Source organism: Myotis nattereri, assembly GCF_964212035.1.
Source record: "Myotis nattereri genome assembly, chromosome: 6".
NCBI lineage: Eukaryota > Metazoa > Chordata > Mammalia > Chiroptera > Vespertilionidae > Myotis > Myotis nattereri.
In genome coordinates, this window is record NC_138081.1 from 99191105 (window position 1) to 99259855 (window position 68751).

Consider the following 68751-nt stretch of genomic DNA (forward strand, 5'->3'; position numbering starts at 1 on the left):
CGGCCTGGGCATAACAGCAGAGACTGAGTCCCCGGCCCGATACACGGCCGCTGGAGGACCAACAGGAACCAATCCCAGGGCCGTGTGCTCCAGGGTGTCTGGGTGGGATGTGGGCGTGAACTCGGGGCGGGGGGGGGCTGCTGAGTCCCAGAGGCGGCAGGGGGTGGGGGGGGGCTGCTGAGTCCCAGAGGCGGCGGCGGGGGGTGGGGGGGGTTGGCCGTGAAGAGGAGCAACAGTGGGACGAGTGGGGACGCAGGAGGACGTGCAGTCGCCTCTCGCACGCGGCCCAGGAGAGTCCCCGCGTGCAGCACCCCGGCCCTTCTCCGTGAGGTGCGCTGCGCCGTGGAGCGGCCCCGCAGACGGACGCCCGCAGAGCTTCCCAGCCGCGCTGCGCGGGATCCCAGGCTGGGCTGCTCGGACGGCGTGAGGATGGGGCCTGGACCGTCCGCGGCGGCGGCAGAGCGTGTTTCACGCGGCTTCACCGGGGAGGGTGGCCGCGCTGCTTCCGCCGGGGCTTTAGACGTGGCCGAACGGTCTTCGCAACTGAAACACGCCTTCCGCCCGCAGAGGCAGGACCGGACGGCACTGTGAGGCCTTGAGAAAATCTTCCGGCGAATGGAAAGCAAAACAAACAGTTCGATTCGTTTGGACAAGGTCAGGGGGACGGCAGAGCGATACAGGATGTCCACACGGGAACACGCAGAGGCAGGCGTGGAGGAGGCTCACACGGGAACACGCAGAGGCGGGCGTGGAGGAGGCTCACACGGGAACACGCAGAGGCGGGGGTGGAGGATGTCCACACGGGAACACGCAGAGGCAGGCATGGAGGATGTCCACACGGGAACACGCAGAGGCAGGCATGGAGGATGTCCACACGGGAACACGCAGAGGCGGGGGTGGAGGATGCCCACACGGGAACACACAGAGGCGGGGGTGGAGGATGTCCACACGGGAACACGCAGAGGCGGGGGTGGAGGATGTCCACACGGGAACACGCAGAGGCGGGGGTGGAGGAGGCTCACACGGGAACACGCAGAGGCAGGGGTGGAGGTGACGGTGGCGCTGTCCTGGGCCCGGCTGCGTGTGCAGTGCCCCGCTCGGACCTGCGACGCTCTCTGCGTCCAGACTGGACATGGGCGACCTTGGTGCCAGGGCCTGAGTGGTGTGGGCACGCGCACACCTGCTCCCTCTTCCCTCCTCACCAGGACCCCAGCTGAATCGAAGGCCGAGTGGACAGAGACCCTGAGGCTCCCCGTTCTCGCCCGCCTCCCGGGGCGGGAACCTGCCTCATGGTCACTCCGGTGGGTGTTTATCTGTTACAGCTGAGACCCACATCCCGGCAGGGTCCCCCACCTCCTCTCAGGCGGCTGTGACCCCCGGGCCAGGGGTCAGCAGCTCAGGCCCGGGACGCGGCCGCACCGGACGGCGGGAGGCGGGAGGCGGTGCCACGGGCGGACGGGCTTGTGGCTGGACCCCGTCTGGTGCGGAGCGAGAGCGGAGGGAGAGGGGGTGACAGTGTCCACAGGGACAGGGTCCGGCCAAGCACACTGCATTTTTCTAAAGAAAAGATAACATCTGTTTTCATCTTCTCACCGACCATCCTCCTGAGAGTGAGTCACGGGCTCCGCAGGCCGGGTGCACGGGGCGGGCGGGGTGGAAGGTGGGGGGCCGGGGGGAGCGACCACACGGCAGTTTCTGTGCTGTGTTGTGGGCCGAGTCACAACCTGGGGCCGCTGACCACCAGGGCCCCCCAGGGCGCGTCCCCTCGGCCGTAAACAGAAGGCGGAGGACACACCGGTGCCTGGTGGGTTGTTTTCAGTCCTCACTCAGGGAGCGAGAACCTTTTTCCTTTGATTTTCAGAGAGAGTGGAAAGCATGGGGGGGGGGGGGGAGAGGGAACCATCGATGTGTGAGAGACGCATCGAGTGGTGACCTCCCACTGGCGCCCCAACACGGGGTGGAGGATTGAACCTGCACCCCAGGCACCTGCCCTTGACCGGGAACCAAACCCGAGACCCTGTGGTCCCTGGGCCGACGCTCTAACCGCTGGGCCCCACGGGCCAGGGCAGCCACACGGTTTTTAAATGTGAGGCCATGGGCCTGGGTCTCACTTCCCGCTTCCCCGCTGGGCTGAGGCCTGGAGCGGCCGGGACCCTGGGCTCCGGCGCAGGACGGAGAGGGAGCGGGGAAGCTGGTCCGAGCCCGGCCCCAGCGCAGCCACAGCGGGACTCACTGCGCTTCCTGTCACAGCGCAGGGGCCGTCTCACTGTCCCCGTCCCTGCGCAGCCTTGACCGGGCGGGGGGGGGGCCAAGGAGAGGTTTCCATGGAGGTGACGCCGCCCTCTGCTCGGTCACACAAAGCGCATGCGGAGCGCCCCCCGGAGCAAGGACAGCGGGCCTGGCGCCCGGGTGCCCGCGGGCTTCGTGCAGACTCAGCCGCCTCCTGGGCTGAAACCACGGCGACGGCGATGGAGGGCGAGGGCCCTCTCCTCAGGGAATGAAAGATGCGGGCAGAGAGGAGGGACACGGGGCCCCAGCAACGAGTGGGGGAGCCCTGCTTCCTCGGGGGCCTCCCCCTGCGCAGCACGGAGCCCGGCCCCGGCCCCACCGCCCCCTCACAGGGGACCCTTCACACTCCCGTCCCCTCCGACGGCAGGAAGGCCGCCAGCTGCCCCAGCGCCTCACCCTCACCGAGGCCTGAGCGTCAAGGCCGGCCCCCCGGCAGCAGGGCAGCAGGCGGGCACACACTCCCTTAAAGGCGTCCCCGCTTCGCCAGCTCCAGGCTGACGGGGACTAGAGGTGGCCGTGGCCGTGGCCGTGACCGTGGCTGTGGCCGTGGCCTCGGTGTGAAAGGAGGCGCGTCCCTCCTCGCACTCCCGGGCGGTGGCTGCGGGCTGGCAGCGTGACGGGCGACAGGCGCGGGGAGCCAGCACGAGGCCGGTCACCGCCTCGTTCCCATCTCAGGGAGGGAGAGGAGACAAGGGCGTCATCACAAACCCGTCTGCCACGAGGAAAACGCTTGCTCGGATTTTATTGCGTCCCAGCCGGTGGGGTCCCCGAGGGCAGCCTGTGTCCCCCAGGCTCAGCTGGCTCTCATCGCCCTCGGGGTGGGGCGCACGGCACCCCCTGTCCCCGGGGGCCTGGGCCGCGGCCACAGCAGTCCCGGCGGCACCGAACACGCGGGGGCCCGCACCATCCAGCACACGCGCTGCTTCCTGCAAAGCCTCGGGGTAAAGAGCCGTCCGCCCCGATGGCCCCCAGCTCCCCCGTTCTCTGCAGGGACTGGGCCCAAAGGAGAGGGTGATAAGGCTCAGCCCCAAAGGGAAAGTGGGGTGCTGGCCTCGGGCAGGAAGTGGCGACACCTCAGCTGGGCTCCGAGGCACCAGCTGTCTGCACAGAAGCGGGGGGCGGGGGGGGGTGGGTGGAGGGGGCGTCGCCCTGAAGCAGAGGCCGCCGCTCACTCAGCCTCGCTCACCTTCACAGGAACAAACCGGCAGGAAGTGGGCCCCCGGGTGCCGGTACAGGCCCTGCCCGTTCCCAGTGCCCAGCAGCCTGGCTGCGCGTCTCCAGGGCCCAGGGCAGGGAAGCCGCCGCGGCTGGCGGTGAGAATTAAAGGAGAACGTGCATGTGAAGCGCCGGGATAGGACGCGGGCACTTCCTGTGCCGCGATTAAGCACGGACCGTACAGCGCGGCCCTGTCACCGACCCCTCCAGCTGGGGCAGCGCCTGCAGGGAGGGGCCGCTTGTCCTGAGTCCCACACCGAAAACGGGGAGAACAGGAGGCTAGGGAGCTGACTGCGGGGGAGCTGCGTTGCCTCACAAAGGGAATGGTCTGGAGCTTCCCCGGTGAGCGAGGCGGGAGGCCGGCCTGCTGCCGCCTTTTTATTCCGGGGAGAAGCCAGGCGGCGGGAAAGCCTCTGTGGGGGGGACGGAGCCCAGCCGAGCCCACAGGAGCTGAGGGGAGCCCTGACCAAACTGCACCTGAAGGCGAGGTTCCCAATTACCGGGCCAATCAGACCCTGCATTTCATTTTTTTTTGAATTTTTAAAAATCTTTATTGTTGAAAGTATCACATACATCCCCTTTTCCCCCTCCACCCAGCTCCCGCCCCCACCCCCGCTCTGTTGTCTGTGTCCGGGTGATGCACGTGCGCACACAGGTCTTTGGTTGATCTCCCACCCCCCTCCCACCCCCGAGATTCCCCCGCACTCTGTTCCCTGCTTCCGTGTCTCTGGTTCTATTTTATTCATCAGTTTATTTTGTTCATTAGATTCCACACGAGTGAGATCACGTACTTGTCTTTCTCTGAGCGGCTCATTCACTCAGCACCGTCCTCTCCAGGCCCCTCCGCGCTGTCTCGGGGGGAGGGGTCCTCCTTTGCGGCTGCGCAGTGTCCCTGGTGTGACGGTGCCACAGCCGCTCACCCACTCACCTGCTGGTGGGCACGTGGGCCGTGTCCAGGTCTCAGCCATTGTGGCCTGAGCTGCTGTGAGCACAGGGGCACACGTTCTTCCTGAGTGGGTCTTCTGGTTTCTTGGGATAGATTCCTAGAATTCCTGGGTCATAGGCAGATCCATTAATTTTTTGAGAAACTTCCACACTGTTTTCCGGTGGCTGCCCCGCCTGCATTCCCACCAGCCGTGCACGAGGGCTCCTTTCATGTGTAAAGATACCGCCATGTTTTGGTACTTATAACTGTAAGAGCCCTGTGTGACCAGCACGTGTGTAGATCATGTTTCTGTGAACATGCGTGTTCATGTTGACTCTGGTGATAGGCATTAGACATGTGGAGGAACTGCCCACGGATGTGATCACGGATCATTGCCACCAGCTCTCGTGCCCTCGCTGGCGCCTTCCCCCCAAGGCCCTCCCCCTCCTCCGCAGGAAGTGGCCCCCCGCTGACCCACGTCCCAGAGGGAGCCCCCTGCAGCACTGCATCCTGTCCGCCACCTGGAACGAGGCTGCTGCACAGCCAGCACCTGCGGGCTCCCCACTCCCTCCGCTGCGGCTCCTCCCTTCTGCTCTGAGCCTCAGAGCCACTCAGGTGACACCCGTCACCTTTACAAGCCCCTGCCATGTCCAAGCAGCTGTGCAGGGCACTGTGGCCGCTCGAGGAGCGCTCGTCTGGACCGCATGGGGTGGCCTGGGAGAGAAGAGGGCCTCCTCCACGATCCTGTGCACCTCATCTCCTCTGCAGGTGCCTGGCCGCGGGTCCCTAAGCCCGGCCCACATGGGACCATGTTTCCAAGGACTGACCTACGACCTGTGGCAGCCCAGGCCTCTGGCAGGGAGGGACTTGTGTGCCTGCCCTTCGGGTCCGTGTGCAGGGCAGCGCCGTGCCTGCGGGAGCCGCCTGGCGCCGGGAACACACCCAGGTCCCTCTGGGAGGGAGAGAGGCGGGCAGCCCTCAGAGCCTCGCCCAGCGCCCTCGGGCCGGAGCCCGCGCCTGTGCAGGCCGCCGAGGGGACGCTGCGGGGACGTGTGGTCACCTCTGGCCTCGGGGACCGAGAACTGTCCACCCCGAGGCAGGAGGTGGCGACGCCCCAGCTTGAGAGCAGGAGCCGAGAGGATCCGCGCCGAGGAGGCAGCTGGGGGGGTGGGGGGGGGCGCCGGGGGAGGGAACAGCGTGAGTCCTCGGTCCCGCCCACCGGCCCCGAGGCCAAGGTGTCGCCCGGCTTCTGAAGATGCGAAGAGACACACAGAGGAGGAGAAAGAGAAAACGCGCTTTATTCGGGGACACGGGACCCACTCCCACCCGCGGAATGAAAAGCGAAACAGAACAGGCTGAGCCCGGCGCGGTGGCCACGGAAGCCACGCGGTTCCGCTGCCGTGGACAGCGGGGCCTGTGGGTCCTCTCAGCACTCAGACCACCACAGGCCCAGACGCGGCCTCGGCCGGGCTAGGGGGGTGGTGGGTAGAAGACGGGGCCGTCCTTGCACACCTCCAGGTCCTGGGCGAGGCCGGCGCCCCCCGCCCCGCGCGCCGGCTCCCCGGGCTCCGCGCAGCCCCGCAGCTGCAGGTCCCGGGTGAAGCACAGCTCGATCTGCCCCAGCAGCTGCACCTCCTCGCCCTGCGCACGAGAGGGAGACGCTGCAGCCCTCGGACCGGGACCCGCACGGTCCTACGTGGTGGCCGGAGCTGGTCACCCTGGGCAGGACCTAGAGCTGACCGACGGCCTCCCAGCCCAGACCCTGGGCACCCCGTCCTCCCACGCTGCCTGGGCAGGGCGGGTCCTGCTCCGGGGACAAAGCCCACAGCTCGTGTGTGAACTGGACCGGTGGCCGCCGGGATCGCAGTGAACGTTTCCTGCTCAGAGGCTGGCCCACAGGCACGTCCCACCTCAGCCCTCCCGGGACAGGTGCATCCTGGGTAGTAAGGGACGAACACCCTGTCCCAGGGCCTGGAGCCAAAGAACAAGGTGATTTCCACACACACACACACACACACACACACACACACACACAGACACAGCATGCACCATGTGCACCCTACACAGCACATGCCTACACCACACGTGTGCACACATGTGCACGCCCCCCCCACACACACACAAGCAGCACACGGGGAACTCCGCGGTGAGCACAGCCACCAGCAGCGTGGACCCGGCACTCGGCACAGAAGCAGCCAGAGCCCTGACCTGCTCGGGCGGGAGACACTGGATCTTGGGCGCGACTCCGTACAGGCTGGCGAGGGCGTCTTTGATGTCTGACACCTGAGAGGACATAACGGGCACAGAAATGGAACTCCCACGGAGAACCCAGCCGCCGTCCACGCGGCTGTGACACTGTTCCCACCCTGGCACCCCCAGCTGACCCGGAGGCCTGGCTGATCGCGGCACACAGGACAGGGACACCGGGTGCCCCGCCCCCCCCGACAGGATGTGGCCTCCGGCCGCCAGGCCTCCACCTCCCGCTCATCCTCTCGCCCCGTCTGCACCAGAGCCTGGGGCCGGGCAGAAGCAGGAAGTGCCTGGTGGTGAAGCACCTGACCCGTGGCCGGGACCCGTGGCCCCTCACATGCCTGCCGCCCAGAGGAGGGGGGGGAGGAGGAGGAGGAGGGGGAGGAGGAGGAGGAGGAGGAGGGAGGAGGAGAGGAGGAGGGGGAGGAGGAGGAGGGAGGAGGAGGAGGAGGAGGGGGAGGAGGAGGAGGAGGGGGAGGAGGAGGAGGAGGAGGAGGAGGAGGAGGAGGGAGGAGGAGGAGGAGGAGGGGGAGGAGGAGGAGGGAGGAGGAGGAGGAGGAGGGGGAGGAGGAGGAGGAGGAGGGGAGGAGGGGGAGGAGGAGGAGGAGGGAGGAGGAGGAGGAGGAGGGGGAGGAGGGGGAGGGGGAGGAGGGGAGGAGGAGGAGGAGGAGGAGGGGGAGGAGGAGGAGGAGGAGGGGGAGGAGGAGGAGGAGGAGGGGGAGGAGGAGGAGGAGGAGGGAGGAGGAGGAGGAGGAGGGGGAGGAGGAGGGGGAGGAGGAGGAGGAGGAGGGAGGAGGAGGAGGAGGAGGGGAGGAGGAGGAGGAGGGGGAGGGGGAGGAGGAGGAGGAGGAGGAGAGGAGGAGGAGGAGGAGGAGGAGGAGGAGGAGGGAGGAGGAGGAGGAGGAGGGGGAGGAGGAGGAGGAGGAGGGAGGAGGAGGAGGAGGAGGAGGAGGAGGAGGGAGGAGGAGGAGGAGGAGGAGGAGGAGGGGGGGGAGGAGGGGGAGGAGGAGGAGGGAGGAGGAGGAGGAGGAGGGGAGGAGGAGGAGGAGGAGGGGGGGAGGAGGAGGAGGGAGGAGGGAGGAGGAGGAGGAGGAGGAGGGGGAGGAGGGGAGGAGGAGGAGGAGGAGGAGGAGGGGGAGGAGCGCCACAAACGCAGTCACTGCCGCTTCAGCACACACACGGCAGGAAGGGAGGTCGCGAGGCCCCTCTGAGCCCCTGCAGCGCCCGGGCCGGCGGGCATGTGCTGGGCACCGTGAGTGCGATGCAGCAGGAAGAGGCTGGAGTCACTCACCTGGTAGTAATTGCCCCCGGATGGCAGGATGCCCAGCTTCTGGAGCATGCTGGCCGGGAGGAAGGAAAACGGCTGCTCAGCTAAGGTCCGTCCTCCTTTATCCTTCTTTCCAACATCACTTCCCAGCCAAGTAAGGTGCTCCTAGAGGCCACGCTTTCCCCGGACCTCGGGCAGCAAGCCTCTGAGGACGGCCAGCCCCCCACACCCAGCACCTCCCCACCTAGCACCCCCCACCCAGAGCCCCCGCAACCAGCGCCCCCCCACCTAGCACCCCCCACCCAGGGTGTTCCGCTCCGAGAGGCGGCCCATGCCCGTGTCCACACTGCGTGGCCGTGACCCAGGGGCCCAGGAAGGCCTGCAGGAGCGGAGGACGTCTCAGAACCGCCGCTCACCAGGCGCCCAGCCCTGCAGGGGCAGCTGCCACCAGGGGCTCCGGGCCAGCGGCTGGGGCGCACCCGGGGCGGGCCATCACCCCCAGTTGGGCAGAGGGAGGCTGCGGCCGGCGGCCCACCTGTTGAGGGCGAGCGCCCGGTACAAGTCCAGGGCCTTCCCGAAGTACTTCCGCTCGGAGCCGAGGACGTCCAGCTGCGCCGCGCAGGTCCCGTGCTTCGCCCACTCGTGCTTCCTGGAGGCACAGGCTCTGCTGGACGTCAGGGGCGAGGGCCCCCCAGAGGCTCCCGAGTCCTCCCCCGGCACAGGGCGCCCCATGGCAGCCCAGGCGCTGGCCTCACCCCACCCACGCCTAGAGCGCCACCCCATGAACACGCGTGGCCTCCAGGCCCCGCCCTCCTCCCATGAGCACTGGGGGCTGAGCAGGAAGGCGCTGCCCCTCACCGCCCCAGCACCCCTCCCGCCCCAACAGCACCCGCAGCCCGGCCAGGCACCCCTCCCGCCCCGACAGTGCCCGCAGCCTGGCTGAGCACCCCTCCCGCCCCGACAACAACCTCAGCCCGGCCAGGCACCCCTCCCGCCCCAACAGCACCCGCAGCCTGGCCGGGCACCCCTCCCGCCCCGACAGCGCCCGCAGCCTGGCCGGGCACCCCTCCCGCCCCGACAGCACCTGCAGCCTGGCTGAGCACCCCTCCCACCCTGACAACAACCTCAGCCCGGCCGGGCACCCCTCCCGCCCCAACAGTGCCCGCAGCCTGGCTGAGCACCCCTCCCGCCCCAACAGCACCCGCATCCTGGCCGGGCACCCCTCCCGCCTCGACAGCAACCTCAGCCTGGCCGGGCACCCCTCCCGCCCCAACAGTGCCCGCAGCCTGGCTGAGCACCCCTCCCGCCTCGACAGCAACCTCAGCCTGGCTGAGCACCCCTCCCACCCCAACAGTGCCCGCAGCCTGGCTGAGCACCCCTCCCGCCCCGACAGTGGGGTCAGTTCCGAGTGCCTGGCCGGCAGGCGGGTCACTGTGAGAGACGCCGAGGCCTGTCCCCGGCTCGGCTCACATTAGGGCGTCCATGTCCGCGGAACCCAACCGCCCAGCCCGATGTCTGCCATGGCACAGCAGCTGGTATTCAGGAGAATGGTCACTGGGCGTTCTCTACAGTGCAGGGCAGATGGAGTCTCCATTCTCACAGCTCCCCAAGCTGGTTTACCAGTGGGGAAATTGAGGCTCAGAGGGGCCGGCTGGGCACGCGCTACAGGGCACCAGCCAGGAAGCCCGCGGCCTCTCTCGAGCCCCCCCTGGCTTCCCGGGCAGGCCCTGCGGGGGCGCGGCCGCCGGTCCCCCGCCAGTCGCAGACCACGGCCCCCACCTCCACGTGAGCCCTCGGGCCCAGGCCCTCAGCTGTGCCAGCAACTCGTCAACCACGCGGTCTCCACAGGCAACATTCCCAGGAGCTTCCTAGAGCGCACACTTCCCGCACCTCGGAAATCCGCCTGGATGTGCACCAGTTCACCCCGAAGTCCACCCGGAGCCGGGGTTCACCTGCCACCACGGAGACACACATGGGCGAGTCACTAAGCCCCTTCGAGAACAGTCTCCAGAGTCGATTACTCGGGAACTTGCGAAGCTCTGGGGGACGGAAACGGAGCCTCCTCCCCCAGCGGGAGCTGCACCTGAGCTGCAGGTGGCTGGTTTCTGTGTGAACGGGAACAGTCACCCCAGGACCTGCTCCGCGGGGCACGGGGGGGGGGGGGTGAGCTGAGAGGTCCCAGCTCAGGGCAAAGACTCAACAGCAACTGATGCCTGGAGCAGGCTGGCCTCCACCGACGGGGGCTGCAGGACACACGCAGGCATCGAGGGGAACGCGAGCGGAAACACTCACTCCACTCACATGCTGGTCACCCCTCATCGGTCAGTGACAAGCTTGGTTCAGTGAGGAACGTCCAATTCCAAGTGACCGGCTGGGCCGCTCAGGGACCACGCTGAGCCCGTCTCCCAGTGAGCCCATCCCCCAGCGAGCCTGTAACGCCCACGGGCCTGACCCCCCAGCGAGCCCAGCCTCCAGCAAGCCCGGCCCCCAGCGAGCCTGTCCCCCAGCGAGCCTGTCCCCAGCGAGCCCGGCCCCCAGCGAGCCTGTAACGCCCACGGGCCTGACCCCCAGCGAGCCCAGCCTCCAGCAAGCCCGGCCCCCAGTGAGCCTGTCCCCCAGCGAGCCCATCCCCAGCGAGCCCGGCCCCCAGCGAGCCCGGCCCCCAGCGAGCCTGGCCCCAGCGAGCCCGGCCCCCAGCGAGCCCGGCCCCCAGCGAGCCCATCCCCAGCGAGCCCGGCCCCCAGCGAGCCCGGCCCCCAGCGAGCCCGGCCCCCAGCGAGCCCGGCCCCCAGCAAGCCCGTCCCCAGCGAGCCCGGCCCCCAGCAAGCCCGTCCCCCAGTGAGCCTGTCCCCCGGCGAGCCCGTCCCCCAGCGACCCCGTCCCCCAGCGAGCCCGTCCCCCGGCGAGCCCGTCCCCCAGCGACCCCGTCCCCCAGCGAGCCCAGCCCCCAGTGAGCCCGTCCCCCCCCCCCCCCCCGGCGAGCCCGTCCCCCCCGGCGAGCCTGTCCCCCGGCGAGCCCGGCCCCCAGCGAGCCCGGCCCCCAGCGAGCCTGTAACGCCCACGGGCCTGGCCCTCGCTGGGTCTTTCCTGACAAGAACCCAGGGCCCCTCGGAGAAACTAAACAAAACTATTCTCACGCAGCCGCTTCCCGCTGACGGCAACGCGGGGCCGAGGCCGGGACGTCCCTACAATCTCCCGCCACAAGGCGACCGGGCCCCCGTGAGCCACGTGCGGCGAGGAGGGGGACAGCCGCCACGGCGCCACGTCCGCGTCTCCACCTCTGCGCTGAGGCGCTCTGGAGAGCACACGCCCTCATTAGCGTGCGATAACCATCTGTCACTCGGAACACGAAGACATGGGGTGTGTGACTGCGCGACGCCACCTGAAGGGGGACCTCACTGCCGTTATCGAGCACAAACCAGGCGCATGCACGGCCCGCGCTGTTTGGATTAAACCTTCCAGGCCCAGCCCCCGGGGACCTGCTCTGTTGGTTTATTTTTAAGCCGCGTGGCAAGCATGTGGCGATCACTGAACATTGTAACAACTGGCGCAAACACTGTGTAACTCAGCTCTCACATGGAAACACTGTAACCTGGAAGTATTACCCTTCGTTACTTAGTTCCACCCCCCGCCCTCCCTGAAGTGGGAGGTGAATGCTTTTCACTGTTTTCCCGGTTTCGGTTCCTTCCGGCCACTGTCCATGGGAAACCATCGTCTGGAAGGCAGGCTGCACAGACGCCAACGACAAACCTGAGCTCTCACGGCCCCGGTTTCCCGGGCGCATCTCCTTTGTGTTGAAGGGAGATTTCAACCGACAGCCCCAGGATCCGAGGGCCCTAACCCGCCCTCCGGCCACGGCCCGAGTGAAACCTCCCCCAGGACATCAGTGACCAGGCCGCAGACACCACTCTCCTCCCATTTCGTGTTCAGAAGCTCTTCTTTCCACCTTAATCTTTTCCTGAAATCTTTCAGGTTAAATCAACCGTGTTGGACAAATTCTGATCAGTCGCACTCTGAACTATAAGGGGACACACGGGAGTGAGAAGGAGAAAATACAGGATTATCCTCAGTTACTAAAGATATCAGTAAAAAGAACGTTCATGTCTCCTTCAAAGGCGATGATTTTAGGAACTACTTTGGTGAAACAGCATTGTTCTCGTTGGCTCAGCTCTTGCTAAAGTGAAGTGTTTGATGGCGCAGCCCGAGGACAGAGCCGCAGCAAACTGCCCTCTCGCCTCCCCAAGGCGGCCCACGCACCTCTGCTCCCCCCCCCCCCCCCCCAGGGATCCTTTACACATCTCCAGGCAGCGGCACTCCTCCCAGAACCACGCTCTCCTGTCTGACTCGGAGCAACGGCTCCTACGATGCGCAAGTTATCTAAACCCCAACAGAGAACTTTCTCAAAACAAAGTCATGAATGGAATACCCATGAAAAACAAGCCTCTAAGCAATAAAATAATAATAAATAAATAAATAAATAAATAAATAAAATTAAAAAAACAAGCCTCTAAAGGAAATTCCACTCGCCTCATCTTCCACCCATGGCCAGAGGGAGGCGCCAGAAGGGGAGGCTGTCACACCTCTCGCTGGATCAGGGGTCCGCGCCTGTCCCCGCGCCTGTCCCCACGGTTCCCCGGAACGCGCATGCGCCTGGGGCTGGAGACGCGCGGGACTCACCACAAAAAGGTGCTGTTGGGAGACGAGTGGAGCAGGTCAGGCCAGTACATCTTCATGTCTTGCACGAGGTCCTGTGAGCAGTAAAGACAGAACTCGGGTCCAGGCGCGGAGAGGAGCTGGTCCTCAGGCCCCTGGCGAGGCGGCGGGGTGGGGGTGGGGGGGTGGTTGGGGGGGAGTGGGGGTGGGGGGGTTGTTGGGGGGGGTGGGGGGGGATAAATTCTGGGCTCATTTCGCCTCGGGTTGGGCCGAGGAGGCGAGGGTGTCCTGGGGGATGTGCGGGATTGCTTTAGAGACGCATGGCGCTGAGGTGCCAGCGTCCGGCCTGGCAAAGGCATGCAGGACCCTCGCTGCCCAACGACGCCCTTGGGAAGAAAAGACGCGGCCCAGGGGACACCCTGGGACAGAAGCCAGCGTAGGTACCTTAATCTCGTCCAACTTAAAGGGCCACGACCGATTACACGAGTCCGCTTTGTCAGCCCTTGAAAGAAGAGAATAGAAAGGAGAGGTTAGCCTGGGATGGGCTCTGAAGAACCAAGGAAACCCTTCCTCAGGCGCGGAGGACACGGGAGGGGGGTCTGCCTGGGAGCCGCAGGCCATGCCCGTCAGCACAGCCTCAGCTTCCAGGACAGGGCTTTGGGGCAAGGCCAGCCTCGCGCACACAGCAGGGGAAGCCTAAGGCACCCGCAGGGCGCGTGGAGCCAGGTCCCCGGGAGGGGTTTCCAGCGGGAGGCCTGTCCCTTTAAGAGGAGGTGAGGTTAGGAGCCCAGGTGCTGGGGTGACCTTGCCCAGCACCAAGCCCTCGCCCTCCTCCTCGGTGGCAATTCTGTCCTCACCGTCACCTCTGCGTCCACTGGCAGCTCAGGCCGCGAGGTCGCCAGCCCGCTCCCCAGACCCGGCCGTTTCCCGTCACCCAGCTGCCCGGACCTGGGCCTGCGCTGACCGCCCGCTCATAGGTGAGAACCGGAGAGCCAGGGGCCCCGGGGAAGGCGGACTACAGGCCGGCCCTGGGCCCCCTTGAAGCTGCCTTCTGCTGACCCCATGCCGAGGGGCACGAGGGACACGAGCACAGCAAAACCGAAGGGCCTCCTCTCCGCTGAGCAGCGGGGCCGTGTGTGCAAATTGCAGCACAAATCCGTGCACAACAGCAAGAGAACAAACTACACAAAATGCCGCAGAACCAGGAAATCAGTCTGGGCGGCTGTGAGGGGTCGCTAACATAGACCATGGATAGAATTTATATTCATATTATCCTACTGCCCCCAAATGAGGACCCTAACATACACTCAGAGTCCCTAAAGCGCATGTTTGGCCTAGACCCGTGGTCGGCAAACTGCGGCTCCCAAGCCACATGCGGCTCTTTGGCCCCTTGAGTGTGGCTCTTCCTAAGCCTTAGGAGGACCCTAATTAAGTGAATAACAATGTACCTGCCTATATAGTTTAAGTTTAAAAACTTTGGCTCTCAAAAAAAATTTCAGTCGTTGTCCTGTTGATATTTGGCTCTGTGGACTAATGAGTTTGCCGACCACTGGCCTAGACTGTTACTATTCAATCAAAACAGAACGACACAGCAGGATTAGGGTCATGTTACTGCTTTCCAGCGAGGAGCTGGTCTACGGACTGAACCACAGGGTCTCGTGGAATGAACTCCCCACAACATCTCAAGTGTAACTCTCAGAACCAGACGCGCTCGTCTCCGGGGGGCGGCCGCTGGCCTGTGTGGTTCCTGCAGCGAGTACTCGCCACAGTCCGTGGATCGTCCAGTAGTCCGGGGGGTCCCTGCAGCCGTCTTCCGCTCTCTAGGCAAGAGAGAGAGAACAATTGGCTCATCGCTGACTTCACAGACTCGGCGCCCTTCCTCTCTTTCAACACGAATCAATGGCAGGGTTAACACACAATAAGCCCCCTGCGAACTTGCAGTCAGTTCACCCCACAGTACACACTCGTGAGGAAACTACACGGGCTGGGTGTCATCTCTGCAATGAGTGGACCAGCCCGCAGTCTAAATGACAGAATTAAAACATCATTTTATCTCCTTTTATGTGCTCGCAAAGTAGGTCAAGCCGATGGAAACACTCCTATTTGCCGATGAATGATTCTATCGTATAAGCGTAGACAATCGGCTGAGAACAGAAGGCGGGTGACGCCCCATTAGCCTCACGTCTGTTCAGGCACCAAGTCCAAACACATCCGTGAGCCAGGGACTATCGAAAATCTGGAGCCATAAGAATGCCCAGGTGAGAACAGGAGTACATGATGAGAGAGAGAGTCACAGAGCTACGGAGCTCAGGGGCCTCCACACAGTTTAGCTAACACGGAGATTTGGTAAGATAAACAGCCACCAAGAAATACATTTTCACTATCAAATGAAACACAAATAAAAAGCAGACGTTGGAGTTGACCAGGTGGGACCAGGTGGGGACCAGGTGGGATCGGGTGAGGCAGCGTTTGTGGGACACATCACCCGCCAGCGGGCCTGGCCGCCGCCCCGAGGGAAGGCCCCCAGCGCTACCCAAGCAGCTCAGCCCACACTGCTCCTTCCAGCCACAAACCCTGCTGCCCAGGAGCCAGAACCAGACGCCAACCGAACTGGCCGCCCCCCTCCCCACCCCCACCCCCGCCCCAGCAGAGGCTGCTCTGCGGGAAGAGACAGACAACCGTTGTAAAGCGAGACCAGCACGCCCAGCAGCTGCGCACAGGGGCGCCCACTGGCAGACACCTTTCCGGGTCCAGGGCATAATGTGGTAAGATAACACGTGACATTTCATTTTCCTTTGTCAACAGAAAAACCAGCCTGCGAGAAGCGGAAAGAGGCCTGGTTACCCATGGCAACCGCATGCTGGCCGGAAACCAGAGCCGGAAGCTCCGCAGGTCGCATGAGCTGACCCAGCCACACCGCTGCCAGCTGCCCCCCGGGAACTCCAGGAAAAGGCCTCTCTGACTGAGATTCTTGAGCGAACATTTCAGAAACACCATCAGTAAAATTAGGGAGAGCTCAGCGGGAGGATGAAACACCCCAGGTCGGGCAATTTACCCCCTTTACAAACTGCCCATGGGGGTGGGGGGTGGGGACAGGCCTGCAGGGGCAGGCGGAGGCGGGCCCCAGCTCAGGCAGCCCCCCATCTTAGGCAGGGCCCCGGCTCAGACAAGACCCCATCTCAGATAGGACCCCGTCCAGTGAGAAAGACACCCCCGCCCCCCACTGAGGCAGGGCTCCTCTTGGTGACACTTAAGGGCACAGGGCTCAGGACAAGTCAGAGGCACAGGCAGAAAGACCAACCCATAGGCGCCAAGAGCAGGCCAAGGAGACAGGGACTGCCGTGTTCTGGGAGACATTTGTTCACAAAACATTTTCATTGATTTCAGAGCGGAACTGAGAGGGAGAGAAACATCACTGATGAGAGAGAATCATCGATCCGCTGCCTCCTGCCCGTCCCGTTGGGAATCCAGCCTCCGGAACCCAGAGGACTAAAGCCAGCGCCCGGAGCCCCCAGCGGTGGCGCTGCCACAGCCCAGGCACCTGCCGCAGGGCCCTCCTGGAGGGAGCGGCTGCCAGGACGGGAAGGCACAGCCACGCGGAGCAGCAGCCCCAGGCCCAGAGAGGAAACAAGCGAGATTTCTTAGGGGCGTCCCTGTCAGAGGGCCCGAGGCAGACACGCACCTTGCACACGGTCGCAGGCCAGTGGTGGACCATGATCAGCTTCTTCCACTCGTGGCTGCCGCTGCGGAGACAAGGAACCACACCCCTAGAGCGTTCCAGTTACTGAAAAATTAGCCCGTCCAGCCATCCACCCATCTGTCCATCAACCCATCAATCCATCCACTCATCCATCTATCCGCCCATCTGTCCACCCATCCATCCACCCACTCACCCATGTGTCCAGCAGTCCATCTATCTAGCCATCCATCCGAGCCCTCATTCATTCAAGGAACAGTGAATACCTGCTACAGGCCAGGCATTTCTGTGGGACGGGGTTCCTGCCCTGAGTGGGGGACAGAGTCCGCAGGCACTATGGTGGGGCAGGGATGAGTCCCACCCCCTGAGGTGCACGTGGCCGTGAGGGACACAAGGGCCAAGTATGGAAAGCACATTCACAGGGTCATGTAGTTGCAAAGCAGTGAAGAATATAGCCAAGCAGTGGATGGGCACAGCAGGGCGGGGAGCGGGTGGGCAGGGCGGGGAGCGGGTGGGCAGGGCGGGGAGCGGGTGGGCAGGGCGGGGAGTGGGTGGGCAGGGCGGGGAGCGGGTGGGCAGGGCGGGGAGTGGGTGGGCAGGGCGGGGAGCGGGTGGGCAGGGCAGGGAGTGGATGGGCAGGGCGGGGAGTGGGTGGGCAGGGCAGGGAGTGGATGGGCAGGGAAGGGTTGAATTAGGGTCAGGCAGCCAGGAAGGCCTGGAGCCAGGGAACACCCACCAGGCGCCTCTGTCCTAAGGGCTCAGGGGCGGGAAACAGACCCATCGCCCTCATCCCACGGTGAACCCCTCCGCACACATTCGCTGAAGCCGCCGGATGCCTCTGACCTCCCCCCATTCAGGGAGAGGCCTCCCTGCTCCCGGCAGAGGGGGTGACGTGGGAGGAGAGGGCGCCCTTCAGAGCCCGGCTCAGAGGGGTGGGGGGCTGGCAGCAGGAAGCTCAGCCTCTTTGTCAGGCTCAGCAGACAGACAGACAGACAGACGCCGGCCGCAGGTGAAAGTACTCAGATGGAAATTGGGGTTCATGGGGATACAGAACTGGTCCCCCACAGTCGTGCTGGGTAAGGGGCGCGCTGAGTGACACAGAGCTCGGACGCCATGAAACCTGGTCTTAGATCTGAGGTGAGGAGACCAGAGCTCGGCATAAAGGAAAAGCCGGTGCCGGCAGCGTGAGCAGGACGGACAACAGGCAGTGTGGGCAGCAGGACGGACAACAGGCAGCGTGGGCAGCAGGACGGACAACAGGCAGTGTGAGCAGCAGGATGGACAACCGGCAGTGTGGGCAGCAGGACAGACAACAGGCAGCGTGAGCAGCAGGACGGACAACCGGCAGTGTGGGCAGCAGGACAGACAACAGGCAGCGTGAGCAGAAGGACGGACAACCGGCAGTGTGGGCAGCAGGACAGACAACCGGCAGTGTGAGCAGCAGGACGGACAACAGGCAGTGTGGGCAGCAGGACGGACAACAGGCAGTGTGGGCAGCAGGACGGACAACCGGCAGTGTGGGCAGCAGGACGGACAACCGGCAGTGTGGGCAGCAGGACAGACAACAGGCAGCGTGAGCAGCAGGACGGACAACCGGCAGTGTGGGCAGCAGGACAGACAACAGGCAGCGTGAGCAGCAGGACGGACAACCGGAAGTGTGGGCAGCAGGACAGACAACCGGCAGTGTGAGCAAAAGGACGGACAACAGGCAGTGTGAGCAGCAGGACGGACAACCGGCAGTGTGGGCAGCAGGACGGACAACAGGCAGCGTGGGCAGCAGGACGGACAACAGGCAGCGTGGGCAGCAGGACGGACAACAGGCAGCGTGGGCAGCAGGACGGACAACTGGCAGTGTGGGCAGCAGGACAGACAACAGGCAGCGTGAGCAGCAGGACGGACAACCGGCAGTGTGGGCAGCAGGACAAACAGGCAGCGTGAGCAGCAGGACGGACAACCGGAAGTGTGGGCAGCAGGACAGACAACCGGCAGTGTGAGCAAAAGGACGGACAACAGGCAGCGTGAGCAGCAGGACGGACAACCGGCAGTGTGGGCAGCAGGACGGACAACAGGCAGCGTGGGCAGCAGGACGGACAACCGGCAGTGTGGGCAGCAGGACGGACAACAGGCAGCGTGAGCAGCAGGACGGACAACCGGCAGTGTGGGCAGCAGGACAGACAACAGGCAGCGTGAGCAGCAGGACGGACAACCGGCAGTGTGGGCAGCAGGACAGACAACAGGCAGCGTGAGCAGCAGGACGGACAACCGGAAGTGTGGGCAGCAGGACAGACAACCGGCAGCGTGAGCAAAAGGACGGACAACAGGCAGCGTGAGCAGCAGGACGGACAACCGGCAGTGTGGGCAGCAGGACGGACAACAGGCAGTGTGGGCAGCAGGACGGACAACCGGCAGTGTGGGCAGCAGGACGGACAACAGGCAGTGTGGGCAGCAGGACGGACAACAGGCAGTGTGGGCAGCAGGACGGACAACAGGCAGTGTGGGCAGCAGGACGGACAACCGGCAGTGTGGGCAGCAGGACGGACAACAGGCAGTGTGGGCAGCAGGACGGACAACAGGCAGTGTGGGCAGCAGGACGGACAACAGGCAGTGTGGGCAGCAGGACGGACAACAGGCAGTGTGGGCAGCAGGACGGACAACAGGCAGTGTGGGCAGCAGGACGGACAACCGGCAGTGTGGGCAGCAGGACGGACAACAGGCAGTGTGGGCAGCAGGACGGACAACAGGCAGTGTGGGCAGCAGGACGGACAACAGGCAGTGTGAGCAGCAGGACGGACAACAGGCAGTGTGAGCAGCAGGACGGACAACCGGCAGTGTGGGCAGCAGGACGGACAACAGGCAGTGTGGGCAGCAGGACGGACAACTGGCAGTGTGGGCAGCAGGACGGACAACAGGCAACCGGCAGCGTGGGCAGCAGGACGGACAACCGGCAGCGTGGGCAGCAGGACGGACAACAGGCAGCGTGGGCAGCAGGACGGACAACAGGCAGCGTGGGCAGCAGGACGGACAACAGGCAGCGTGGGCAGCAGGACGGACAACAGGCAGCGTGAGCAGCAGGACGGACAACCGGCAGTGTGGGCAGCAGGACGGACAACCGGCAGTGTGGGCAGCAGGACGGACAACAGGCAGTGTGGGCAGCAGGACGGACAACAGGCAGTGTGGGCAGCAGGACGGACAACCGGCAGTGTGGGCAGCAGGACGGACAACAGGCAGTGTGGGCAGCAGGACAACAGGCAGTGTGGGCAGCAGGACGGACAACAGGCAGCGTGGGCAGCAGGACGGACAACAGGCAGCGTGGGCAGCAGGACGGACAACAGGCAGTGTGAGCAGCAGGACGGACAACCGGCAGTGTGGGCAGCAGGACGGACAACAGGCAGTGTGGGCAGCAGGACGGACAACCGGCAGTGTGGGCAGCAGGACGGACAACAGGCAGTGTGGGCAGCAGGACGGACAACCGGCAGTGTGGGCAGCAGGACGGACAACAGGCAGTGTGAGCAGCAGGACGGACAACCGGCAGTGTGGGCAGCAGGACGGACAACAGGCAGTGTGGGCAGCAGGACGGACAACCGGCAGTGTGGGCAGCAGGACGGACAACAGGCAGTGTGTGCAGCAGGACGGACAACCGGCAGTGTGGGCAGCAGGACGGACAACCGGCAGTGTGGGCAGCAGGACGGACAACCGGCAGTGTGAGCAGCAGGACAGACAACCGGCAGTGTGGGCAGCAGGACAGACAACCGGCAGTGTGGGCAGCAGGACGGACAACAGGCAGTGTGAGCAGCAGGACAGACAACCGGCAGTGTGGGCAGCAGGACAGACAACCGGCAGTGTGGGCAGCAGGACGGACAACAGGCAGCGTGAGCAGCAGGACGGACAACAGGCAGTGTGGGCAGCAGGACGGACAACAGGCAGCGTGAGCAGCAGGACGGACAACAGGCAGCGTGGGCAGCAGGACGGACAACCGGCAGCGTGAGCAGCAGGACAGACAACAGGCAGCGTGGGCAGCAGGCGGGAGAAGAGCCTCTTTGCCGGGATGCAGAGCCTCAGCCCACAGGTGGAAACGGAGGCTGCCAGTGGGGCCAGGGCTGGGCGACCAGACCAGCAATGGGCGCCCTGTAAACCGGAAGCCGCAGAGCGCCGAGACGATGCCCACCTACATCCAGCCGTGGGGCGTGGAGCAGCCCCGGCCCCTGAGCAGAGGGGGCCGGTCACTGCGCCCTCGGCCAGGTGGGACCAGGTGGGACCAGGTGGGACCAGCCCTGAGCTGTGCGCCCCGAGGGGCTGCACCGCCTCTGTGTCCCGCCCCCGCCGGGCAGGGCGGGTGTCCGTGAAGCAGGTGTGTGACTTGGGGGGGGGACATATGCACATACTGCGCCTCCTTCTTTAGCTGCATTGGCTGGTGCCCTTGGCCAGGCAGGGTCTACCCATTCCCCCCAGTAACGCCTCCCCTCGCACCGCACCCACTGTCGGGGCAGGTGTATTTCTACTTCACAGGTGAGCAGAGGCCACGACCACCCTCAACCCCACGCGCGGCCTCTCAGCGACCCTCTTAACCTGGTGGCAAAAACTAATGGCCGGAGCCCTTCAGAACGTACGCTTTCTGGGGAGCCTGAGCTATCATGTTACCCTTCACCGTGTACCCCCAAACAGCCATATTTCACTGAAACTCTAACAAGCTAAACCCAGCTTCTCCAGCGCCTCCTGCACAGGGCGACACCCTCGATTAGTGCGATCGTCACCCAGATAAAATAGAGGAAAAGTTCGAGTCTGGCGCCGGCTGCAGGCTTCCTGTGCAGTCAAGCGAGGGTCCCCTAGGACGCCGCCGGTGCCCACCGACTCTCCGCCGGGACAAGCCTGGGGGGGACCCCTCTCCCACCGCGGCTGGAGTCTACACGGAGGCTGCGCAGGGACCCCCACCGCGTCCACCGGCGCGGCCCCCCCGAGGCTGGGACCCCACGCGCGCCCAGGGGAGCACCCACCTGCTCCGGAGCCCGCGCGCGCAGCTCAGGCAGAAGGCCAGGCCCAGGGCGCACAGGAGGGCGCGGCCAGGCGCGGCCGGCTTCATGGCGACCCGAGGAGCCGCGCAGCGGGGGCCAAAGGCTCGGCTTCCAAACCCGCGGGGCCGATGGCGCAGGTCCCTGAAACTGGACACATTTCCTTAAGCAGCTCCCTCAGCCCGCCCACGAGGGACTCCCGCCGACCAGCTCCCGCCCCCGCCCGCGCCCGCCGCCCGCCGCGCGGAGCCTGCCAGCCGCACCCGCGATCCCGCGCTGCTGCCCGGCTGTCCCGGCCGCCGCTGCCACCGGGTCTGATCGTTTCCGCCCCCGGCGCCCAGCTTCGGACCCGCCCCACGGCGAGCACGCCCTGCCGCCTACGGGGTGGGGGGGAGCGTGAGGGGGGCGGTGCCCGGCTGGCAGACACGCCCCCAGCCCCGAGGACACGCCCCCAGCCCCGAGGACTTGTCCCAAGCCCCGAGGACACGCCCCCGTCCCCGGGGACACGCCCCAGCCCCGAGGACACGCCCCCGGCCCCGGGGTCCCTCCTGGCTGGTCTCCTGCGAGAGGCTCTCCTTCCAGCCGGGCCACCCCACTCACCGAAACTCATTAAAAGGTCCTGGCACTTTCCTTTCCCCCAAATGACATCGCTGGGGGGAGGGGGAAGGGGGGAGGCGGGGAGAGGGCCCACTGAACTGGGCCGGTCTCGAGGTTCAAGGCCCTGTGCTGTGTGCTGGCTCCCAGCGCCCCGCCAGAGCTGATGCCACCCCCCTCCTCCGCCTCACCCCACCCCTGAGCCCTTGTGGGTGATGTCTGCTTCCACGTGAATTCTGGGGCCCCGCCCGGCATCAGTGGAGTGGAAAATAGTCTCCTGCTCCAAGTGGGGGCACGGGAGCCACCGGGCAAACGTGGGGGCCAAGCGGGGAATGACAGCAAACAACTGGGAAGAGTAATGGCTAGCGTAAGCGAGGAGGCAGCAGTGAGACCTGGGGGAGGGGTCGAGGCAGACAGCATGGGTGCTGGGGGGAGGGTGCCCTGTGCCGGGGGGGCGGGGGTGCAGAGTAACAGGAACCAGGGGAAGCACAGACTCCCGGCCGCGGCGCGTGGGCGAACAGCATCTGCCGGGGAATTCGTCAGATGCAAACTAGTAAACAGCACACAGCACAGCCAGCCGGGGAGCCAGGGTCCGCGTGCGGGCACCTGTGGTTCTTGCAGGTCCGCACTGTGCTCCAGGAGGCAGGTCCAGGCCCTGGGGGTCAGGACCCTGCGAGCCCAGGCAGGGTGCCTGCGAACGGGTCCGAGGCCGCATTCACTGGCGTCTCCAAACGCACAGCCCTGTCCCGCGGGGGGCTCTGGGTCAGGCTGTCCCCTTGGAGGGCCAGGGTGCCCAGCTGGCAGGAGGGGCTGGTGCCCAGCGGGGGTGGGGGGTTGCTCCCAGGTGGATCCTCTGGGTGTGAATTCAGATTCTCCTGCTCCTACCTGGGTAACCTGGGAAGCGAGCTGGCTTCTCTCAGCCGGGTTTCCTCACCTGTAGAGCAGGAACGCGAGGCGCTCCCATGGCTTATAGTTGGGACTAGAGAGTGAGACGAAATCAGGCCCAACAGCTCCTCTGAGGTGGCAAATAAAGGAATCTCTTACCCTCACTCTCTGGTGACAAATTTTAGACTCAAGACCAAGGACTCAAATCCAAATTTTTACCCAAAAGCCTATTCCTGACACCACTTCTGACCCCATCATAAAAGGCTTCAGAAAAGGAAAAGAAAAAAATGAGCTCACCCTCACGTACGCACACATGTGCACACACCGGCAGACACCACTGTGCACTCCCACATACTAGAAAAGACTTCACTTTGCAAAACTTACCTCTAAACCGTAAGTGGGCACCTGAGCTTTAGTCCTAGCCCAGCGTCCGTCCTGTAGAGCGCGCTGCATCACACAGAACGGCTGGCTCTGGCACTAACAGTCAACCGGGCAGTTTTCAAATATTTCGTGTTTTTAAAGGGTTTTGTATATGTTTCTACTTATCCCACACCCTTTTTCAAAAAGCATCTGAGGTGCCTTCCGATGCATAAACAAGGGGTGGTGACTCCCTGCTGCGAGGAAAACTAGAGGCTGGAGAGTAAGAGCAGCAGAGGCGGGCGGTTCCCTGGTGGTCACGCCAAGAGCCCGGATCCCACGGCAGCTCGTGTGAGTTCCCACTTGACCCCGCACAGCCCGCGCAGTGGGAGGCCGGGCACGATCAACCCAGGTTTACAGGCGAGGAGACCATCACCAAGGGCTTCACCGATCTTCGCAAGAAAGGGTAGGCGGGGGCCAGGCCCGATTTCCGGACTGCTAGCCCGGCGCTGCGTTTCTGATGCCTGGGATGCCAGGGAGGGACAGACCCAGGGAGCAGGGTGCCCACTGAACCCTGCCCGTCGTGAGGTTCAAGTCCCTGTGCTGTGTGCTGGCTCCCAGCGCCCCGCCGAGCTGATGCCACCCCCTTCCTCCCCCTCCCCCTCCCGTCTCCATGAGAGGGCTTCTCAGTGAGCATCGCACTCCAGGCCTTCAGCACGAAAACCGACCACCTGGTTCCCCAGATTCCAGGCCAAGTCAGGCCCCGCTGGGTGTGCACTTTGGGGTTAGGCGCGTTAAGGCAGATCATGAACCAAAGGTCACAGTTATCGGGAGCGACGTTCAGGTCTCAGTAAAGACCCTGCCAACAACAGGGCCGTCTGCCCAGAGTGCGCTGGGCGCCCGAGGGCGGCACGGTGGGCAGGAGCGCCCGCCCCTGCAGCAGCTCCGACAGGCTGGCCCGCCTGCCAGGGGCGGCTGGGCGGGGGTTCCCGGCCTCCCCTGCCTCTGCTTCCCCTGCTCCAGATTTTAGGGAGACTCCTTTTTTTGTGCTTTTTCCTACAAACTCTTTGCTCTGTGTAAATATAGCAAACAGGTAAATATTGGGTTAAGAAACCGATTGGGTGCGTTTACACAATGGAACACTGCTGCCCTCCTCGGCTGTAAAAAGGAAGGGACCCCCCTCCCAACAGCATGGAGGGACCTGGAGACTCCACCAAGCGAAATCAGGGGGGGAAAGAGAGAGAGAGGGAGGGGGGAACCCCACAGGACCCACCCACATGTGGAATCCAAGGGACACACCGACAGAAAAACATAGGCTGTTTCCACCAGGTCCACAGTGCAGTCCTCACTGCTGTCCTCACCGTCACAGAAACGCCAAGCCGATGGCCTGCGGCTGCTCTCCAGCCAGTGCCCGGCCAGGTAGCTGCACGTGGTAATTGATGCCTCTGTCGACAGGGCGTGTCTGCTGCCATAGCGGGGTGCCTGTTGAGATAGGGGTGCTTTGTCATGATACTGGGGGCGCCTTCATGATAGCAGGGCACCTGTCGCGATCGTGGGGACCCGTCACGGCAGCGGTTGCCTTACACGGTACTGGGGTGCATGTCGCAATGCTGGGGTATCCGTTGCAAGGCTAGGGTGCCCATCAGGGTAGTGGCTGTCTGTCGGGAAGTGGGGTGCCTGCTGCCTTAGTGGGTGCCTCTGCCTGTGTTTCTCGTGATGGTGAATGTAGACACTTCGCTGGTGATGGTGTGAGCAGCTGATGTCAACACAAGTACTGGGGCCCGAGCGTGCAGGGAAGGGCCCTGCAGAGCCGTCCTCGTTCCCTGGGGGGCTCACACAGGCCCAGGCGAGGCCCCGGGTGCCCTGAGCGCCTGCAGAGGCCGGCACCTCCAGACCCTCCCACCCCAGAGAGACCCTGTGTGAGCGAGCCGGGCAGAGGGGCCCCCGCGTCACGTGGGAGGCTCTGCAAAGGGAATCTCGCACTCCAACCCGTCACAACAACCCCCTTCACAGAAGCGCTGAGGAGTCAACTTACAAAAACCTCCACTCCTTCCACCACAGAAACTTCCTCCGCCCCCGCAGCTGGAGGACAAGGCCCCTGCGGGTGCAGCTGGGCTCCCCCAGTTCCTGCCCCTCCGGCCTCGGTTCCTCTTCCTTGGCGCCTGGCCCTCCTCGCCACCTGCTCCCCAGACCGACGGCGCCGTGGACATGCTGCCTGGCTTCCCCTGCCAGGGCCTCTGGGAGCTTTTCAGATGGAAGGACAACCAGAACCTCATGGCAAAGTCCTGAGCTTCCCCCCAGCCCTGCCCGGCCTCGCCTGCCCTGAGAGGGACCCTCCTCCCGCGCCCTGGGTGGCGGCTGCCCGGCGGATGCAGCGGAGGCTGCTGGGCCTGCTGAGGTCGCGTGGCCGCCACGGCTGCCTGTCTCGCCTGGGGATGCCCGCGGCGAGGGACCAGCCCACAGCCCTGCGGAAGCAGGACCCGCCAGGCCAGGCTCATGGGCAGCCCTCCCTGGAGGGCTGGGAGCTGGCAGCCCCACTCACAGGTGCCCCACCCGCCTCCGACTCTCCCCTCTGAGGCCCCCACATTGCAAACCAGAACCAGGCCGCCCTGTGTGCCCCACCGAACCACAAGGAGGCCACTGGCTGCCCCGCAGGAGGTGGGGGTGGCCTTCCCACGGCCTCAGGAGCTGGGACTGTGGTTCCCGATGGAGGGAACTAATCAGGGGCAGGGACGGAAGCCGGAAGCCTTGGGGAGCCGCTGTTCTGTGGGTTCACTTGAGCAGTGTGCGCGTTTCACGTAACTACGAGACACAACTGAACTCCGAGGACGCCACCTCCTGACACAGGGACTGAAAGCAAAGGGAGAGAACTGTCGGGCGTATCTGAGGCCAGAGAACGCCCTCAGGTCCCACTTGTTCGCCATCACAGCCATCACAGCCATCACAGCCATCACAGCCATCACAGCCATCACAGCCATCACAGCCATCACAGCCATCACAGCCATCACAGCCATCACAGCCATCACAGCCATCACAGCCATCACAGCCATCACAGCCATCACAGCCATCACAGCCATCACAGCCATCACAGCCATCACAGCCATCACAGCCATCACAGCCATCACAGCCATCACAGCCATCACACGTGTTGTCAGTGGGAGGCTAAACGTAACAGCAAAGGAGGAAGGAGGTGAACGCAGCTGGGAGGCCTCACAGAAAGACACAAAACCCAACGTTACAGAAGCCAGGGAACGGGGAAAACGAGGTCAGAGCCTTGTGCTAAATGTGCATTGCGAATCTCAGTAGTGATCATACATTTTCTACAGAAAGAAAGATCAGAAACAGCCGGACAAGAAGGCTTACTGCCCTCTGCCTCTGGCAGTCCTGGTCCCGGGGACCAGCTCAAGGCCACAGCACCGGACCGAGGCCTCTGGGCGCACCCTCTCCCCCTGGACCAGGGCTCCTGGAGCCACGAGCAGGAGAGCCCCGGGCGCAGCAGAGCAGGAGGTGGCCGCACGCCAGCCCGGCCGGCCGGCTCACCCCCGCTCCTTTGAAGAAGGTGCACATAGCATTTAGACTAAGTAGCGTCCCCTCTTTAATCTGTGGCCAATTAAGTGCTTGAGAAGAGATGAAGGGGAGATGCAAAGATATATGCAAATAAGACCAAATGAGAAAGCCCTTTCATCCTGAATTTATTCATAAATGTCAGTGTGAACTCCGATGTGTCTCCCTTAAACCAAACCAAACGTGTGCGCTGATGGATGTGGCATTGGAGGCGAACATATTACGATACAAAAAGGGATCCTTTCTTAAATTACAAACGCACATTGATAAAGCAGCCCTCAAATCAGAGCATCACACAACCCAAAGCACAGCACACAGACACGCGGACCGAGGCCAGGGCGTATGATTACTACTGAGATTTGCAATGCAAAACATTTTTTTTTGTAATTAATTAGTATGTAGGGCCCATTATGCATGATCCAAAAGTCAGAGTCCAATAATCCAAAACTTACATACACAAAATTAGGAAGGAATATGCATTTTTCTTGGAAGATCCTCTGTGGCTTCAATCTGATTCTCCTGTGATCCAAAGAAGATTAAGAACCACTGAAACAGTAATTTCTTTCGGAGCTATTTTGATCACCATCAAAACTGAAGGGATAAGGCTCATTTGAGTTATTTGTTCTTCTAACACTTTAGTAAATGATTTGTTCAAACAAGCAATTACATGAAACAATGAAACCAAGTTTTTGACCTAGGATAGACTCAACATGATGGGTGAGGCCTGTTTCACATTCAGTGGAAGTAGTAGTTAGTGGTAGTTAGTGGTAGTTAGTAGTAGTTAGTAGTAGTTAATGGTAGTTAGTAGTAGTTAGTGGTAGTTAATGGTAGTAGTTAGTAGTTAGTAGTAGTTAATGATAGTTAGTGGTAGTTAGTAGTTAGTGGTAGTTAGTAGTAGTTAGTGGTAGTAGTAGTTAGTGGTAGTTAGTAGTAGTTAGTAGAAGTAGAGCAGAAGGGGAGAAAAGCCCAAGTTAACAAAAAAGCTTTTAAAAATGAACCAACGGTTGTAAACTAGAGCAATTCTATCTCAAACAAGAACGACGCTGTTTGCGATCAGGGGAAGCATTTATAAAGGCAGCTCGTGTATAAGAACATGACACTCGGACAATGAGAAGTTCCTCCTCTTCGGATGAAAGCTGCATGAGGCTTTAGAGATGACCAACAGCTACTCTCGCAGGTGCTCTAACAACTGCTGGCTTTGATGGTCCTTCAGTGGGAAACCACAACCGGGTCCAAAGTCAGAGTCTGTGTTTAAGGGGAGAGTTGATTCGAACTTGACCCTCGCTTTGTATTATTTGGATCACGGCAAAAACATCTAGGGATCAGAGCAAATGCCTGGCCGAGGTGAGAGGTGTCAAGACGTTTTGAATTTGATGCAATTTATTTTAAAGGTCCTTGAAAGTTCACGTGCAGAAGGTCTGGCAGTGTTTGTTGTGTTTTTTTTCAGGTAGGAAATGCCTTTATTATTGGCCTTGATTCATTCACGATGTAGTGTCCAACGCGGATCACGTGTCCAGAAGAAGCCACCTGGTGCACGCAACTCCTTCCTGGCTACGGCTGCCCCTCCGGTTGACACCAGGCCTCTGCCCATCACAGTAGGGACCCAAGCCCACCATCCCACGAGTTCATGCCTGAGGCCCTGAGGGACAAGACTGTCCCAGGATTAGAACCTCAGTCCCCCCATCTTGGCCAGGAGGTTCTGTGGAGGACAGGGCCGGAGCTGGGACAATCAGTCACTTGTTGGTTTCATGATCATTTAAAAAACAGAAAAGACAAACATTTCACAGTCTTTAAAAAATAGGAGTCTGAGGAGAGAGGCTGGAGTCCTCTGTCTGGGGAATCCCCCTGAGGCTCAAGCAGCCACATCCGTTGAGGTCTGCAGACCCGGCCACGGTGCCCCGGGTCCTATCCCGTCACTGGCCTGAGCCACAGGGCCAGTGGAAGGGACTTCCAGACAGCAGCATGTCTCGAATCAGCGTCTCCATGGGCGCCTTGCCCACCTGGCACATGAAGGACAGCTGGAAGGTGAGGGAGGCAGGGACGGCATGCAGGGGGGGAGCCACAGCAGCAGGCGCCCGAAGCGCTGGGCTTGGGACGGGGACTGGGCCCGCAGTACTCAGTGAGGGCCCCCTGTGCCTTCTCCTGGAGGCTCCCCACGTGCGCTGGATCTGACGGCCACGGGCATCAGGTGTGAACAGCGCCATGGCCTGGAGGCAGCCATATTCTGCGGAGTCCACCTGCAGGCGGCCCAGCTTGTCCACCTGCTCCTGGAAGGGGCGCACCGGATCCATGAAGGCCACGGCTCGGTCCGCGGCCATGGGTGCAGCGTGCAGACCAGCTGCGGCCGGCAGTGCACTGTGTGCAGGGGCAGCGCGGCCTTCAGCACAAACAGCTCGCCCCACCTGGTCGGTCCCCACCTGGTCGGTGACGGGCAGGTCAGGGAAGAAGGGCGCGTGGCACGCCCACCCCACTGCGCTCAACAGCAGGCGCGCTGCCAGCTCACACACGTTGTTGGTTCCCAGCACTGCGCCCCCTGAACCACCGCCTCCGCCAAAGCCCCCGCGGCTGCGGGATCAGCTCCGACACAGGCTGCCCCGGAAGAGGTCCCCGCCTGCCACCACTGCTCCTTCTTCAAACACAGCCAGTCATTCCAGTCATTTCTCCAGTCATTTTCCCCCACGCGCACCAAGCTCACCCCCTGGCTCGCCAGGCTCACCGGGCTGGGCGTGGTTAAGTACTCCTGGGGTTTGAGTTCCAAATTACGCTCAGGGGGCTCTGAGAGCTGCCAGGTGCCAGCCCTCGTGGTGTTCGCAGAACCAGCTGGGCCAGAGACTCTCCTCCTGCCCAGGGAGGAAGCTGGCAGCCTGGGCTCCTGGCAAGCCCCCCATGGCCAGGCCGCCTCCTGCCTCCAGGCTGCTGTGGCTGCCATGACATGGGCACAGCGCCCGCCCTGCCTCACCTGAGCTCAGTCCCTGACGGCCGTGACGCTGTTGCCCCATTTTGCTTCCATTAAAAATGTCTGTGTATTTCCAACCCTCAGCACCGGCTTCCACCAGCGGAGGCAGCCTGAGCCCTGGGACTCCCCTGAGAGGAGAGAAACGCTGGCCTGGGCGGGGAGGGGCCCGGGTGCTGAGACGGCACCCCTAGGGTCGCCCTGGCTCAGCCTGACTAGCTCAGGCTGGCACCAGCAAAGCCCCCTGGGCCACCGCATCAGCCACCAAACAGGAGCAGGAAGCCGGCCTCAGCGGGTCTCCCCGTGCTGTGTGCTTCCTCCTCAGCCAGAGGGAGCCACCTGGGCGGAGGGAGGGGAGGGGGGTGCGCGATGCGGTCTCACTAGGCGCCTCCCAAAGCCGGTGCTGGGTGTTCGGGTGGATGCTGGACGGACGAGAGGTCCGGATCCTTCTTCCAAGAATGCACAGTCCAGTGGCTCTTCATTCCCAACAACAGGAAGGCCACGGAAACGAACACTCCATTTCTCCCCCCACTGATGGGCACACCGTCCGCAGGCCGGAGGCACTGGGCTGGGCTGGGAGCAGGTGCTGCACCCGAGGTGGGTGTGGAAGGCACAGCATCGGGAGGGACCTGTCTTGTCCCCACAGGTGGGGAGACACAGGGACCAGCAGCAGGACGAGAGCCGAGGGCCCGGGGGGCGGATGGCGAGGCCGGGGCATGAGGGCTGAGAACGGCAGGGCATGCGTGTTCCCAGCCAGTCCCCCGGGCCCTGCGGAACGTGAGGTCACTGCAGCTCTGCCGGGGCCGCTGCTCCTCCTGCACCGCACACCCCACCCCTTCCTGCCTGCAGGGTTCCCAGTAAACACTGTGCCTGCATTTCCTCAACACCAGGGCTGTGCCGACCGCCCCGTGTCCACCCGCAAGGCCCCCTCCGAGGCTGGGACCCTCTGCAGCTCCCACCACCCGCCCAGGATGCCTGGGAGCCTGGCCAGCCAGCGGGACCCCACCACGCGCCCAGGAGAGCACCCCCCTCCTCCGGAGCTGTGCGCGGCTCAGGCACAAGCCCAGGCCAAGGGCCCCCAGGAGGAGTCGGCCAGGAGCTGCGGCTTCATCACGGAGCCCGGGGGAGCCACGCAGTGGGGGCCAAAGGCTCGGCTTCCAAAGCCCACGGGGCAGACGGTCCAGCCGGCCCTGCGTGTCCCTGAAACTGGACACATTTCCTTAAGCGCCGGCCAGTGAGGCGAGCAGCTCCGTCAGTTCTCGCTGGCCAGACCCCCGCTGCTTATCCCGGCCTGAGCCGGCCTTCCTGCGTGGACCACAAGTCCAGACCCCACCAGCAGCGCCCGCGTCCCTGCCTGCACTGCTACCCCCGCCGCTGCTCCTGCCTCACTGTTACAGGAGCCTGGGTCCTCCCGGGACGTTTGTGCTTAGAGACCAGTCCTGTGCCTGTGGCCACAGGGGAACCGCCGCTGCCGGGCCTTTCAAAGCCAGGAAACGCGTTTCGTTGGTTTGGTTTGGTTTAAGGGAGACACATCAGAGTTCACACTGACATTTATGAATAAATTCAGGATGAAAGGGCTTTCTCATTTGGTCTTATTTGCATATATCTTCGCGTCTCCCCTTCATCTCTTTTCAAGCATTTAATGGGCCACAGATTAAAGAGGGGACTCTACTTAGTCTAAATGCTATGTGCTCCTTCTTCAAACACACCCAGTCATTCCAGTCATGTCCCCTGCCCTTGGCCTGGGGGCTAATTAGACCTCAGGATCGTCTACCTGGACCTGACCCAGGTGAGGCTCACCTTGTCCTGATCAGCTCGCCGCGGCTGTCTCACAGGTGCAATGCCGTCCTCACCTTGGGAAGCCTGTGCCGTGGGTGGTCCCTGGGCTCGGCACCGCGCGAACCTGTGCACCTGTGTGTTCATACAGCCTCGCACGGGCAGGGGACACGTGAAGAGTGGGTCGCGGGACGAGAAGAGGCTGCGTCCTGCTGGACCAGCAGCAGGACGAGAGCCGAGGGCCCGGGGGGCGGATGGCGAGGCCGGGGCACGAGGGCTGAGAACGGCAGGGCATGCGTGTTCCCAGCCAGTCCCCCGGGCCCTGCGGAACGTGAGGTCACTGCAGCTCTGCCGGGGCCGCTGCTCCTCCTGCACCGCACACCCCACCCCTTCCTGCCTGCAGGGTTTCCAGTAAACACTGTGCCTGCATTTCCTCTTCCTCGTGACTTCAACATGTCCTTTTCTGTAGCTTTACGGTAAGAATGCAGCGTATGACATGTAACATGCAACAGTATGTGCTAATGGTTTAAGGCAGTGGTTCCCAAACTTATTTGGCCTACCGCCCCCTTTCCAGAAAAAATACTACTCAGCGCCCCCTGGAAATTAATTTTTTTTAAAATTTTAATAGCAATTAAACAGAAAGATATATGTATTAATGATTCTACCTTTTTCGTAAAATATAGTAAAGAAAGGTGTAAATTAGAAACATTGAAGTTTGAAATTATGGAACTATTTATTGAACTCAGAATAGAAAGGTAATACAAAAAAAGTTAAAACAAATGCACCTGTGGCCATCACCGCCCCCCTGGGTCGCTGCAGCGCCCACCAGGGGGCGGTAGCGCCCACTTTGGGAATCACTGGTTTAAGGCTATTTAAGACTAACAGTAGGCTGTTAGTAGTTAAGTTCTGGGGGAGTCAGAAGTTACACACAAATTTTTGACTGTGTGGGGGTTGGCACCCCTAACCCCATGTTGTTTAAGGGTAAACTGCACAGGATATACAGGTATCATTAGGTTGCACACCTGAAACTAATACAAGGTAATGCCAATTACATCTCAATTAAAAAAAGAAGTAAATCCTGTACTACATCCATCACAGCACAACTCCTGCTTCATCTTTCTCTTGAAACGACCCCTTCACCCATTCCCGGTTCCTGGTCTGAGCTCTGCCTTCGCTCGCGCGCTGGGTGGCGGTGGGGCTGTCTGTACCCGAGCCCATCGACCAGCATGGCTGGCTTCTCCCGCGAGATGCCAGGAGCAGCCCCTTCGCTGTGACAACCAGAGATTGCAGCTGTCCCCGAGGAGCCACGTCGTCCCCTGGAGAGCCACAGCTCCGGCCCTTCTGGCTTCAAACGCCCGGCACCCACCACCGACCCAGTTCAAGAAGCCAACCAGCCGAGGATGCCGTGTGCTGTGGCGCAGGCGTGCACTGCAGAGGGCTGTGCTCTCGCACCTGAGTAGTGCTGAGAACCCGTGAGCACGTTTGTTAGTCAACATCAAACATTCTTATCCTAAGTTAATAATTGTAAAGAGTATATTTTCTGCTGCCTTACACATTACAGACATGCTTGAAACATACTTCACTGAGAACCTTAAAGCGAAAAGAACTTATTACATTTGTGGAGAATGTCACTAGAAACCTAAGCTTGTCTGGAATGAACCCACCAGCCAACTCAGGCTACTGTGAACCCAAACTATTAAAAAAAAAGAAAAGAAAAAAGAAGACACCAGTAGGAAGGGCTCCTGGTGGCTAACTGGGCTGAAAAAAAAAAAGCAAAAAAAAATAATAATAAGCAGAGCCTAGCAGAGCCCAGCAGAGCCCAGCAGAGCCCAGCAGAGCCGAGCTGAGCAGCCTCGCTGGAGGGCCTGGCGGCGGCCCGGTGCAGCACTGCGGGGCCGCCCCGCAGCAGCAGCGCTGTCACAGCCGAGCGGTGTCGCTCGGAGCTGTTTGCACTAATAAAGTTTCCTTCTTCCCCGCAACCCCGACTGGGGAGTCCTGTTGGCACTGAATTGGCACCTTCACCCCAGCACCTGCCCTTGCCTTCCGCCCTGGCCCCGCCTTCAGTGTCAGCTCGAGACCCCGCCCCGCCCCTTGCGCCCACCACGCCCCGCCCCTTGCGCCCACCACGCCCCGCCCCTCGCGCCCACCACGCCCCGCCCCTCGCGCCCACCACGCCCCGCCCCTCGCGCCCACCACGCCCCGCCCCTCGCGCCCACCCCTTGCGTCCACCACGCCCCGCCTCCCGCGCTCATCCGCGCCCCGGGCCCGCCCCGGCTTCCGCCCGAGGCCCCGCCCCCTTGTTCACCAGCGCCCCGAGGCCCCGCCCAAGCGTGAGGGCGGGCTGCGCGCGCCGGCGCCGGGGGCGTGGTCTCGGCCGCGCGCCCCGCGGCGTGTGCGGCGCCGTTGGCCGTTGGCGCGGCTTCGGCGGTTGTCTTGGAGAAGCAAGATGGCGGCGACGGCGGCCGCGGTGGTGGCAGAGGAGGACACGGAGCTGCGGGACCTGCTGGTGCAGACGCTGGAGGGCAGCGGGGTCCTGAATCGCATCAAGGTCGGCGGGAGGCCCGGCTGGGCCTGGCGGGGGGGCGCGCGGGCCGCAGGGCCTGTGCGGACGGCGGGCGTCACAAAGGGACCGGGTGCGCTGGGGCCGCCGGGCGGGCTCCGGGGTCCGGTCCGGGGGTGGGGGTGGGGGTGGGGACGGGACGGGCGGGCTCGGGGGCCCCGGGCCCCAGGTCCCCGCCTGCTTCGAGCGGCGGGCTGCCGTCTGGGCGGTGCATTGCTCGGGCCCCGCTTCTCAGGCGCCGCAGGACCAGCCGGTGTGACCGGAGGGAGCGGGGGAGCGGGTCCCGGGCTGGGCGCGGGGCGCTGGGGAGGGACGACCCCCGGCCGCGCTTGTCCCGCCCCGGCCCCGAGCCTCGCTGCCGCCAGGGGGCGCTCGGGCTCCTCCGGCGCGGATGGGCCGGGGACTGGGGTCTGCGCCCTCCCGCCCTCCTGCGGGGACTGGGGAGCGGCCCCGTTAACACCCCCTTTCTTTTCAAGGCGGAGCTCCGGGCGGCCGTGTTCTTGGCGCTAGAGGAGCAAGAAAAAGTGGAGGTACGACGTCCGCACCCCGTGCTGGCCCGCCTGGCGGTGACCCCGGGTGGCTGCGACCGCCTGGAGCGCTGCTGGCTGCAGTGTAGGACGAGGGGGTGGGGGGGCGGGATGGGGGGCGGGGTGCAGACGGGGTGCTTGGGAGCAGAGGGCTGCGCCTCTTTATTCTAGGAAACAGGCGGAAGTGTTACTTCGGCGCCGCGGGGGCTGGAGGCCAGCACCGACTCTTGATGGTCTGGACCAGTGGTTCTCAACCTTCCTAAGGCCGCGACCCTTTAATGCAGTTCCTCATGTTGTGACCCAACCATAAAACCATTTTCGCTGCTACTTCATCACTGTCATGTTGCTTCTGTGATGAATCGTCATGTAAATATCTGATCTGCAGGACGGTCTTAGGCGACCCCTGTGAAAGGGTCATTTGGCCGCCAAAGGGGTCGCGACCCACAGGTTGAGAACCGCTGCTCTAGAGCAAAGTCACTGGAGCCTGAGGGTTGCTGACGTCACTGAGTGGAGATGACCACCCTAGCAAGGCCCTTCCACCTCACTCTGTTTTTAAATCTTTTTTGTTGAAAGTACTCATATGCCCCCTTTTCCCCATGGACCCCCTCCAGCCCACCCCCACCCTATTGTCTGTCCGGGTGACGCACACGTGCACACAAGGTCTTTGGTTGATCTCCCACCCCCTTCCCCCCGAGATTCCCCCGCACTCTGTTCCCTGCTTCCGTGTCTCTGGTTCTATTTTATTCATCAGTTTATTTTGTTCATTAGATTCCACATGAGTGAGATCACGTACTTGTCTTTCTCTGAGTGGCTCATTCACTCAGCACCGTCCTCTCCAGGCCCCTCCGTGCTGTCTCGGGGAGAGGTCCTCCTTCGCGGCTGCGTAGTGTCCCTGGTGTGACGGTGCCACAGCCGCTCACCCACTCACCTGCTGGTGGGCACGTGGGCCGTGTCCAGGTCTCAGCCATTGTGGCCTGAGCTGCTGTGAGCACAGGGGCACACGTTCTTCCTGAGTGGTGCTTCCGGTTTCTTGGGATAGATTCCTAGAAGTGGGATCCCTGGGTCAGATGGAAGTTCTGTATTTGATTGTTTGAGGCAACTCCAACCTGTTCTCCACAGGGGCTGCCCCGCCTGCACTCCCACCAGCCGTGCACGAGGGCTCCCTTATCTCCGCGTCCTCGCCAGCGCTTGTCGTTGGTTGGTTTGTTGGTGGTAGCCATTCCGACAGGTGTGAGATGGTCCCGCATTGTCGTTTTAATGTGCATCTCTCTGAGCATCAGTGACTTTGAGCATGTTTTCATGTCTCTTGGCCACCTGTGTGTCCTGGAGAAGTGTCCATTCAGGTCCTCTGTCCACGTTTTGATTGGATGTTTGCCTTCCTTTTGTTGAGTTGTGTGAGTCCCTGTGTATTTTGGAGATGAACCCTTATCTGACGTATCGTTGCCACGTCTGTTCCCCGTGCAGCTTCCACCTGACTCCTGACCGACACCTGTGTCTCTGGGGATCACGGGGCGTCAGGCCCTCTCGGTGTGTCCTCCCCGAGAAAGGGCTCCCCTGTGCCCACGCACCTGTGCCTGCCTCCTCCCGCCAGTGGGGAGGCTCTGCCGACTGCACAGCGGCCTGCCCTGGCCTTGCCTTCGCGGCCGTCTCCGCTCTCCCTGCCCTCTGACAAGTTTTGAATGAACGTGTGTCTGACACTTGTTCTCATGCTCCAGGTCCCCTGTAACCCATGGGCACCTGTAAGTCCATCCCTCCTGCACCGAGGCCATGTCTTTGCTGCCGTCAAGAAGAGTCCTCATTCGGTTTTCCTTGGCTCTGACCCATCAGCGTGACTGTGGCACTGGACGTTAATTCCTCTTCCTTCCTGAAGCTCTTTGACTTTGGGAATGTTTCTGTTCTGTTTTCTCTCAGTCGCTCCTTGGGTCCGCGGCGTGACCGTTTTCCTGTTCACTCACGGAACCTCGGGGCGGTGTCCAGAGCTGTCCTCGGTGCCTCTGCCTGAACCCTGACCACACCAGCAGCTGTGGCCCGGCTCTCCCGCCTGTGTCGCCCTCCTGAGCTTCCGACCTGTGTGTCCCACTGCCCGCTCGCCCGGCCTCACTTGCAAGGCTGTTCCTCGGCCAGAAATGTGCGAGGCCCTGCCCTTCCTCCCACCGGCCGCCTGGCGCTGGGTTCTGTGCGGAGGCTGAGGCGGGCTCGGCCGCTCCGCTTGGCTCCTCTCCCGGTTGCTGTGCCCTCCCTGCTCCTGAAGCCCTTCCTCTGCGTTGCTCCCAGTGGCTGTTCGTAGGACACGCTCGGTCTTGCGCTTCCATTTCTTTAAATATTTCCGTTGATCTTAAAATCTCCTACACTAGCCTGTTGAGAGCCTTTGTGATCTTCACCCTCCTTGAGTTTTTGAGTATTCTTAAAACGTGACTGAGGGATAGCCCTGGCTGGTTTGGCTCAGTGGATGGATCGTCGGCCTGTGGACTGAAGAGTCCCAGGTTCAGTTCTGGTCAAGGCACAGGCCCGGGTTGCGGGCTCCATCCTCAGTAGGGGTTGTGCAAGAGGCAGCCGATCGATGATTCTCTCTTATCGTGGATGTTTCTATCTCTCCCTCTCCCTTTCTTTCTGGAAAAAAAAAAGATAATGACCATACCCATGGCTTTAAAAAGTTTCCTCAAGCACCCGGCCAGCTGGCTAGTTGGAGTGTAGTCCCCACACCGGAAAGTTGCCGGTTCAGTTCCCAGTCAGGGTGTGTACCGGATGCAGCTTACCGATGTTTCCCTCTCATTGATATTTCTCTGTCTTTCTCTCTCCCTCTCTAAAGTCAGTAAAAACGTGCTTGGTGAGGGTTAAAGACAAAAAGGCTTCTCAAGCCCCTGCACACCCCCTTGGGGTCCCCCACCGCACCTCCAGCCTGGGCCACCCGGGCCCTGACAGCGAGGCCATGGGACTCGCCCAGCACAGACTCTCCTCGCTTTGTGTCTTGGTCTGGCTCGTTCTCTCGGCATAAAGACTCGTTCACGGGGCCGCCGGTTTCCCTGTCATGCGGGGCTGTGTGGGTGTCTGCTCACTCACCTGTCGGTGACGTTGGGTTGTTGCCAGCTTTCAGCTCATAACCAAGCTGCGGGGGGCGTGTGCGTGCGTGTTGCTGGGACCTGCCCTGTCCTTGCTCTTGAGATCCCTCGGCGGGGGTCACATGGAGGCCTCTTCCCCTTTGTACAACGTGCCCGACAGGGCTTCCCTAGAGGGCCGCACCGTATGCCTGTAACTGCGCTCTGCGCGCATTAGCTCTGATGTGCTAGAAGTGTTTTGTTTATTTACTCAAATAAACGTCTAACGATAAAAATCAGTTGGCCTATGCACTACATGAAGTCATGTGACCTGCTACAGGTGGCCTGCAAATGGCAAGTGTGTAAGTAAAGTCCTGTTCACAGTGTGTCGTAAATGGTTGATGGCTAAGATGACAGTATCAAAATTCATACAGTTGAAATAATAGTTGTTTTTATAAGTGTTATTTCACATGAGTATTTGAAGATCTGGCTTCTAAAGTACTTGAGTCAGCAATTAGTAAAACTTTAAAAATGACTATAAGTCTTCATATATGGCTTTGTTTTATTAACTTTGAGATATTACTCAGTAGCACAAAGCAGTTCTTTTAGTGACCAATAGTCATGGAATGGGATTAACCATAATTGTATGGGTGGCAATATTTTACTTACATCTTTGCCAAAAAGTTATACTTTAATCCACATTTTGTAGTTGTTGTCATCATAAACACGACGCTTATAGTATTTTATTTTTTTAACAGAACAAAACTCCTTTAGTCAACGAGAGCCTGAAAAAGTTTTTAAATACGAAAGATGGTAAGAGGTTCAGCTTTTCTTGTTTATTTTGTCTGTAAATTTTCAAATCGTGACTCTATTTGGGAGAAATCAGGGATTTCAGATCACTCTTTGGTGTCTGTGATCCTTATAGGTCCTTATTTCTTAAAAGGAGATTTTACTGGACTGCTGTTAGTTGCTTTACTTACCATTGGTCCGGGGATGAAACCAGCTTTACTGTAAGAGGCAGAGCTGTCCCGTGAAGTGTCACAGTGTCTCCCTGATGGTTGCTGCCAGACCGAGGGTCCCAGTGAGGCCCTGGGGAGACCGGTTCCCATCACTTAATTGTACGCGGCAAAGAGGAACCCTTGCTTAAACATGTAGAAACTTCCCTCCCGTTAGTGTGCCTGTCCTGTCTCACTGTCAGGAGGCTCAGGCGTGAAGGCCCGCTCACCGCCTCTCTTGCCCCGCAGGCCGGCTGGTGGCTAGTCTGGTGGCAGAGTTTCTCCAGTTCTTTCATCTGGACTTCACCTTGGCCGTTTTCCAGCCTGAAGCTAGCACAGTAAGAATGATTTTCACCTCCCTTTGAAGCCTTTGACACGATGAGCTCATGAACAGCTGAAAGTTAACACTGGCAGCTGTCGTGTCTTGCATGAAGATGTTGTTGTAGCTCCTGGTTTTCTTACGCGCCATCCGTCATCGAGCTGGCAGCGGGTCCGAGGGCCCCTGCTGCACTTCACTGGGAGGGAGTGTTGTGGTAAAGGCGACTTGCTCTGTTCGACTGTAGCTGTTAATGTGGAGACTGGTGCACGAAATAAAAAAGTAAATATCCCGACTCTTGGATTTTCTATATGCAGAATTCCAAATAGAAACTTGCTCGTGTTGTGACATTGTATTTCATGTGTTTATGTCACACACGTGAGCAATGTGCTTCCTGTGGGAAAGTGTCACTAAGCGGGGAGGGTGTCCGAGGCTTCTGTTCTGTTCATCGAGCGCGTACTTGGGAGTGGGCCACCTCCAGCCCCCCCCCCCCCAATACATATATGTAATCTTTAGAAATGGACATTTCATTCATTAGAAAAACAGTCTTTGAGTTTAGAAAGATATCTAAGTTCTGAAAATATTTTTCTTTAAGCTCTGAGTAAATAGTCTTGTTATATGTCTGTGCACTTATAGCTTACTTTTACATCTTATTTCTTCCTAGTTTCAGGGTCTGGAAGGTCGAGAGAATTTAGCCCGGGACTTGGGTATCATTGAAGCGGAAGGCACTGTGGGCGGACCCTTGCTGTTGGAAGTGATCAGGCGCTGTCAGCAGAAGGAGAGAGGGCCCGCCCGTGGGGAAGTAAGTGCAGCCTGTGCTTCGTTACCTCCTGGCTAGTCACTGTGCCCCCGGCAGCCCCGCCTTCCGTGCAGGGAGTCGGGGGTAAGTAAGAGACTTTTCCTTGGAAACAGTGACACACTCAGATCGGTTAAATGCACGTTATAACGAAAACTGGAAGTGTGGGTGCTCTGAGGCCGCCGCCCCTGTTCTGTGGATGGATCCTGCTCCCCGCTGGCTAGTGTCACCTCCTGCTGGCTAGTGTCACCTCCCACTGACTAGTGCTAACCATCCTTTCTGACTAGTGCTCACCTCCCGGCTCCTCCGGGAAAGGGGTCTGAGAGCTCGGGGTGGGCATCCTGGAGCCCCGCACAGGGCACTGCACAAGAAGTGGCGAGAACACTCCAAGCATGAGTCTTCCTAGTGTTTTTCAAACCTAGAGGCTGAGTTACAGACTAGTTAAATTTTGAACTGAAAGGCTTTTTAAAACTAGATCTAAAACTGTTTGAGCTATTGATTCTGCTTATTTCTAGACATTTTCTAATTTCTGTGTGTTTGATTAGCCATTACCTTTCTTACTCTTACCCTTCCCTTTTAGAAATACTGCTAATGAGGTTAACGGTCTGATTCCTGTTTACGGAAGGGCACTGTCACAGACTAGGCAGCATCTTTTTTTTTTTTTTAAGTATATTTTATTGATTTTTTACAGAGAGGAAGGGAGAGAGATAGAGAGTTAGAAACATCGATGAGAGAGAAACATTGATCAGCTGCCTTCTGCACATCTCCCACTGGGGATGTGCCCGCAACCCAGGTACATGCCCTTGACCGGAATCGAACCTGGGACCCTTCAGTCCGCAAGCCGACGCTCTATCCACTGAGCCAAACCGGTTTCGGCAACTAGGCAGCATCTTAACCGTCCCCGGGAGCTGGTTAAGTGGGTGCTTCTGGCCGCAGGGGATGTGGAGTGGAGGCTGCGGCCGTTCCTCCGTCTGGACAGCCTCAGAGTTTCTGCTAAAGCCTCTGAGAACCGCTCAGGCCGGCTGAGTGCTCCTTGCACGATAAATACTGTAGGTTCTTTTCACTAAAAGGGAAAATGTAAGAAAATTATGTGTAGTAGAAGGGTTGAGAGCTATTCAAGATCAGATGCTTTCGTAAGAAAATGCACATTTAAATGGTTTGTGATTACAGAGGAAGTATACAATAACTGATTAGTTCCAAACATTCTGAGTAATAATTTTTAGTCAAAGGGGGCAGTGTGTTTCATGTTGAAATTTTGTTCAACTCAACCTTAACATGAAAGCAGGGCGGGGGATGGGCAGGTGTGGAGGGAGGAGGGCGCCCGCAGCAGAACCGCCTCTGGGAGGGCCCGGGCCTGGCCAGAGCACGGCTGTCCCCGCATGCGGGCCTGTGATCTCAATCATTCATAATCGTTTGACAAGGTTGGTGAGCGCTTATTACAGGATGGGCACTGCTGGCTGCTAGTGAACACAGGAGACACACATTTAAGGCTCCCACTCTCCTGAGCCGCAGCCTGGAAGTGCTGGTGACAGCTCTCTTGGCTTCTGTGGCCTGACCTCTGTCTTGCTCTGTACCACCCTCCCCTCCCCCCCGGGGTGCACCTGATGCCTGCATGGTGGTTGCCCACGTTTTCTCCCAGGTCTGCTCTCCCTTCTGTAGTCACTGGCAATAGCCCAGACTCTGGAGCCAGACTGCTTAGCTTCACACCTAGCTCGGCCACGCCCTGTGGGCGGCGCTCCTCAGCCACGTGCCTTAGGCTCCTCCCCGGGAACTGGAGGTGGCACCGGTTATGGTGAGGCCTGAAGGCATCAGTGTGTGAAGCTCGGGGAACAGTGCTGGGCGTTGGCGACGGGACAACTGCTGGCCGACATTATCGTTACCTTCTCTGATTCTGTGGCCATTACTGTGGGGACGGCTCCCTAAGTCCCACTCAGTCCTTGTCCCGGACCCACCCACCTGGTTACTCCACTAGAAGGCTGGACTCCTGGGGAAAGTGTGACGCCACCCTCCTCCTCACCGAGTGAGAGCCACGGGACAGAAGTCCTGGTTCTGGTCCTTCTGCCATACTCTGCTGGTGCTGGTTTTATCCCTCCGACGCCTTGCTTCAGCCCAGGGCTGCCTGCTGCTCCCTGGGGCGTCTGTCCTGCTGTGTGCCCGCTGGTTTAGAAGGTGTGGGGAGGAAAGGAGGGCTGCCCTTGAAGAGGGCGGTGCCCACCAGGGAGGGGCTGTGCGAGAAGGTTTCTTGAGACAAATGAAGCGTCAGCCAGTCCAGGGGGCAGAGCAGGTGTCTGCGGAGTCGGGCAGGACCAGGCGGGTCAGGCAGGGAGGGGGCCTCACAAAGCACAGGCTGATTGAGGAAATGCTTGGCAGCTAATCTGAATCTAAGTGTGTTTCGCTTTTTAAAATTAAAATTGGGAAAATCTAATGATATTTATGTTAATTAGGAAGAAATCAACATGCCAACACGTGGAGTAGTTTGAAATGCTGAAGTTCTACGAGGTGTAATTAGTATATTTATGCCTTATGTGTAAATGTTTTAATTTTCACGGAATGTTTTAGGGTGCACTGGATCTGGCCGATGCGCATTCTCCACCACCGTCACCAGAAGGAAAGCTGAGCGCGCACACGGGCCCCAGTAAGGTGAGTCGGCGGCTCGGGCGGGCTGGCCCGGCACGCCCCTCGGCTTCCTCCGTCTACGCGGCACACTCCTGTGTAGTTCCTGCCACTGCTTGCTTCCTTTTGATGAAGCACAGAATTTTAAGCATTCATTATTTTGCTTTAATTGATAGTTTTTTAAATTTTGTGTCATAGAAAAGAATATGCTATTAAATAAAAGTGTAGACTATTGGACTCATTTGGTACTTGGAACGTTACTTCTCGTTTATAAGTTCCTAACTGGAGACGGTTAGGCTCAGGAGTGTAGAGCGCTGTGTTCACTAGCGTGGCTGGGCGACAGTCTGGGATTGTCAGCCTGACGGGTGTTGATGTTAATGAGCCGTTTTGAGGATTCGTAAGGTCTGTGAGCTTGGGCCATGTTGGTGTGTGGTTTCTGAGTGGTTGAAGTGAGGGCCCTGATTCGGGGGTTTGGTACCATAGAAAACGAACTGGGTGGACACTCGAGTTCACAGTCCAGGGTGTTTGTGCTGGTGGCAAGTGTGTCTGGGACGCGCTGGAGCAGAGCGCCTGCTGGGAGAACCTGACCCACCAGAGGGTGGGTTTGCGCCGGGAGCATCTAGAGTGTTCCTGGGGCCGCCGGGCTGGTAGGTCCCCTGACCTTTCTGACTGGGGGCTGGGAGAGGGGGTGACACGCTGACAAGCTGCCGGACGGCTGCTTGTCGGGGTCCGAGACATGGGCTCTGGGGGGGCTCCTGCTGCTGTCGGCTGTGGTTGGTCCTTCCTGTCGTCTGAATGTAGAAATGGAAGGGATTGGATGCTGGTTTCCAACCAGCAGAGGCCATTGTGCTGGGGCTTGTTCCGCTCCCTGGGCGCTGGCCTGCTCCGAGGGAGGGGCCTTCGAAGCTTTCCCTTGAGCTCAGGGCAAGTTCCAGAAGTCCCTCGGAGCGGAGCTGCCAGAGAGAAAAGCCTCCTTCAGAAGCTCTGCTTCCTGTGGAAATGCCTGGCTTTCGGGGTTAACATGGACACGTAGTCCCACATCCTTACTAGCTATTTCGCAGTTCCCTTTTGTAAGTAATTACTTTTAAAGCAAATTAGCAAGACTAACCTTTCACAGAAGGTATGTCTTCAAGATAAAGAGTTCATGTCTGTCTTGCCTGTTCTCATTCTCTTTATAGAAATTGCTTTAGGAGTTAGGATTATGGTGAGAATCGGACATAAGTCAGCTAGGAAGTGTTGCTCTAAACCAGCGACGTTCCCCTGTGAGCCGCAAGCGCGATTCCGCAGTGCAGGGTGGGCACCGGCCTCTTGCCCGCAGACTCAAATCTGAATGACGGCAGCCGACGCAGCGTGGCCGTCCTGTGTGACCAAGTCTAAATGGCCCGGTGTTTGGGGTCAGATTGGCAGACTGTGTGCTGCAGAGTTTTAGTGATTCGCCCGTGGGGGCCATGAGGGGAAAGGTTGAAAATCGCTGCTCTACACAGTCCCAGAGGAGTGATGGGGTTTCTGAGGTTGAGACCTGTGGGGCCCTCACTCGTCCACCTTCTGACTGTTTTCCGGAAGTGGAGCCTCTGGCCTCAGTCGCCCCACAGGGAAACGCCGCAGCTCGTCTCCGCGGGTCCTGGGCTCAGGTGACTCCCGTGGTCCTCACGGGTCTGGGTTTGGATGCCAATACTTAGGTCACCCTTTCCTCGCCGGCGTCCTTCTTTCTCTCGGTGCCTGAGCCTCAGGGGCTCTAGAAGGGCCTCTGCCTGCTGTCGCCCTCCTCTGAGAGCCGAGGAGCCCCAGGGACTCTGGGACAGGTGGCCCAGTGCAGGGTCCCGCCGGGCCTGGGGGCCTGCTTTGTGCACCTGAGAAGGGGGGCGGGGCCAGCGGCCTGAAAGGAAGCTGCTCAGGAGTTCGAGCCTGGCTGCTCCGCGCTGCTCTGTGCGCCCGGAAGAGGCCCGTCCACGCGGAGGGCGGGCTGGACCAGTAACTGTTGGGCAGGGTGTTTAAACATGAGTTGAACCCCTTGAGTAAGAAAAGACTAAAGAAGTGGGTTTCCTAAAGGAACATATTAATATCTCCATTTTAAGGAAATTTTCTAATAGGAATCCTTTTTAGTTTGTTTATGAATTAGTTGATTTTGAAAGATTTATACTTGGTGGTAAAACGTCGTTTTGTTCTCATGCTCAGATACCAAGGTATAAAGGACAAGGTAAGAAGAAGACAAGCGGGCGGAAGTCCGGTGCCAAGGTAACATGCCTGAGGGCGGAGGGACAGCAGCCCCATCGCGCGGGGTCACCTCCTTTTGTGAAATGTCACCCTCTTTTATCTGCGGTCAGACGTGATATAGTCGCGGTGGCATAAAACAAGAAGTAATTGACTTTCAGTTTTATCCAGGTGAAAGTCATATGTTATATTTTTAAACTGTGCTGTCAGTGTTATTTTGAGGATTTTTTGTTTTTTGGCAACAAAAAATGTTGAAAATACTTGTTTTTTGAATGGATGGTCATGTACATATTCTTTACATGATTTTTATCTGAGGTCAGTAGAACATCTCACTACTTTTTGAGACATTCCTATCGGTAAATTAAAGGCGAAACTTAGTTCCTTCGGGATGTTTGTTGTGCACAGCTGTGACCCCGCGCATGGGGCTCAGCCTCAGCCCCGAGAGGAGGGCGGAGCCCCCGCGCCCAGTGCCCGCTGCTGGTGCTGCGTCCTCCTCAAAGACCACAAACGGCCCAAGCCCGGACACTGGCCCCTTTTAAATGTTAACTGTTAGCGGTCCGAGAAGCAGTGCCAGTCGGTCAGTTTGTACACGCGTGAGAAGAAGCTGTCCTCTCTAACGGTGCCGCGTGTGGCGCTCAGAGTCCAGGGGAGCTTGGTTGAAGGAGAGATTCCCCAGGACTCGCTGTGCCGCTGCCTTAGCTCTGCCGGCTCAGGGGCGAATTCCTGCCTTTTGTTCACACTATTTTTATGCCTTTCCGTATGAGATGTTTCCACATGTTATTCACAAGCATGTCTGAACGTTTGCATAGAGAAACTCACGTGTTGGGTGCTCTGGGGAGACAATGCCTAGGGTCCCCTCTTAGAGTAACTGGCTCGCAGGGGAGTTGGGGCGGTGAGACGATAAGAACTTCAACCAGCGTGTTTCCATAGACGCCTTTAGCCAGCGTCTCGGACTGAAGAGCATGTCATGGAACCACACTTGTAGAACCTTGTTGGTGTCGTGGGTTTGAAGGAGTGGGTCCATGGGAACCGCACGTGGAGGGGGACACATGGCACTCTGGGTCGTGGAGCAGCCTGGGGCCGAGGGGGACTGAAGAGCCTGTGCGCCCGGCCCTGTAGCCCTGAGCCCCAGGTGCTGCCCCCGTCGCTTTGAACCCTGCTTCCCTCTGCGTCCCTGGCCTTGTGTGGAGCCGCACCGTTTCCAGCGCATCGATGTCCTCTGCCCGTCATCCCTCTGCCTTCCGCCCTGCCTTGTGCATGCAGTAGGTCCCCACCCTTAACCCCTCCATCCTAAGGTCTTACTAGCTCCACACCAAGCCGCATGCCAGTATCATGGCGCGTGGACACAGCTGGCCGCCAGGGGGCGCCGTTCACATGCAGCCGGGCAGCACTTCCCACAGGCAAAGCCCAGAGAGTCGCCCTGCTGGTCCATGACCAGCTTGTGCAGGACCCAGAGTGGAGCAGCCAGAGAGCCCAGGGCACCCGGGCGCCCAGCCAGGCCTGCGGGGGTGCCTCGTGGCTTCTGTCGTGAGAAGGCCCGAGGTCCGATTACAGATGGACTTGTAAAAAGTCCTTCTCCTGTACATAGAACTGATGGGCACTTATAGTGTGGGCCTGTCAGTGCAGAGCAAACCTAAGGTTTTGACCCAATGGAACGTGGGTCAGATGAAAGTTGTATTTCTGGGTTTTGTTATTGCGGGTCAGGAAAGGGTGGGCAGATGGTGAGCGGGGGGCGTTCTTCAGTGCGTTCGCATCCTGCAGTTGCCGCTGGCACTGACCCCGCGTGTTCCCTGTTCCCTGTGAGCCGCTCTGTCGCCCGAAGGGAGATTGCAGCAGCCTGTGTGGCTCTGCTCACGGGTTTTTACCACTCAGTTGGGAAAACGGAATATTAGATGGTTTTGTTTTTAATACTTAGAATAAGATGCTTTTTATCTTCACATAAAATATAAAAGATCAGCCTTTTTATAATCAGTTTTCAAGTGTTTTTAAACTTGTGTATCGAGGTATTTTTTGCTTCAAGTTCTTTTAAAAAGGACCATTTCTTAAATCGCTCCTTTTTTCTTAAAAATTCTGGAATAAGCCCAGCATCACGTTTAGGGCCATGATGTGTGTGTGTGTGTGTGTGTTTGGGGTAGGGGGATGTTTCTGTGTGTATTACAGACACCTCGGTTTTCTAGATAAACCCAGCATTATCGTTCCCTTCACACTCACACTCACACTCACACTCACACACACACACATCCATTCCGAATGCAGGAGCACACATAGTGGGCAGTGTGCCCAGCACTCAGCCTGGCCAGCTGTCCACTCCTGGCTGCTTCAGACCCGAGCCCTGACATCTGGGCACTACTGTCCTCTGGACCCAGAGCAGCTGGCTGTTTAGGGCTGAGCGTGGAGCAGCTGTGCGGGCCGTCCAGTCTGGTTTCAAGGCCAGAGCGCTGGCTCCGTGCACCTGCAGGAGGTGCGGCTTGCGAAGGGAGCATGGAAATAGGTCTTCTCCAGGACCACTGGGCTTCTAGAAAGGGGTGGGTTTCTGTGATTCTAGAATAACACAGTGTTTACTTTCTATGTGCATGAATTAAACTTAGGGGTGTATGTGTGTGTGTGTGTGTGTGTGTGTGAGAGAGAGAGAGAGAGAGAGAGAGAGAGAGAGACACATACAGACAGACAGACAGCTGTAGTAAAATTTCCTAATTTATTAATAAGTCTTGGGTCAGAAACTGCCTTTGGTGGGTTTGGGGAAGGAAACTGGGGGATAAGGCATGGGCAGGAAGAGAATTTGCATGAATTTTTTAAACTTGGAAAACTTTATTTGGCTTTAATGTTTCTCTGACAAGCAGTTCAGATTAAGCCTTTAGTTTGGAAAACCTTTTTTTTTCTAGTTCATAAGACATTCTAGTAATCAAGTTTTTGGTTATTATATTGTTAACACAGGCATGTCTAAGGGCAAAAAAATCGATGAAGGACAGAATCATGTTAGGTTGTGAGGATCAGGGCCAACTGGAGACAAGGGAATACGTGCTGTTGCGTGCAGGCTGGGACAGGAGGGAGCGCGCTGAGAGCCTTGAACATTGGTGTAGACGCTCAGAGGCTGGCCGGTGTGGACGCTCAGGGGCTGGCCGGTGTGGACGCTCAGGGGCTGGCTGGTGTACACGCTCAGGGGCTGGCCGGTGTACACGCTCAGGGGCTGGCCAGTGTGGACGCTCAGGGGCTGGCCGGTGTACACGCTCAGGGGCTGGCCGGTGTACACGCTCAGGGGCTGGCCGGTGTGGACGCTCAGGGGCTGGCCGGTGTACACGCTCAGGGGCTGGCCGGTGTGGACGCTCAGGGGCTGGCCGGTGTGGACGCTCAGGGGCTGGCTGGTGTAGACGCTCAGGGGCTGGCCGGTGTAGACGCTCAGGGGCCGGCCGGTGTAGACGCTCAGGGGCTGGCTGCAGGTGCCATGGACCTGGAGGTGCAGCGGGGGCGCCCTCTGAGGTCTGAGTGGAGGCCAGGGCTGCACTGGGGCAGATCTCCACTTTAGACCCGGCACGCAGCAACGGCCTCCACGTTGGTGTGCGGGGTGCTGGGCCCTGGGCGAACGTGCTGTGTTCACTTTGTTGTGATACTTGGTTCATTTGTGTGAACTAACCTTCCTTTGCTTTCACGCTGGGAACATTGCTTACAGTAATTTACGGAGCAGGGATAGAGGTGTAAGAGGAAATTGGAAAGTCGTTTCTAAATGGAATGGGCATAGCCAAGGGTTCCTTTAGGGCAGTGGTTCTCAACCTTCCTAATGCTGCGACCCTTTAATACAGTTCCTCATGTTGTGGTGACGCCCAACCGTAAAATTATTTTCGTTGCTACCTCATAACTAATTTTGCTACTGTTATGAGTTGTCATGTAAATATCTGATATGCAGGATGTATTTTCATTGTTACAAATTGAACATAATTAAAGCACAGTGATTAATCACAAAAACAATATGTAATTATAGATGTGTTTTCCGATGGTCTTAGGCGAGCCCTGTGAAAGGATTGTTCGACCCCAAAGGGGTCGCGACCCACAGGCTGAGAACCGCTGCTTTAGGGGGTGAGGAGTGGTGTCCCCGTTTCTGGAGGCTGGAGGCCTGGGGCCAGCGGGCTGCAGTTGCTCTGGACCTCCGGCGTTCACTGCAAGCCCCTCCCACCGCCCCTCAGGGCCTCTTGCACTCATTCCCAGGGGGTTGCAGTTGTTCAGGACTCTATGATTTAAACACCTATTCAAGTTTTGTTTGACCAAGGAGACCTGTCCCCCTGTCTTTTTCTAGAAGGCCGGCAGTGGTGCTAGTCAGAGCGATACGAGCATCTCCTCGTCAGAATCAAAGAGCAGAAGCGGTCTTCACTTCCTGGCCCAGGAGACAAAAATGGGATCTCTCCTAAGCAACAAGAGCCTGGACGTCAAAGACAAGCCTGGCCTCTGTCCGCAGGACGATGACCTGGACGGAGATTCTTTCTTTGACGACCCCATTCCTAAACCCGAAAAAACGTACGGTTGGTGAGTCGACTCTTTTGGGTTATCAGGATAGAGGCTTACAAGGAACTTTCTCGGCGCTGTATGAACAGTTAAGAACAGCGAGCTGCTAAAGGCTCATACTTAGACACACGAGTCCGATTTGTGTGATCAGAGCCTTCGATGTGGTAATGCGTCCAGAGTGAGGAAGCCTAGGTGTTCCCGACGCCCGCAGCAGGGGGTCCTGAGCCTCACGTGTGCCAGCCACGGTCGGAGCTGCAGGGCGCAGGCGCCATACGGGCACAGCCCTGCCCCTCTGCTCTGAGGGAGACTGGACGCTGGAGCTGAGCAGCAGAGTGGCTGGGTCCCCAGGCATTGTCTCAGGTCCTGGCCACCAAGTTAAAGGCCTGGGCGCAGGTCGCCAGGCGCAGAGTGGCGGGGTCCTCCGCCCCGGAAGAGGTGACGGGAATGGTGAGAAGGGGGAGACAGGCCGTGACCTGAATGGGAGTGTAAGGATGTGCTCAGAGAGCAGTGGCTCCCAGGGAAGTCCCGGGTTTCCAGGCTGAGCACTGGGAAGGCAGAAACCGCCCTTTACTGAGCTGAGGGGTGGGGAGGGCAGGGCGGGCCACAGGTGTGGGCCAGGGGACAGGAGAGGGCTCTGTTTCCACTTGCTGGGTTGGAGAAGATGGTCATGGGAAAGGTGAGATGGGTGAGGGCCGGGTGCGAGGAGTCTGGCTGGATGCGCGTTAGGGACTCCACCGTGGGTAGCACGGAAAGCTGGGCGCCTGCCAGGGTCACCAGGCCGTGGGCACTGCAGCATCTCCAGGTCAGCCCGGAGAGGAGCCAGCGGGCAGGGGCCTGAGCCTGGAGCAGGAGGCTGGCCAAGCAGCGGCATTTAGTGCTGAAAACCTGCCTCTGTGTGCAGCAGCCTGGAGGCCGAGGATGGCCTTGACGGCTGGTTTAGTCAGATGGTGGCATTGGGGCCGTGCTGATGGGTCCGAGTGGCTCAGGAAGGCTGTCGGTGGTGAATACTTCATGAGTTTTATAGGAGGGTGCAGAGGAATGGGTGGGGCTGGAGGGCGGGGTGTGGGGTTAGGACATTAGAGCGGGAAGATGAACAGCATGCATGTACTAGTATGTGGATGAGAACGGTCCTGGGTTTTTTTGTTTGTTCATCCTCACCTGAGGATATTTTCCCATTGATTTTTAGAGAGAGTGGGAGGAAGGGGGAGAGAGAGACAGCGATGTGAGAGAGACACATCGATTGGTTGCCTCTGCACGTGCCCTGACCAAGGCGTGGGATGGAGCCTGAAACCCAGGTATGTGCCCTCGACTGGAATCAAACCCACGGCTCTTTAGTCCACTCGCTCTATCCACTGAGCCAAACCGGCCAGAGCGAGAACAGTCCAATTTTCAAGAGGGAAGTTCGTGATGTCGGGGACAGGGTTTCTGGAGAGCTGCACTTGATTGCCCAGGGCCTCCGTCTGCGCTGGGAGGGTGGGTGTGATGGTAGGAGAGCTTCTGAGAGAATCACAAACAGTGATGAGGAGGAGCAAGGGGATGTCACACGGAGTTGGGGGAGGGGTGAGCGGTGTCTCCGGTGCCTCCTCGCCCTCTGGTGCTGTGCATTCTGTGTTCTTCATGTCCTGTGAGATCTGCTGGCGCTGCTCTGTGCCTGGACAGAGGCCAGAGCGCATTGACTGCGCTTGTTTCCTGTTAGGAGAAATGACCCTGGGAAGCCAGGAGGGAGCCTCACCTCGCTCGCCGACGCCCCATCCTTGAAGAGTGGACTTGGCTCCCTGCCGGGAGCCCCCTCCCTGAAAGACTCAGAAGGTGAGTCCTGGCTGCAGAGGTGGCACTGGATGCTGTATTTCTCCCTAGTTCACTACAGAGCATTTGATGATTGCTTATTTTTTCAGAAAAATGTATGTAAAATCACAAAAACAGCCCATAATGTTACCATTCAGAGATAGATTCTGTTAATATGGAGTTCTATCTGTTGATTTTTTAAGATATGGTCTGTATTCCACTTTTCTTATGCTATCAAAATACTATTAGTTGACATTATAGCTGTCTATTGTGATATCCTATCTAATAAAAGAGAACCGTGGTAATTAGCGTACGACCGCTACCCTTCCCATTGGCTAATCAGGGCGATATGCAAATTAAATGCCAGCCAAGATGGCGGCCGTCAGCCAGGCAGCTGGAAGCGAACATGAGGCTTGCTTGCTTCAGTGACGGAAGACTCCAACGTTTCCCGCCTGCCTTGCCGGCCTCTGAGCTTGCAGTTTGAAACATTGTAACAAATATAGAAGCTAAACAAAACCCCAGAAACCTGCTTTCAGCTGGCCCGGGATCTCAGAGCTGGAGTTGATACAGTGTTTCGATTATAGAACCCAAACAAACCAGATACCAGCTTTCAGCAGCAGAGACCTCAGAACTGGAGCCAGAGCTAAAGCTGGCCCAGAATTTAAAAAAAAAAGGAAAAAAGGAGCAGTTGGGAGCTTCAGTCACCCACCAGCCTGAAAACGGCCCTCAGCCCCTCACCCAGACTGGCCAGGCACCCCAGTGGGGACCCCCACCCTGAAGGGTGTGTGACCAGCTGCAAACAGCCCATCATCCCCTCACCCAGGCTGGCCAGGCACCCCAGTGGGGACCCCCACCCTGATCCAGGACACCCTTCAGGGCAAACCAGCCAGCCCCACCCATGCACCAGGCCTCTATCCTATATAGTAAAAGGGTAATATGCCTCCCAGCACCGGGATCAGCGGAGCCAAGAGGCCTCCCGGCACCAAGATCAGCGTGACGGGGCAGCGCCCAAACCCCCTGATTGCCCTGCGGCTCTGTGTGACAGGGGTCGGGGCCACAACCTCCCTATCCGCCCTGCTTAGTTCGTGACAGGGGAAGGCGCCCCAACCCCCTGGTCAGCCCTGCTCTGTGCCTGATGGGGGGAGCTCCCCAACCCCCCGATCGCCCTGTGGCTCTGTGTGTGACAGGCTGTGGTGCCCCAACCCCCTGATCGGCCCTGCTCTGTGTGTGACAGGGTGCAGCGTCCCAACCCCCTGATCGGTCCTGCTCTGTGTGTGACAGGGTGCGGCGCCCCAACCCCCCCCTCCCCCACGGGCCCTGCTCTGTCTGTGACGGGGTAGAGCCATAACCTCTCCATCCGCCCTGCCCTGAGTGTGACAGGGTGCGGCACCCCAACCCCCTGATCTGCCCTGCTCTGTGTGTTACGGGGCGGTGCCCCAACTCCCCTATTGGTCCTACTCTGTGAGTGACGGGGGAGCTCCCCAACCCCCTGATCGGCCCTGCTCTGTGCGTGATGGGGGAGCTCCCCAACCCCCTGATCGGCCCTGCTCTGTGTGTGATGGGGGAGCTCCCCAACCCCCTGATCCGCCCTGCTCTGTGCATGACGGGGCAGCGCCCCAACTCCCCAATCGGCCCTGCTCTGAGCCTGACCAGGGGCTGCACCTAGGTATTGGGCCTGCCCTCTGCCACCTGGGAGCAGGCCTAAGCCAGCAGGTTGTTATCTCCCGAGGGGTCCCAGACTGCGAGAGGGCACAGGCTGGGCTGAGGGACCCCCCTTCCCCCTGAGTGCACAAATTTTTGTGCACTGGGCCTCTAGTCCTATATAATAAAAGCCTAATATGCTAAGTGTCTGGTCGTCCATTCAACCAAAGTGTAATATGCTAATGATATGCTAAGGCTGCTCAACTGCTCGCTATAACGTGCACTGACTACCAGGAGGCAGACAGTTGACCAGTCGCTATAACGTGCACTGACCACCAGGGGTCAGACACTCTGACCGGTAGGTTATCTTGCTTCTGGGGTCCGGCCAATTGGGACTGAGTGACATGGGCCTGACATGCCCTGGAGCCCTCCTGTGGCCCCTCTCTGGTTGGCCAACCTCCTGTGTCCCTCCCCCACCCAGATCGTGCACTGGTGGGGTCCCTTGGCCAGGCCTGTGCCCTCTTGCAATCTGGGACCCCCTTGGGGGATGTTGGAGAGCCGGTTTTGGCTCGATCCCGCAGGCCAGGCCGAGGGACTCCACTGGTGCATGAATTTGTGCACCGGGCCTCTAGTAGAGGTATATTTTAAACCATCTCTCTCGGACATTTAGATTGACTTGAGTAAGATTTAATTCATTTTAAACATGTGTCTTGTAGATTGTTTGGTGCCACAGTGATCATCTCAGGGTGTGAAGGGGATTTGGACCTGGTGTGTCCCGTACATCAGGGACAGGGACTGCAGTGCAAGGAATGCCGGGCTGCCCCACACATTCCACCCCGCCCCACCCACCTGCCTCACATGGTGCAAGCCCCAGCGCTCAGACACGGAGCTGTGGGGATGAGCTTGGGCCCTACGTCACAGGGGACAGAGGGTTTAATCAGCATAGTGTTAGAGTATAACTGGGCCTCTTCCGAGTGAGTTTTCTAAAAAGTGGGTGAGCTCTGTGTGAGGGAATCCACTGTGATGTGCACAGTTTTGCATTCCATGGTACAGCTGTAGAGTGTCCCAGGACATGAGATGTTCTGTGGTTCTCCTACCCATCTGGTCAGCTGGCCATGGACCTGAGACTGTGGCCCCGTCCCTGCCCTTCCTTTTCTTTCCCATGGTCATTGTCACCTTCAGTGAAGGGGCCCAGATGTCAGAATGGGTTACTCTTTTTTTTTTCTTTCTTTTTCACCCATTTATCTACCCACTCACCCATGCATTCATCCACTCATCCATCCATCCATCCATCCTTCCTTCCATCCATCCATCCATCCATCCATCCTGGGTCACTCTTTTTTAAATATACATATATTTTTATTGATTTCAGAGAGGAATGGAGAGGGAGAGAGAGAAATATCAATGATGATAGTCATTGATTGTCTGCCTCTTGCACGCCTTTTACTGGGGATCAAGCCCGCAACCCACACTGAAATTGAACCTGAGACCCTTCAGTCCGCAGGCCAACGCTCTATGTACTGAGCCAGACCAGCTGGGCGGGTCACCCTTAATGCTGATTAGGAAGGAATGATTTAGAGAGAACATTGAGGGCTAAGGGCTGAAGAAGTAAAACCAGTGAGAGGCGGTCCAGTTGGGAAATGAAATAGTGATTGAATCGATGCAAAATGTAGAGGTCAAGGGGAATAATACGACAGAATGACTAGTCTGTGCAGTCACACCCAGAGGGGCGCCATCCTATATAATAAAACCCTAATATGCAAATTGACCAAAGGGGGAACAACCGGTTGCTATGGCGAGCACTGCCCCTCGAGAGGAAGGCGACAGGTGGTGGGGGTGGAGCTGGCCAGCAGGCGGTACCAGGCCACCAGCCAAGATGTGTGCCAGCGGGGGCTCCCGATTGCCCTGCCCGCCAGTCACCCCACAGATGGCCCTGATCGCTGGCCCGGGCTAGGGACCCTGCCCTACATATTGGGAACAGTCTCTTAGATTTTAAAATTAAGGCCTGGCAAGGCTACTCTAACACTGAAAAAACAGGATGATGTAGCGATGACAAGCATGGACTCTGGCTTGCACATTTTGTGGTCAGCCCTGATTCTGACACTTATAACTGTGTGACAAAGCCAAGTACTTAATTTCTCTCTGCTCCAGTTTTTCCACCCGTAAGATGGGGAAAATGGTACCACTGCCTCAGAAGGATCATGTTATATACTGCTTTTTATAATCAGGGCAAAAAATTGTAGCTGCCCGTACAACAGCAAGATGCCTTTCACCTGTGTGAAAAGTATGGTCATTGATGCATGCAGCATCCAGGACTGCGAGAGGGATGTCCGACTGCTGGTTTAGGCCCGACATCCCCCGAGGGGTCCCGGATTGTGAGAGGGTGCAGGCCGGGCTGAGGGACCGCCCCTCCCCCCCCCGACACACACACGAATTTCATGCACCGGGCCTCTGGTAAGAAAGAAGTGGGCAAAAAACACTGTGAGGCTCGTCATAGCAAAGAACTGCATCAGCAGGCCTTGGTCACACTGTCATTTTCTTGTAGGTGAGTGAGCTGCTGTTGTAAAGAAGCCCGTATTCTGGGGGCAGAAATAATGGGCATGTTTAAGAAATGGTCGCATTCTAAACGTTGATTTAATGCAGATGTGTTTTCCTGTTCACAGGCAAAAGGGGGAACGCGGTTCTGAAAGATCTGAAGGTGGTGAACGATAAAGTCGCATCCCTTGGATTAGGTAACTTGACAACCAGTTCAGTGTGGATGCTCGGAGGCGTAAGTGAGTGGGTGTGGGCAGCCTGCGTGAGCTCCTCTGGAGTGCATGCTGGCCTGGCCCGCCGTGCCTGGGCTCACTCCACGGGCCGGGGAGCCTAGCAGCAGCCACGACAGGCTCAGCTGACTCTTCTGCCACTCGAAGTGTGCAGGGCGTTCACGCCTACCTCCCGCCAGAATGCAGCCGCACCTGAGCCTGTCGTGGCCTAGGCCTGCAGCTCTCTGACATCCCCCCAGGGGTCCCGGATTGCAAGGGGGCACAGGCCAGGCCGAGGGACCCCACCAGTGCATGATTGGGGCTGGGGAGGGACCGCGAGAGGACTCCAGGGCGTGTCCGGGCTCATGTTGCCCAGTTCTGATCAGCTAGACCCCAGCAGCAACCTAACCCCGGTCGGAGCGTCTGCCCCCTGGTGGTTAGAGCATGTCATAGCGACTGGTCGAACAAACGGTCGGACACTTAGCATATTAGGCTTTCATTATATAGGATAACATGTATCTCTCCCTAAACTTACCAGGGGCTGGAGAAGATGATGACTATGTGGATGACTTCAATAGGTAAGAAAAACAGTGGGACAACAAGATACACATTGTAAGCACTTTGTGGACACAGGACAGGGACAGGGTCACAATGGTGCTTGCTTTAGTGGGCGTGGTCCCTGTTCACAGTGACGGGGTGGGGTGGCCTGGAAGCCTGGGTAGATTCCACATCAGGATGTGCGTGTTCAGGAAACTCAGGAGAATGAATGGAAGTAGCTGAAGAACTGAGTCCAGCACCAGGCCTCCCTAGGATGAGGGCCCTCCCCTCCTCCCCCTCCCCCTCCCCCTCCCCCCTCCCCTCATCTCCACTCCCCCCTCCACCCTCCTGGCCTCGTGGGAACCGCCCACATCTACCTGAAACACGTGGCCCTCACATGATCTTTCTGACTCAGGTGACGTGTACATGGGGTAACAGGAGTTGGTCAGTCATTCATCTGGCGTGGCATTTGTTGTGGATATGATTAGAAATGTTAAGTCAGAGGCTGCGAGTCTTATGTACGTGGCAGTCTTCTCTCCCAGGGAGAAGTTGTGTCTGTGACTGAATGATGGGAGAGGTTTTGGGTTGCTTTTTTGAGAGGCAGCTTGGACCTTACTTTTCTCGTCTGTCCAGTTGCCTGGCCCTGCTGCCTCGCAAGTGTTTTTGTGTTTTTTTTTAATATATTGATTTTCTACAGAGAGGAAGGGAGAGGGAGAGTTAGAAACATGGATGAGAGAGACATCGATCAGCTGCCTCCTGCACACCCCCCACTGGGGATGTGCCCGCAACCCAGGTACATGCCCTTGACCGAATCGAACCCGGGACCCTTGAGTCTGCAGGCCGATGCTCTATCCACTGAGCCACACCGGTCAGGGCTCGCGAGTGGTTTTCAGGGTCGGGTAGATCGTGGGCGAAGCTGGTGGGCTGTGCTCTGTTTGAGGGTGAGAGTGAGTGTTGAAGAGGCTGCGGCCGCAGTGACCGGCCCTGCTCTTCTCTGTCCCTGGACCAGCACCAGCCACCGCTCGGAGAGGAGCGAGCTGAGCATCGGCGAGGAGATCGAGGAGGACCTGTCTGCGGAGCTGGACGAGGCCAACACCAGCGACAAGGTCGGGCGGAGCGTGGCGGCGCGAGCCTGGGGCTCCTCGGGTCACGTGCAGCTCTAGGCACTCACACAGACGAGCGGGACAGCTGGGAATGGTGGGAAATGGGTGGCAGGTGGACCTGGTTCAGGTCTGGAGAGAGTCTTTAGTGAGGCTGTGAGCTGGTTCCGCTGTCACCCCTCTGTCGCTGAGGAGGTGCTCTGGGGGCCGGTGTTACCGGGCCTCACTGCTGGGGGCTCCGTGGCCCAGGGGTCAGGGCTGGGTCGGACCGGCCCTTGGGGTGCGGGCAGTCGGTGCAGGAGGAGCCGTGCTCAGAGGACACCACGCAGGTTGGTGCGAGCGAGCCTGTGAGCAGGGGGCGCAGCTGGGGCTGCCTGCGGTGTCAGGCTCTGCACAGCAGGGCGGGGGCCACACCCAGGGGAGACGGCGCAGCGGAAGTGGAGCCCGGGGAGAACTGGGGGTCTCTGTTGGGTTCCACATTGAGCCTTCGATTAGGCAGAGAGCAGGATGCACAAGATGTGTGAGGTGGCGTCTCGGGATCGCATGTTGGTGCCAAGAGAGCTGTGGGCGTCTCTCGTGAGCCTGCCTTCCCCACGAGCATGCCCTCTGAGCGCCGTGACCTTTGCCCTCAGCGCCGTGACCTTTGCTTAGGATTGCAGTGGGAGGCCTTGGGGCGAGGGAGGCAGCATTTGCAGTGAAGACAACACTTCTGCGCCGCAAACCTGGGCTTGCGCTCGCCCTGCCCTGCTTTCTCAGCGAGCTCTCCGGCCGTTCACCTGTCAGCTCAGCGCCTGTGCGCACGGGTTTCAGAGCAGGAGGAAGGGCGGGCGAGGGGGCTGCTGGGCAGCAGTGGGGGCCCTAGGTGATCTCGCGGTGCAGCACCGTGTTTAAAGAGGTCTGAGACTGCGTGCTGACTGACGCTCATCTGTCCTCTGTCTGAACAACAGCTCGACGACCTGACGCAGGACCGGACCCTGTCGCAGCTCAGCAACGTCGCCGACTACCTGGAAGATGTCGCCTTCACCTGAGGGAGGAGCGTCCCCACCGCCAAGGACAGACGGAGTCTCCCACCACCTCCGTCTCCCAGGCCGTCCTGGCTGGAGTCTGCTCTGCTGGTGCCTTGTGTTTCAGAACGACTGCAGAGATTTTTAGAAATTACTTTTCATTACACTAAACAGAACCCTCCCTCGGAGCCCTCGCGTGGGAGATTTCCGTCTTAATCTGGTTACCTGCCCGTTTCACTCAGAAATGAATTCGGCTCAGATGCCTGACAGGAGCGCACCGTGAACATAGCAGCGTTAGAGCAAAGCGAGGGTGTCAGTAACGCTGCAGGCCCCGGGCTTGCGTGGCTTTGGTCTTCTAGGTCCCGCGTGGTTGGTGCGGGCGGGGCTGCAGTCGTGGCAGAAGGATCGGCCGCCAGAGCCCAGCCCTGGGTGAGACGCTTCCGTCCGGGAGGTGCTGTGGCAGTGCTCGGGGGTGCTGCTGGCTCTTCCTCCTAAAGAGCGGGGTGTGGGGGTTCGTTGGTGCGGTTGTCATGGCGGCGGCGCGTCGCTGCTGTGTCCACGCGAGAAGCCATCCTCGCAGGCCCTCTGAGAGCTCAGTTACCCTCTGTGACCCCGTCTTGAAACTTTAACTTCCAAGGCACATCTGGACCAGCAGCGGGGCTCCCGTCGGGCCTGTGTGTGACTATGGGGTCCAGATGGGATGGGGCAGGAGCGACGGCTCCGACGTGTGCAGGGGCAGCTTCCTGCCGCCGTCCCACCGTCACCTTAGTGTTTACAGGGGCCACCGAGGCCCACGGTACTGACTGGCACGGGTGGGAGTGACGCGTGCCTGTTCGTATAATTATAAGCGAAGCTGTGATTGCATGGTCAGTTTTGTACTTTTTTATTTCAGTTAAATGATGGCTTTTACTAAAAGTCACTTTACCAGTGAGAGGAGAACTTAATTCATTGACCTCAGTAGGGGGCAGACTCCATGGTCAGTGTGTGCTGTTCTCATTTTATCTCAGCCTCACGGTCACAGGAACGCTGGCGGCCCTGGCGTGGGAAGGGAAGTGGTAGGGTGAGGATCCGGTTGTAGAACGTTGGACTTGGCATCTGTAAATTCAGGTGGCACTGAGCCATAAACGCGCAGGAGCTAGGACAGCACATGGGCCGGCAGCCTGGACGCGCTGTCCTGGCCTCTGAGTGTGGGGCTGTCCACGCGGCGTGGTCGGCGCTGCGGGAACACGCGGCTGTCGCTGGCGTCCTGGTGCCGCCACTGGTGCGCTTCCCACATCTGTGCCGTCGCTGCGAAGCTTCCGTCTGTCCGCCCTCAGGAGCCGGGCAGCCGTGTGACCTGTTAGTTCCCTGCTCGGTGGGGGCTGGGCCTCGGTGGCATGGAAGGGCCGCAGGAGGTGGCTTTTACCGTGGGAGGACCGTTTGGACAGTTGACCTGAAATGTGTCCCTGTGACCAGAGAGTCGGACCTTCAGTCATCGCGGGGGGATGGAGAGAGAATGCCAAACACGGAACTGCTTTCTCATCCGCTTCCATTGTAAATACTCCGCTGTGAAAGTGTTATTTCCATGTGTGTGCTTCGGTGGGACAGGGTTTGAGTGTGCTTAGTGTGTGTGTTAAGTGCATAATGAAATACCTGTGAAATACATCTTCATGGTAAAACCTGTATTTTACAGGGGGGTTTTCCAAATGCTAGCTCTCATTTTATTGGCGGTGACACGAGTGAATAAAAAGCTCGCATCTTTCATACTTGGTGTTGTGTGCCAGTCTCGTGTCATCTGGGCCCCTCCTGGCTCCCCTGCAGCCCTGGCACCCGGCCTGTTGGGCGTGCCCGTCCCCCAGAACTGTGCCCCCCAGAACCCTGCCCGGCTGGCTCCTTTCCCTCTTGTTCTCAGAGGCTCCGGCCTGGAGGGGTTTCCTCCCAGCCTGCCGCTGTCACGGGTCCCTGTGTACCTTACTCCCCTGGCCCATCTGATGGGGCTGTTTCTGGTCCAGAAGCTCCATTGGCACGGGGGCAGTTCTGAACCCCTGGTGGTTGAATGGCATCCACCCAGCAGGCTCTAAGCCAGCGGTTCTCAACCTGTGGGTCACGACCCCTGAAAATACATCCTGCATATCAGATATTTACCTGACGATTCATAACAGTAACAAAATTACAGTTACAAAGTAGTGACGAAAATAATTTTATGGTTGGGGGTCACCACAACATGAGGAACTGTATTAAAGGGTCGTGGCCTTAGGACGGTTGAGAGTGTAAGTGCTGGCTGGGGCCTGGGGCAGCTGTCCTCACCCTGACCCGAGGCCGGGCTCGCGGTTCAGTGAAGGGCCCACCAGGCAGGTTGGAACATTGCTCCCAAGTTCCCGCAGGGTAGAGGTGGCGTGGGATTGAAGAAACAAGAGACCGGGGTTTAGGAGGGCTGGCACAAGGCACCAGCAACTTTATTTTTTACACACACTTTTATAGCGAAGCTGTGGCTGGTCATGCTTCATAGATCACTGTTAGGGCCTGGCCTCTCATGGGGAAGTAGCAGATCGTTACAGGCTGGGCAAGACTGGGCAAGCTTTGTCTAGTTCCATCTATGTTTGACAGTTGCTATGACAAACAGTTGCTATGACAAAATGTCTGCTTGCCTAGATCACAAGAACTGGGGTGCAAACCAAGTTCATGTCCTTTACGTGACTTGGAGTGGGGTCAGGCCTTTCCTGTACCCCCACGGCCTCTTACACTCAAGGGAAGTGGACAGTTGTCCTGTCCATGGCGTGGAGGCTGCTGGCCCAGGACAAGCAGAGTGGGACTCGAGGCAGCTGGACCACGACCAATTGGACAGAAAAGGGGATCAAGGAAGGGCCGCCGAGCCACACAGACCCCCTGCTGGGCGCTGGGGTCCCAACTGCACCTGCGTGTGCACAGCCCCGGGGTCCAGCAGCAGCTTCCGTTCTGGGGAAACTGGTGGAAACGAGGGAGGCTCCCTTGGAGTCATCCTCACGGCTCCCAGAGCCAGGATCGCGGTCTGGCTGCCAGGGAGGTAAGCAGCGGCCGCCAGGCCTCTGAACCTGATGGAGAGGGTCCACCAGCAGAAAGGCGATGCTGAGATGACCCTGGGTGCCCAGGACCAGTGGGATCCCCAGCAGTGAGCCAAGGCCACGCCCAGGGAGCCACCCAGCAGGGCGTGTGGGCGGGGACACAGATGGGATCTCTGACTCGATGCAGCTGGAAGGAGGGCCCCTGCGCCTGACCTCGGGACCGAGGGGCCGGCCTGTCCTGGGTGAACCGCACACCCAGGAAATGGAAACGATTTTCCCAACAGGGAGAGTCGGGACCTGGCTGCGCTGGGATATGTGGGAAGGAGAAGAGACTGGATCGGTTTCCCATGAATTTCTGTTCCTCCTCCGAGACCTCACTCATGAGTCACTTCCCTAAAGTCTTAGCGTAACCACCTCAGATCTGCTTCCTCCCGGGCCCCTCTGCCCGTGCTGAGCACGGACCCCACCCCTGCTCCCCAGCACCCACAGGGCCACGTGAAAGCCACGCATGGTGAGAGCAGGGTGCACCGGAGGCTTACACTGAACTGGAATTCAGCTCCCGAAATGCATTGTAACTCTCTTCCCAAGAGAGCAGGATAAGCGACCTGTGCAGGGCACTGCAGGCAGGCGTCCACGGTGAGTGGTGAAGTGTGCAGGTCGGCAGTTTGGGGTTATTCCCAGAGTTGTGCCATTGTCACTGCCACCCATCTTCATCCCAGAAAAGAACCTCATACGCATCGCAGTTGCTCCCCATTTTCCACTCCACCCCCCTCTTCCCCAACACAGTGCTTCTTGTCGCTATAGACTAGCCAGTACTGGACTTTGCTTATACTGAATTATACAACACTAGAGCCTGGAGCACGAATTCATGCACCAATGGGGTCCCCCGGCCTGGCCTGCGGATGGGGCCGAAACCGGCTTTCCAACATTCCCTGAGGGGTCCTGGATTGTGAGAGGATGCATGCCCGGCCAAGGAACCCCACTGGTGCACGATCGGGGCTGGGGAGTGGCCGCAGGAGGGCTCTAGGGTGTATCCAGCCTGTCTCACTCAGTCCCAATCAGCCAGACCCCAGCAGCAAGCTAACCTACTGGTTGGAGCGCCTGCCCCTGGTGGTCAGTGCACATCATAGCGAGCAGCTGAGTAGCCTTAGCATATCATTAGCATATTACACTTTGGTTGAACGGAGGACTGGACACTTAGCATACTAGGCTTTTATTATATAGGATGTGACAGTGTTGCCTTTCATGACTGGCTTCTTTCACTTAACAGTGTTTTCTAGGTTAATCCATGTTGTAGCGTCTCTCCTGATCCATTTCTTTTTGTTGCCACACAGTATCCCCCAGTGTGGATATACCAGGTGAACTGGTTAATAATGCGGAGTTTTTTCACTAGATGGAGTTGCACATATGTTGATATACATGCGATTTGACATGTATGCTATTTTGTTGTATTGATAATAAGCTTCAAAACTTCATATGTCAAATTTTCTGAAGGTGTTAACATCATAGATATTTTTACGCTTAGAAATGTTAAATTTTGTGCCCCCAAACGAGCATTTGTGGGAAGTTTTAATTCATTATTTTGAAAAAAATTGCTACTCAATAGTTCGGGAAGCTTATGGTGAACATGCTCCATCTCAAGATGCTTGTGAGCGCGGGTTTAAACGCTTTAAAAGTGATGATTTTGATGTGAAAGACAGAGAACATCCAGGTCAACTGAAAAAGTTTGAAGCCCAACAATGACAAGCCTTATTGGAGGAAGATGCGTGTCAGACTCAGAAACAACTTGCAGGAAGACTAAACATTGCTCAGCAAACAGTTTCCGATCGTTTACAAGCAATGGGAAAGATTTTAAAGGAAGGAAAACGGGTGCCACATCAACTGAATGAAAGACAAATGGAAAACCAAAGAGTCATCAGTAAAATGTTGCTTCATTGGCATGAAAGTCTTTTTTGCATTGAATTGTGACCGGCAATGAAAAGTGGGTTTATTCTGAGAATCCCAAACGCACAAAATCATGGGTTGATCCAGGTCAACCATCAACATCGACTGCAAGGCCAAATCGCTTTGGAAAGAAGACAGTGCTCTGTCCTAGCTGGTTTGGCTCAATGATAGAATGTCAGCCTGCCGACTGAGGGGTCCCGGATTCGATTCCAGCCAAGGGCACATGCCTGGGTTGTGGGCTCGATCCCCAGCGGGGGGCGTGCAGGAGGCAGCCCATCAATGATTCTCTCTCATCATTGATGTTTCTCTCTCCCCCTCTCCCTTCCTCTCTGAAATCAATAGAATAGATTAAAAAAAAAAAAAGAAGACACTGCTCTGCGTTTGGTGGGATCAGGAAGGTGTGGTGTATCATGAGCTTCTAAAACCAGGTGAAACCGTTAATACTGATCGCTACCGACAACAAATAATCAATGTGAACCACGCCTTGATCGTAAAACCACCAGAATGGGCCAGAAGACACGGCAAAGTAATGTTGCTTCACAATGGCGCACCATCACACACTTCAGACCCAGTTAAGGACACGTTAAAAGATCTTGCCTGGGAGGTATGAACCCACCGCCGTATTCACCAGCCCTTGCTCCCTCAGATTCCCACTTGTTCCGATCGACGGCACACGCACTTTCTGAGCAGCACTTCAAAACATACAAAGAAGTGGAAAATTGGGTCCTGAATGGTTCACCTCAAAACAAGAAAAGTTCTATTGGGACGGTCTCCACAAATTACCTGGAAGATGGAGGAATGTGTAGCTAGCGACGGACATTACTTTGAATCAAGCACTTTTGATGTTTCTCTTGAAATTATCGTGTTTTCTATGATTACAAAATCCGCATTGTTAACCGGTGCACCTACTACATCCTTGATCTATTCATTCATAGGTGAGTAGACACCAGGGTTGTCTCCACATTTTGTTGTTCTGAATAACATGCTAAGAACATCCGCACCCAAGTTTTCCGTGGACATTCGTTCCCTGTCCTCTTGGGGACGCACATGGAGGTGGAGTTTCTGAGTCACGTGATGATTCACCTAAAGAACTGGCTGCTCTGCACCCACAGCTCCCGCCCCCCCCCCCCCCCCCGCATGCAGGAAGCTTCCTATTCCTCCACATCCTCTCCCGAATGGCAGCCATTCTGGTAGGTGTGCAGTGTCTTGCACCATGGCTGGGATTTGCACGTGGAGTGTGTTGTGTATGTACTTAACACGTTAAGCACCACGTCAGTCACCGGTGACTGACACTATACTTTCTGTCCGGAAGACAAAACAGTCTGGGCGCTTAACGTGTGAAGAATGCATAGTTCAGCCCGGCTGGTGTGGCTCAGTGGTTGAGCATCGACCTGTGAACCAGGAAGTCAGTCTGATTCCTGGTCAGGGCACATGCCCAGGTTGTGAGCTCGATCCCTAGTGTGGGGCATGCAAAAGGCAACCGATCAAGGATTCTCATGGATGTCTCCCTCCCTCCCTTTCCCTCTCCCTCGCCCTCCCTCCCTGAAATTAAAAAGAAAATTAAAAGCATGAAGAGCGTGTCGCTTGCTCTGTTCGGTGGAGCGCGCGGTGTCTCGAGGGTAGCTGATGGACAGTATTGTTCTCGTGTCTTTCCACGTTGGTTTTATTCTTCGTTCTATCATTGGAAACGGGGTATTGAAATCTATTGTTCAAACCTGTTTCTGTTTCCAAGTCTATTTCTTTTCTCTTGCCGTGGGCAGTCAGCTTCAGAACCTCAGGGACTTACCCCACCGGGACTTGGTTTCTTGCTCAGACAGAAATCCAGCCATCTCACCTCCTGGGGGCAGGGCCACCTGCTCCCACAGCTCCGCCCAGGCGCCTGCCTCGCGGCTCCTTTCTCTGTGGTCTTCGCAGGGCGACAGCTCACACCTGGGGCAGCAGCTGGGAAACGGGAGCCCGTGGGCCTGGCGGGCGCTCCTCCTGCTGCTCTGCAGGGGGGTCGAGACGGGAACAACAATCGACATCAAGGGGGACGATGCTCCGAATCCAGACCCTAAATCCTTAAAGAAGTGGACGGCGGAGCTTCATTAAAATGATTTCCATTTTACTTTGAGGTAGAATTTAATTTTATTGTGAATGTTTTCGATGTTAAAGTTTTCTGATCTCATTTAAAGAGAATTCTGGTGGAGGGACGCTGTCCCTGAGTCACCCTGTCAGCCAGGCTTCCCTTACCGGTGCGGTGAGTTAGGGCCGGCGCTGGGGCGTCTGTTACATAACAACACGTCGGCGTGCGCACGAGTCTGAAACCACAGAGGCCCAACCGCAGTGGAAAAGCCAGCCTCTCGAGAGAAATGACAAGATCACTTCTGCACAGCTTCCTACCGTGGCGTGCACGCTCAGGTGGCCTATATTTCTATGCCTCATGAAGCCACACAGCAGAGGGGGATCGGTCTCTGTGAAAAAAAAAAAAAGGTACATACACACTTCATAGTGTGATGGCTACAGCCGGGAGCATGTGGTCGATGCAGTCGTGCTGTGACACTGCTTTGAGGAAAAGGACCATTTCCCCATCCACCCACCCACCCACCCATCCACCCATCCACCCACCCACCCACCCACCCACCCATCCACCCACCCACCCACCCACCCATCCACCCACCCACCCACCCACCCATCCACCCACCCATCCATCCACCCACCCCCCCACCCACCCCCCCATCCACCCCCCCACCCACCCACCCATCCACCCATCCACCCACCCACCCACCCATCCACCCATCCACCCACCCACCCATCCACCCACCCATCCATCCACCCACCCACCCACTCATCCACCCATCCATCCACCCACCCATCCACCCACCCACCCACCCATCCACCCATCCACCCATCCACCCATCCACCCATCCACCCACCCATCCATCCACCCATCCACCCATCCACCCACCCATCCACCCATCCACCCACCCATCCACCCATCCACGCACCCATCCACCCATCCACCCACCCATCCACCCACCCATCCACCCACCCATGCACCCATCCACCCATCCACCCATCCATCCACCCATCCACCCACCCACCCACCCACCCATCCACCCATCCACCCATCCATCCACCCATCCATCCACCCACCCACCCACCCACCCATCCATCCATCCATCCATCCACCCACCCACCCATCCATCCACCCATCCATCCACCCACCCACCCATCCATCCACCCATCCACCCACCCACCCATCCATCCACCCATCCATCCACCCACCCATCCATCCACCCATCCATCCACCCACCCATCCACCCACCCACCCATCCATCCACCCATCCATCCACCCACCCATCCACCCACCCATCCATCCACCCACCCACCCATCCATCCACCCATCCACCCACCCACCCACCCATCCATCCCTTCCTTCCCTCGTGCGGTTCATACCGCTGGGTGTCTACCTCCTGCCACTTTTTTACAAAAGTCCATTCTATTAAGTGGTTTTCTTGTTATTGGCTTTATCCCCAAAGGCGACAAACAGAAATAAGTCCAGTCGAATGTTTCCTGTCAGAGGGATTCAGTCAAATACAAATGTTACTAAGTTACCTGAAGAGTTAGAATAAGACATTGGAGGAAAATAGTAAAAGGAAGTGAGGGGGAGGGGTGGCCGTCGCCATCACCAAAGGCGGAATTTCCACCTCCTTTTCCTGACCCACTGAGAAGAGCTCTTTTCACCAAAAATGAGCCGTGCTAAGACCCTGAGCGGAACTGTTTTTGCAATTAAAAAAATTAATATACTCCTAGTTCCCTAATCCTGGTCAAAGAGCTACTAGCAAGTCAGCGGCAGAGCAAAGATGACAGAGTGATGCCCGGGAGCTCGTATCATCAACAGAGTGCTGTGATTTGAAGGACAGAGGACAAATGCACAGCCGGGCACTTGAGAGGATGGAGGGAGCGCGCAGGAGAAATCATGACTGAAACCTCTCCCAGTCCAGCAGAACACCGATCGACAGGTTCCTTTTGCTGCTGTTAATCCTCACCCGAGGATGTTTTTCCCATTGATTTTCAGAGAGAATGGAAGGGAGGAAGAGAGAGAAACATCCATTTAAGAGACACATCGATTGGTTGCCTCCCGAACTCACCCTGACCGGGGCCAGGGGTCGAACCTGCAACCAAGGTGCGTGCCCTTGACCCGGAATCGATCACATGACCCTTTGGTCCTCAGGCTGACGCTCTAACCGCTGACGCTCTAACCACTGAGCACACCAGCCAGGGCAGTACTTTATTTCTTTCTCTGGCCAAATACTTTTTCATTGTGTGGCTAGACCAGATAGCAAAGAGTTAGGTTCTCTCTTTAAATCGATTCTGACAATCTCTGTCTTGATTGGTGTGTTTAGACCATTAATACTCAATATAATTATTGATATATTTACCTTCAGGTTTACCATGTTATTATCTGTACTGATACACGTTTTAACTTGGGTGGAACTTGAAAAGATAAAGTCCACATTATGATCCTATTCACCTGGAGGTCCAGAATAGGTAAATCTACACAAACAGGAAGTACACTGGTGGCTGCGTGGGTCAGAGCTAAAGGGCAAGGTGTTTTTTAGGTCATGAAATGTTCTAAATGTGACTATGGTGGTGGGCACACATATCTGTGAACGTCCCAGGGACCCATTTAATCGTAAACGCTAGATGAGTTGTGTGATATGTGAATCACATCCCAATAAAACTTAAAAACACAAACCAAAAAGGGGGGGGGGGGAAACGACGGAGAAAGCTACTATGTAAACATGCAAAAATAAAAATGCCGCCGTGCTCAGCATTATGCGGCCTCCGGCGCCTGCTCTGCTCCCACGCAGACGCCTCAGAGCATCGCTCCGTCCTCACAGCGAGAAACGCAGGGCATCTCAGCCACTGCTGTTGCCAGCCCCTCAGAGCTCTGGGCGCGACAGGGCGGAGCTGCACCCAGGAGAGGAGCGCCAGCATGAGTCCCTGGCATGGATGCAGCCAGTCCCAGAGGAAAAGAGACAGAAAGAGAGTCTAAAAATCATGATGGCTGGTCCTTCCCCAAAATAATGCAGGGCCGTCAATCTCAGCCCATGAGCTCAGAGAACCCCAACAGGATCAATGCAAAACAGAACAAAAATATAAAAAAAAGTCAGAGAAACCCACTGAGACGTTTATAAGTGACTGTGACAGACCAAGGCCAGAGGGTGTGCAGCCTTCCATGTGGAAGCAAGACCAGTGCCACCGCTCCCTGCCCACTGTGTGCCCGGGGGCAGGGGATGCTGGGCTCCTCTGAAGTATTGAAGGCAGGAGCTGGGCACCCAGTAAAAACAGCTTTCCACAGGGGTCCTCAAGCTACGGCCCGCGGGCCACATGCAAATACAAATATTGTATTTGTTCCCGTTTTGTTTTTTTACTTCACAATAAGATATGTGCAGTGTGCATAGGAATTTGTTCATAGTTTTCTTTTAAACGATAGTCCGGCCCTCCAACGGTCTGAGGGACAGTGAACTGGCCCCCTGTTTAAAAAGTTTGAGGACCCCTGGCTTTCAACATTGAAGGCAAGAAATTAGCTTTTCGGACAAACAGAACCTGAGATGGCTCGTTGCCAGCAGATGGTGACACCAAATGTCCCTTTCCCCCTGCAGGTCTTCCGGCCGCAGCCGAGTGACACCAGGTGGAAATTTGCATCTACACGAAGCGACGGAAGCCCCAGAAACAGGCAAAATAAAGTAGATACTAAAAACGATTTTTCTCATAATTAATTCTTTGAAAGAAAACAGTACATGAGGCTTATCACGTCTGCAGAAGCAGGTCCGGGCTCGTGCAGCGGGGGTGGCGGCGGAGTTCGTAGGATGTAAAGGGGATGACAAGGCCCATGTGTCCTTGAAGTTTTCAGATTTTTTAGGTTTAAAACAGTCATTTCAGATCAGTTGCTGGTATCAGTGAACATTGTTTTACTTGAAAAACCACAAGTGTGAGTCAAGAGGGGACT

General features: G+C 58.6%; 2 protein-coding genes and 1 pseudogene across 5 annotated transcripts; 1 reads left to right on the forward strand and 2 right to left on the reverse strand.

The window, feature by feature from the left end:
- Positions 1-5707: 5707 nt before the first annotated feature.
- On the reverse strand, positions 5708-24198 carry RNASET2 (ribonuclease T2). 2 transcript variants are annotated; one of them, XM_081094460.1, is made up of 11 exons: positions 22503-24198; positions 21566-21679; positions 21288-21452; positions 16282-16342; positions 14364-14419; positions 13044-13101; positions 12624-12694; positions 8482-8595; positions 7971-8019; positions 6638-6712; positions 5708-6070 (listed from the first exon to the last, which is right to left on the reverse strand). In XM_081094460.1, exons 3-11 carry the CDS (start codon positions 21371-21373, stop codon positions 5900-5902), a joined length of 741 nt encoding a protein of 246 aa, XP_080950586.1. In that variant the 5' UTR covers positions 21374-21452; positions 21566-21679; positions 22503-24198; the 3' UTR covers positions 5708-5899. The 2 variants fall into 2 exon arrangements, with proteins under 2 accessions (XP_080950586.1, XP_080950587.1); XM_081094461.1 differs by lacking the exon at positions 22503-24198 and having other exon boundaries at positions 21288-21446; positions 21566-21652.
- Positions 24199-28615: 4417 nt separating this feature from the next.
- On the reverse strand, positions 28616-29701 carry LOC308520884 (nuclear receptor subfamily 2 group F member 6-like; annotated as a pseudogene). Its single transcript has 2 exons — positions 29662-29701; positions 28616-29331 (listed from the first exon to the last, which is right to left on the reverse strand). The product of its transcript is annotated as a nuclear receptor subfamily 2 group F member 6-like (transcript).
- Positions 29702-33813: 4112 nt separating this feature from the next.
- On the forward strand, positions 33814-59537 carry CEP43 (centrosomal protein 43). 2 transcript variants are annotated; one of them, XM_081094818.1, is made up of 13 exons: positions 33814-33979; positions 34468-34521; positions 38312-38366; positions 38798-38886; positions 39529-39666; positions 42220-42300; positions 44449-44508; positions 48773-48999; positions 50675-50787; positions 55068-55136; positions 55687-55726; positions 56695-56791; positions 57733-59533. In XM_081094818.1, exons 1-13 carry the CDS (start codon positions 33878-33880, stop codon positions 57811-57813), a joined length of 1206 nt encoding a protein of 401 aa, XP_080950944.1. In that variant the 5' UTR covers positions 33814-33877; the 3' UTR covers positions 57814-59533. The 2 variants fall into 2 exon arrangements, with proteins under 2 accessions (XP_080950944.1, XP_080950943.1); XM_081094817.1 differs by lacking the exon at positions 44449-44508 and having other exon boundaries at positions 57733-59537.
- Positions 59538-68751: the final 9214 nt, after the last annotated feature.

What these genes read in the sequence shown, in the direction of transcription:
- RNASET2 (XM_081094460.1), bottom strand. Translation starts at nt 21,373, where the DNA reads ATGAAGCCGGCCGCGCCTGGCCGCGCCCTCCTGTGCGCCCTGGGCCTG. An exon ending in GCGCGCGGGCTCCGGAGCAG is followed by an intron (nt 16,343 to 21,287) that starts GTGGGTGCTCCC and finishes TTGTCTCCGCAG; the next exon opens with CGGCAGCCACGAGTGGAAGA. An exon ending in CCCAACAGCACCTTTTTGTG is followed by an intron (nt 8,596 to 12,623) that starts GTGAGTCCCGCG and finishes CTGTGCCTCCAG; the next exon opens with GAAGCACGAGTGGGCGAAGC.
- CEP43 (XM_081094818.1), top strand. Translation starts at nt 33,878, where the DNA reads ATGGCGGCGACGGCGGCCGCGGTGGTGGCAGAGGAGGACACGGAGCTG. An exon ending in CGCACACGGGCCCCAGTAAG is followed by an intron (nt 42,301 to 44,448) that starts GTGAGTCGGCGG and finishes TCTCATGCTCAG; the next exon opens with ATACCAAGGTATAAAGGACA. An exon ending in CCCGAAAAAACGTACGGTTG is followed by an intron (nt 49,000 to 50,674) that starts GTGAGTCGACTC and finishes GTTTCCTGTTAG; the next exon opens with GAGAAATGACCCTGGGAAGC.